The 72089-nt window shown below is 35.0% G+C and overlaps 2 pseudogenes; both read right to left on the reverse strand.

The window, feature by feature from the left end:
- Positions 1–14900: 14900 nt before the first annotated feature.
- On the reverse strand, positions 14901–23826 carry LOC149560372 (putative disease resistance protein RGA3; annotated as a pseudogene).
- Positions 23827–32009: 8183 nt separating this feature from the next.
- LOC149560373 (putative disease resistance protein RGA3) lies at positions 32010–48318 on the reverse strand (annotated as a pseudogene).
- Between the last annotated feature and the right edge of the window lie 23771 nt (positions 48319–72089).

The following is a 72089-nucleotide window of genomic DNA, read 5'->3' on the forward strand; positions in this document are numbered from 1 at the left end:
ACAAATCAACAAATATCCATGGAAAGTAGTAAAACCATGGATCAAGTGAAAAAATTGCTAAAGTTGGAGCACATCCCAAGGAATGTGTCAGTAGTGACTGTAAGCATACTGGGCATGGGTGTGGAACTTTAGAATGGGCACAAAAGCCATGGAGAAGGGCACCAAAAAATAACAGCAATCATGCATGCACCAATTTTGGTGATGAAGAGTGCAAAATACGGCACATGGAGGCACAAAAAGAGACCTACATTTCCTCCCAAAAATGCAGGTTAAACTCACATAGAGATCTAAGGTGTGATTGATGCACTAATCAATCAATTTGAGAAATCTCTCAAATTTGACTGAGATCAAAATGAACAATGTCTCATAATACTTGTTCATTGCTCCCTCCATCAAGCTAACATCCACATGAGATCAAAATCCCAATGAGGTCAACCACACCTACACAAAAAAGTTCATAACATTGATTACTTCCATGCACTTTCCCTTTGTCTTCACCAGAGAATGGTGCCTGTAGACAAAGGATAGGGTAGAAAAAATTAAGAAAATGCACACATGATAGTTTTATCATTGGAAGCAAAGAAAATATAGCACAAATCAGAAGACTAGGCTACATCTAAGATGCCCTCTGTGTAGTCATGGAGAGATTTCACAAATGTGTCTGTTGATGATGACCACAGGTAGATTGTTTTGTCCATAAAAACACTACCTAAAAACTTCCATCTTTCGAAAATTCCTTGTATGAATTGAGCTTCACATTGAATTTTTGTTCTCCAATTCTTTGTTTTATCAGCCTCTTGTATGAGGAACTCAGTTACCATTTGTGGAGGCAAAATTTCCTCAAGTACAAAAACTGACCAAAATGAAGGCTGGCCTCCCAAAAAAAAAAAAGAGCAATAAAGCACAGACTCCAAGAAAGGCACCAAAAATACCATGCAATGCAAGGGTCAAGAACAAATTACCAAAAATAAAGTGCCTCCAAAACAAATTAGACCCAACAAGCTTCCATCTATCTGTGTAGAAACACATGCAATTTTGAGATGGTATCAAAAGTTAATGCCCAAAAATGGTTTTCTTTGATAAATAAAATAAAGAAAAAAATACCTTTCCTTGGTTTGCATGCCAAAGTAGAAATATCTTTGGTACATTTTTTTTTACCTCAAATTTTAACAATGTCCAAACTAGACATATTTTATATGGAAATGGGGCTTTTCGAGTGCTCTAAGCTCAACGATGATGTCCATTTTTGCTCAAAGTACCTTAAAAATAAATGAACCCCCCAAATCCAATAAAAAATTATTGAAAGCTCAAATCTAAAAATCTTGAATACTTACATGTAGAAAACCTGTCACAAAGAAGAAAAAGACAAGAGGAGGCAAGGTTTTGCTCTGAAAACATACAAATTGTGTTCTTAGATAAAGGAAAGATGTAAAATTACAAAGAGATCAATCATTATAAATGAGATCAAAACCTTAAAATTGTCTAACATAGTTTGCATAAAGTAAATTAATTATTAGATGCCTAAAGTTTAGTTTAAGTAGACTATAGTTAATCAGGAAATATCTATTTACTCTAAAAGTTACAACCCTAGACTTGATTGATTCTGTTTATAGTAGTTTAATCATGAGTCAACACATTATAGATTTTCTTGCATGTGGTATACTTTAATAGCTTACCACCATTCCACTTAATCTAATCAGGGTACTATGCAAAGAAAAAACATTATTAGCAAAGAAATTACCAACAGCCTTGCAAATTAAGGTGTAAGTCTTCTTATTAGAATAAGATAGATGGTACTTATTTTTTAGATCTTCCCAAGAACCCAAGTGATTCTCCACCAATATATCTTAAAATAAAGAGACATCTTTGGCCTTCCAAGCCTTAGCCAAAAAATATTAGGTTAAAGCCAAAGGTTTATTATTAAGATTAACCCTCACCATAAGGACCTATCAATCATAGTATACCAAGGGCTTTTTCCAAAAACCTCCCTAGAGTATAATAAGTGTCTGACCTAACTCCAAGCCTTCCATAATGATTCAAAGATAATAGAACCAACTACCTTAAATTCAAATTCACCCAAAATAATATCTATGATAGTGACATTTGACCACTGCTTGTGTTTTTCAATTTTGCCTCTAAAGATATTATTTTTGATCAGCACCTTCTAGGGTTTATTAGCATTCAAATATTTAATGACCCACTTGGAGGCTAGGGTTATTCCTTGAAGCCTGATGTCTTTCACTCCAAGACCTCCCAAGTTTTTGGCAATACAACACCATTCCCATTTAACATAGTGCATTTTTCTATTCCCAACGCCATTAGAGAAAAAGAAATACCTCAGATTTATTTTCAACTTATTATGGTGATAATTAAAAAACAACCAAGAGGAAGTAAAGTACATTTCATGAGACAATAGTGCCTTGTAAAACAATTATTCTCTACCAACAAGAGAAAGAATATGTTTTTTCCACTTACCATTCTTGTTTTCAATCTTACTATACATCTAGTTCCACATATCCTTGAGAGAAGGAGCCACAAAAAAAGGAATGCCAAGGTGTCTCACAATCTTCTAAGGACCTACCCATTGTCAAAAATATTTTATAACCTAATTAGGTGGGTAATCTTCCCATCCAATAATGGATTACTTTATTTGAGAAATCTTAGCCCCAAATGCTTTACAAAATAAAAGTAGTATAGTAAGCATGTTGTCGAAATTATCTTTCTCGAGCATGATAAATAATGTAGTGTCATTAGCAAACTATTCAAGAATCAAATCATCATCATTAGGGAGTTTGATACCTTTAAGAGGAGGACCCAACTCATTATATTTTAGAATATAAAACATACCATCTTCTACCAAGACAAAAAGAGAGGGGGCAATGGGGTAGCCCTGCCTAATGGATCTACCAAGATCAATAATGTTAGAGAATTACCTTTACTTCAATGACTATAAATGTATATTTAAATAAGATGTTCACCCACTTGTAGAAAAAAAGGGGGAAATCCCAAAGCCCAGAGAACACTGCTCACAAACTGCCACTCAATCCTATCATAGGCTTTTTCAAAGACTAGAAGAAGTATGCCCATATTTTGTCCACTATCCTTAGCCCACTTCATAGCCTCCCAACTAGTTATCATGTTTTAAAGAATATATATCCCTTTAATGAAGCTAGTTTGAGAGACTAAAATAATGTCATTGAGAATATTTGCAACCCTTTTAGCAATCAATTTGGCAATGATTTTGTAAGAAAGGCTCAAAAGAGTGACAAGCCTCTAATTTTTTTATTGTCTTTTATCCCCTCCTTTGGGTAAAGTTTTGATCACCCATTTATTAATAATTTCTCTAAGGGAATCAAATCCATAGGCCTAATAATAAAGCTAGATGACTTTAGTACAAATCCACTCTAAATTCTTCTTATAGAACTCAATGGAGATGACATCCAGACCAGGAAACTTCCCTTTAGCTAGGGAGATAATAGTGTCTTCAATCTCTTGAATTTCTATGATCTGACTAAGAATCTTAGCTTTCTTATTAGTGACCTTGGGAAGGTTAAGGGTCAGATAGTTTTGAAGGATTTCCATATTGCTTTGATAAATTTATGAAGTAAATAGGTCTTTGTAATAATTATAAAAAGCCTTTAAAATTTCCTTATTATTAGTGCTTAATTCATTTTCAATTTGAATAGCATATATAGTTTCTTTGGCCTATTTATTTCTAATCAAGCTAACCAAATACTTAGATCGTCTACCACCATCCTTACGCCAATTGGCTTTGGCTCTAAATTTTTGATCTTGGATTTTAAATTTCTAGATCTTTCTCAGTTGAGCTTTAGTGTTAATCAAATAAATTTCAAGACTAACATCATTACCCTTATCTTGGATCTCTATATCAAACTTATTGAGTTATTTCTAAAATAAATTCTATTTCATTCTTTTATATTTAGCTTCATAGTATCCTAGTTCTTCCTAACCGAACATTTTCCATTTCATAATTTGGAGAGGATAAAAGCTTTTCTAATAGCATAGTTGGTATCATCATCAAGTAACAAGGAATTTTTTTAGCTTGAAAGAACATTTCTACTAGATGACTTGTTATCAATGTCTTCACCAAAATGAATATTCATAAAATTAGGGAATGATCAGATAAGCTAGTAGACATTACCTTAATAGGAGAAGATCCTGGTAAGTGATGGCAAGAAAAAATAAAAGGATTCAGAAAAAATTTCACCAATATATAATAAATTATCCTATTACTGACTTGATTATTATACCATCTAAACTAGATGCTATCAAAATCTTGTCTGTTAATTTCAAAGGGCTCTTAATTTTAAATCTTCTTTTAAAATTGGCCCCAAAAATAATCTCATTACCTTTCCAATCATGGATAATCCCACATTTCTTATATTTCTTATCTTCAATCATATTAAAATCACTTGAGAAGATCCAATTACTATTAGGGAGGTTATCTACTAGTCAATCTCACAACCTAGCCCTATCCCTATAATCATTCAAGGCATAAATATGACAAATACTAACAATATTTTTTTGTTCTAAGAAGTAGCCCAAATAGCTCTATGAAAAGGTGAGAAATTGTGAGAGATGAATTTTTCAACAATATGAGGACCAATGACCAAGGTAGCACCCCTTACCTCTTTGACATCCAGAATAAGGACACTTTTCTTTATCCAACAAAAACTTGAGAGTGTTAAAGGAATGATAACTTGAGACCTTAATCTCTTGAAGGCATATTTATTTCTTGAACTTATGCATCTTATTACATTAGCTTCCCACATTATATTTCCTGTCGGGCATTTCAATACCACTGATTTTCCAATTGTGAACATAAAGATTCATGATTAACTATTAGGGGTGTTTTCAGACTTCCAAAGTATACTAAAACAATATGGGATATCATTGTTTTGAAGCTTGTTATTCCTTTCACAATATTTTGCACTATTGGTTCTTTCATAGGTTTTTCTTTTCTTTTTCTTATTGATAACTTCTTTGAAACCTCCATCACCTAGAGTCAGAGTTAATCCATTTCTTGGGGTGGAATCATTTCCATTCATAATATCTAGTTTAGGAATCATGGAGTCAAGGAAAACCTTATTAGGACCTAGGGAGGAGCTATTAGGTTTGAAATCCTTCATGCGGTGTAATTTTTTAATGGATAGCTTTTGGGAATTTAAGATAGGAGCATTATCTTCATTAAGTTTCTCCTCATTAATAGGAATATTTAAGGAAAGGAACCAAATGGGTTTATTGGACCCAAGTCTATATTTTGGGAAGATTAAGCAACAACATAGTCCATCATTTTGATCTTTCTTACCAAACATATTACAAGAATTGAGCTTATCCCCCATATTATTATGGGTAAACTTATTTTGAATATTTTGTAGTAGAGGGTAGTTTCTTCGATTATGACTTGTTATCTTACAATGGAAACAAGCCCCCACAGCCCCTAATTAATTTTTTTCCCAAAAAAAGATTTAATTATCAATTTTTAATGAGATTTCCTTAGGAAACACAATATCAAGATTTATGGATATTAAAGCCCTAGCATTCAGGTGTAGTAATGTAATTTTAGATTCTTCAACCTGAAGGATAGTCCCTAAGGCTTTCAGCATAAGAGAAATAAAAGACCAAAAAATACACTGGACCCCATGAATCTCCGTCAATAATGGAGAAGAGGATTGTTGAATGCATTCAGGATTGATTTTGGGTGCCCAAGGAAATTCCCTAAATAATGCTTTCCTGACATTCCAAAGACCATTCTTCAAGACTTTTTCCTAGAAAACACAACAAACAAATTTTTTTACACCATTCTACTAAAATTAAAAACAATTCCAACCTTTTTACCCCACAATTTTTTTTGGGTGAAATATTATATTTATATTAATAATAACTAGTTCAAAATAGGTCTTAGAGAAAAGAACCAGAAAATAAAATCTTTGGTCATTGCCTAATACAAGAAGGATACAAAAGAAGAGATACTTCATCTTAAGAGTATCTATTAACACTAATGAATTGGGTCCTTGAGAATCCCAAATTGAGAATATTGTGATTACAAGAGCCCAGAACTCATATGAATACAATTCATTGTTTGGTGTCAAAGACAAAACCAAGAGACAAGCCAAAAATTGACATAAAAGTTTCCATCATTGATCTTCAACCAAAACTCCAATTGAGACTGTGATATTAAAAAGAAATCTAATACAAGTGTAATCCAAGACCCTGAATTACATACAATATCTCAAAAGAACAAGTGAGATCCATAAAAGTAAAAACACATGAAATCATAGAGAAGTTGTGATTGACTATCAAATAATATACGAGAAAGACTCAACATTATTCTAAACATATTCCTTCTTCATAATATTAACCAAGTTGGGGAAATCAAGGACGTTAAATGGGGAAAATAAAGACTTAATATAAACCCTTTTAGTACCCAAATTAGTCAAACAATTAGCTAAAAGATTGCCTTCTCTATAAGTATGCATGATGTAACATTCAGAGATTGAATCAATAAGAGACCATACATGATGTAATATATAATATATGGACCAATTATATACATGAAATTTAATACACACATTAATAATAATGGGTGAATCTCCTTCAACATGTAACTTGGATATACATAGTGCTTTTGCATGTTCCAATAAAAAAAGAAAGGCCAAGGCCTAAACTTTTTTATTAGTACATGGAGGGTGAGGAGATGATTTTACTACAATCACATGACCTTTAAAATCTCTAATGAATATGCCATAGCCAAAGTTCCTTGATTTACTCTAGAGGCCCAATCAAAATTGAGTTTGAAATAACACTCACTTGGAGGAATCCACATGGTGTGTGCTTGAATAAGAAGAATCTTAGAAGCACACAATGAAGTAGGAGGATGAAGAAAAAGTAAACCCTTCTACCAATGAATCACATAGCCATCCCAAGGAGAAAAAACATGTTTACCCTTATACTTACTTACTAAAACTTTAACAAAATCAACAATTGATCTCTCTAATCCTTCCAAAATTGAGGTACTGGAGATGATGTTAGTCTAAAAATTCATTTTTTTCTCTCCCACCAAATTTCCCATACTATAGATGTAGGGATGCACTTCCAAACACATGAAAACATTCATTAAGAATATAAAATTGGCCATGCCTAGAATAAATCCCATAGAGAGTTAGGTAATAGCATATGAAAATTAAGCTTATTAAGAACAAAATACCAACAATCTTGGGCAAAAGGGTAGTTCAAGAGGAGGTGATATATTATTTCTATAGCTTGTAGACATTACACATAATTAAAGGGATACAAAATGTTCAATCTATGAAGGTGATCACTTCTTAAAATTTGGTTCTTTAATGCAAGCCATGCAAAGTATCTTGGTTTTTGTAGAACTGAGCTATTGTAGTAGAATTTAAAAGCATGATATGCCATCTAATTAAACTAGTTGTGTTGGAGAGCTAAGTATCCTTGTTTAACAGAGTATTTACCATCTTTAGTTGGAAGCTAGAAGAGGAAATCTCGTTGATTAGACATAAAAATATTCCTTTCTGCTAATACTTGTTTGAAAGACACAACCTATTTGTCGGATATAGGAAGAATTGATGGGTCTTGCTAAATGACTAGCATTGTTAATCTATGTATAGCTAAGACATAATTAGAAAAATATGTCCCCCAAGCTTGAACCACTATCTTTGAGAAATAGTTTAAAGAATCAATAGTGGCAAGGGGGGGGAACCCATTCCACGAATCAAACAAAAAATTGACACTATCCCTGATGTTCATTTTCCATGATATGAATGAAGTAATAACTTCTCGAGAAGCAATCATGAAATTCCAAATGAAAGAGGCCTTTGGTAGGTCTAGTTAAACCAATCATCTAAAAACATTTGAACAAGGAAGAATTTAACATCCATGCACATGAAAAAGGTATCTAGAAATATTTTTGAGTCTATATTGTTTACATTTAATTGCTTTTACAGTGTCATTTCTTAGCTCTAGAGAGAGAATTTCCATAGTAGGTAGTGAGACCTTACTTTCTTCGACATCCATAAGTTCCCCCCTTCCTAAATCCCCTCCTCCTTTGGGACTATCTCCATTAGAACCAATCCTTCTTCCTTTTGGGTCTAGTTCTCTTCTTGTGAGTATTCCATTAAACACAATCAAATTTGATATCAAGGGAAATGAAGACTCTAAAACTACCTCTAGATAAGATAATTTATGGGTTTTAAAACTATTGACATCATCGGATTCATTACTGAAATTCTTCAGCCTCTCTCTACCATCACTTTCCAATGAAGAAGCCATTAATCAATCAAGTCTAGGGGAGATCAAAACCTTGCACTAAATATTGCAAAATTTAAGTTTATCTAGGAACACACTTGCACAACTAGGGATGCACTCAAAACCCTAATCCATAACTATGTATAGAAAAAATAAAAATAAGGAACCATAAATACAAGAACTCTCGACATAGCCACACAAGATAGTACATGCTAGGGGAAAGACACAATAAGCCACCACACAAACAAAAACAAAAAAGAAAGAAGCTTATTTTCTTATAATCTAGTAAATTTGTATCAATTTATATCAAATATAGCTTTTTCAAACATTAAATATACTAATCTTTAAAAAATATGTGATGGAATATTGAGTTGACAAAATATGTTTTATGTTTCTTTCATAACATGCACTCTTTTAATGGTTACTATAATTTATGTAACAACTCTTTCATTTAAAAATATTATATTATTTATCATGTTTCAAAATGATATAAAAGTTTTTGATAATATTCACGCATCTTAATAGAATGTAGAAAAATCATATTTAGAATGGGTTTATATTTGGTTGCAGGACTTCCACCCATATCTTACTTCCACCCATATCTTCCATAGAATGTCACCCTTCCTATAGAGGATTTGAGTATTCAATATTGGATAAGGGATTGAATGGTTAAATGAATTTTTAAAAATGTAGCAAGGTACAATCAAATCAAATTTTTTTTACAATGCTCTATACTTCAACTTATATCATGGAATAATAGTGAAGATGAACTTAGATGTATAATTTCACCACCATCAAATTGAGATTGTAGATTCATGCAGATGGCCAGATGCTTTGTACCATGAGATTCATGATATTTATCTTGTAGGATGCATTTCTAAAATAATCATCAAGCCAAAAATAAATGTCAAGAAGCACACTCTCTTTGATGAGCTTAGTCTAAAGCTTTTCAAATTTCTCAAAGGAAAATCTAAAATTAGCTATCACAAGGGCTCACCCTAGGAATGGTTGCTTGCTACTCTTAAGTTTAAATACACTCTCAGATTCAGAATACACCAAGACATTCCATTTTTAGGTTGTTGCTCGCACATCATGGGATGCAAGGTAATATTTAAGAAACCCCTCTCCAAAAAATGATATAAAATATTGCCAAATCTTTCATTATTTTGAAAAAAAAAATCTATTCACAAATCTTTCAATTTTTTAATTTTAAATACTATTTATGTTGGTAATTATTTTGGAATCATAATTTTTGTATAGAAAATATTGGTGAATCTCAATAATAATAAAAATTTCATTAATCACCATAAAATATTACAAATGAAAATTGAACATGTTTTCTAACTCATGGAATATTATGAGGATTATTATATTATATTTTAAATCAATAGTGAAAACTAAATATTGGTGATATATCTCTAGAGTAACTAATAATAATGATAATTATTGGTGAATTAATTTTAATTTCTCCAATAATGTGTAATATTTAGTTCAATTAAATCTAATTATATATTGAATATTAAGGCGAATCTTTCAATATAATTTTTTTAATAAATGAATTATTGAGCAATTTTAAATATCTTAGAGCTAAAAGTTATTAAATTATGGTGGTTTAGGTTTTGATAAATCTTAAATTATTGGGCAAATTACTAGCCAAAAATTTCTAAGATTAGCCAATTGATGAATATTAGCCACTAAAAAATACCTCGATGAGGTGCCTACATTATTGTATTTGCCATAGGAAATATACTATTATATTCACTCTCTTTGAACTTTAATTAGTTCTTACCTACCATAATAAATTATTTTTAAGTAATCCAAATATTTGTAATTTTTTAAAAAAATTTATCTATAACTTTTATATAGTATAAAAAATATATGATTGGCTAAATCATGTTGGTGTTATAAGAGCCCTTTTTACGAGGCTTCTCCATATTCCAATTTTTTTGGCTAATTTATTGATTATATTTTTTAAATAGTAAACACATTACATCCATTATATGAAAATGGTTGAAAAAATAAATATGAAGTGACAAAAATTTATTTAAAAAAATGCACTTTAGATTTTTCCACTAAGAGACAAGCAATATTTTTTGTTTTTATTTTTTTATTTTTTTTCTAACTACATTTTATCATGTTCAATATATGTATTAAACATTATAATACCATTGCTAGAGTATATTATAATTTAACAATATTTTTAAAAATTTACAAAACATAAAATTCAACCTCTTATATACAAATATATAATCATCAAGTTGAAATTTTTAAACAATTTATTAATTATGAATTATCTTATTTTCTACAATAATTTTGTAACTATAATTCAACTAAATTAATTTATTAAAAATAATAATATAATTCAATAGAGGAATGGAGCAATTCGTTAAGAACTGGACTTTCCCATTCTACCACCTTCGCCTCATAATCCTTTGGATTCTCCTCCCCCCACATGTTTGCTAGGGCATCTGGAAGGAGAGAAACAACCAAGTCTTTCATGAGGAGGAAAGGGGTGAGGAGATCATGGGAAAGCTCATAATTGAGAATGTTATGGCAGCAAAAAGTTAGAGTGCCATAGGAACCCTTGAGTAGGAAGGACGAGGATATTGCTGAGAGATGGAATATTCTCCCGAATTTCCATAATTTTGACAACGTGAAGGTGGCTACTAGAAGAAGTATGTGTTCAATTCCCCCCACTAGCCCCATTTTCAAACTAAATTTTGATGGGGTAGCATGTAAGGGGCTTGTGGTAGTAGGTGGTGTGCTGTAGGACAAAAAAGGCGATGTGTTGGTTGCCCACTTTGGAAATTTGGGCCATGGAATGAGCAATGTGGTGGAAGCCACCTCCTTACTTTGGGGGCTAAATATTGTGGTGGAAATGAAGGTCAAAATACTTATTGTTGAGGGGGACTCTAAACTCATCATAGATTTAGTTCAGGGTTGAGCTCAACCTGGTTGGACACTAAGGCACATCCTGTGGGATATTTGGCATTATCTTACGAAAATGGATCATTATGATATATAGCACACATACAGGGAAGGAAATGTGGTGGAAGTTGCCTTGGCCAAGTGTGGTTTTGATTTTGTGAACATAAAAATTTGGAGGAGTGTAGAAACACTACACAAGAATGTGCATTCCCTCATTTGCAAGGCAAAGATCCCACTAAATTAGGTTAGATGAGCTTTCAACTTTAGAAAATGGACATTTTTGATGGGCTTGCTATTATTTTGATAGCTAAGGTCTCCATAATGTTGACAAAGCATCTCTTAAAGAGGAATTATATTGATTGCATCATGAATATGCACGAAAAGGTCAATTAATAAACAATATTGGCTTTACAATTAATGCCATTATTGTTTGGTGTTATGGCATGATTAAGGGAAAAGTTCACATTAATACTAGGGCTAGATCATTATGGTATAATGTATGGAATCCTCACACTCCCCATAATGATTCCTCAAATTGGCCTACACACTCTATTGACAAGTTCGTGAAGACCAGAAAATGAAAGCTTTTATCCACTAGTTGTTCTATTTTTAAGCCTACCTTGGCAATTTTATGGGTCCAAATGATAATTACTAAGATTGTATAAGAAGATTTGGTTAAGGAGAAAGCTTCCATGGGTAGGGACCTAACTAGATTGGAGCCCACAAAGATAGAGAGCTTCTCCAAAAGGTAGGCCACTTGGATACTGCTAAAGGAAGGAGGGTTTGTCCCCTACATATAGGCCATGGTGGGGTATGATGAAAATTGTTTGAAATAGTTTGTCACTACCTAGAAGGGTAGGCAGGTAACCATAAATGACATTTCTTTTCAGGTGAATTAAGAATCTATTACTATGGTAATGGATTTGGAGATGAAGAGTAGGAAATGACAAAAAATCATCAACGTGGAAGATGAGGTGAGCATGTCCAATTTCTTCAAAGAGAATGAGGCTCCTGACTAGTACCAAGGTGGCTTTAGGAGAGAGAAACTTTTGGAGCCTTGGATGATGTCTTTCTGATGATAATGAAGTATTTGACGATAGAGTGTAGGCATGGTGTGTACTACTTTTATCATTTCCCTTTGCTTAACCATTTTTGCAATATGGAATTTGTTAGTATTCCTTTCTTTCTATTGCATTCCCTTGAGGACATTGTCATTGATGTTAGAGAAAAGAAGAAAAAAGGGGGCAATTTCACCATTCTCCACCAAGGACTCATGTTTCACCTCTTGCAATTTCACCTAGCCCTCTTCCCTCCTTGTGTGATTTCCATTGATAAAATCCTCCACTTTGGGGGCCCCCTTTGCATTTGGAAATTACTAGTGGTAGCCAAGGCCCCACTGCTCAGCCCTATCCTAGCCTAACCCTTGCAAAGGGTAGGTAAAATAGAATTCTGACCCTCCAGCCAAAGCCCAACAAAAGAATTAAAGTGGACAAGAGGATAGAGGTTGAAATTGGTGACTCAGATGAGAAAATTTGTGGGAGTAGAAGAAGGTTGGGAATAATTGCTAAGACATCATGGTCAATAGAAACAAATGGCTAGTTGCTCTCAAGAAGAGCAGTAAGATACCAACTCTGATGAGAGTGGTAAGAATTCAATGGATGGTAGGGATAAGGGAATAAAGATGTGGAAAATGGGATGATACCCTTGATGGTACCTAGGAATTTGAGGCAGACAACACTACTAAGAACTAGTAATAGTAACTTTATATACTAGTAAATAGAAGTAGGAGTACTAGTAACTCTATATACTAGTATATAGTTTATTATGTTTTGATATGAACCGTCAGGGGGACTATTTGGTTGTTTGTTGGTTTTTAGCAGGTTTTTGCTGGTTGTTCCACCACCAATGTAAAGGGCCAGTCCCCTAGTTTTTAGCTTCTTTTTTATCAAAAACAACTTATATTCCATAAAATAATAATAAATACAATTAACTATAGTGGCAAATACCACACCACTATGTGGCACTTGTTTAGTATGAAGTCAACTCTAGCAATTAAAGTCCAAAATGTTTTTCCTCAGAATGTAGAGTTACTACTAGTCCATTCATAGTTGAAAAAATGAAAGTATTTGACATATTATTTGATAATGTATTGCCAAAATTTTGAACAATATAGTATATTTTGTTGTACCCAATTCTCGAATAACCAATAACTATTATGCTATTAACTTTTTTGATGCATTATGTCCAAATTTAGTTGAATAATTATTATGTATGAAATTATTAGATGAAGTTTGCGAATTTCTTTCATTTCAATGTCTATTCACTATTTGACAATAGAATGTATAATTTTTCTTTAAAAAAATTACATGTGAATATTTTGATGATATTAATCATCATGTTTGTAAGTTTAGAACTCTTATATTAGATATCTAGCTTAATTAAAATATATATATTAAAATTTTAGATATGGTAGTATTTAAAACATTATCTTTTATAGTGAGTTTCAAAAGGAGACTAGGTTTTTGGAAGAAAGTTAAGCCCAAAAATATTCAATGTCCATTAAAACGAAGTAGACAACCTATTATTATAAAATATTGATAAAAATATGTCTTTCTAACCAACTATTTAGAATACATGAAATATATTATTTAATTCTTCAAAACTTATAAATCTCCATGCTTGGAAATCTATAATTGGCTGCTATGCTTTTGAAACTGTAAATGAACACACATGATCTAAACTTGTAGTTCAAAGATATCATATTTACATCTCAAACAACTCTAAATGGGAGGTGATTTTACGAGAGCCCTTCGACAATATCCGGTTTGAAGCATAAACAACCACCAATGGGATTTAAGAGTTCATTCTGTTACTTATGCATAGCTAGCAGGCATAAGAAACCGTCAAAAATATTGTGTCATAGTAGCATTTCAGGCATAAAATAATCATAAGAAAATGTTATGGCAGACTTTTAGAGTGCCGTCCTAAGATGCAATCAATTGACACCCACTTCCAAACATGAATGAAGATAGTAATTGGATTATTATATAATATCATGGAAGTAATTGAATTTTAAGTTGGTAACTTAATTTTACTCAACAACAATGGGAGGTCTTCCTTCAAAATATATAAATAAAATTCTTGATTTCTTGATGGTGATGCACAATTAGGGAAAAGTTTGTGTTCAGGTTAATTTTAAGCATTTAGAAATTTTTAATTGGAAGTCTAATTTCAATAATTTTTTGGATGCATTTAGATATGGAAGTAAAAAGCTTAAAGGTAAGACTTCAATTTCTTGATATTCATATCTCTCTCTAATGATTGCTGAACACTAACAAACAAAAAAAAATGACATTGTCAAAGTGTCCTTGGAGATTGCTATGTTTACACTAGTAGTCATTCACTAAAAAATATCTTAACTTACTGTCAAATGTTGTCATAGTTTGTAATAAATGATTCAATAGTAATATACAAATAAAACAATGACAGACCGAAAAAACTAAAATTTGGTAGATTTCCTTTAATATTAAAAATTAGAAGTAAACCTAACCAAAAAAACATCGGTATTATTAGAACCCTAACAATTTTTGGAGAAATTCAACTAGATATTTATATTTAAATAATGGAGAAATTCAACTAGGTATTTATATTTAAACAAACAATAGAGCTCTAATGAAATTTTTTTATATGGACAAATCATATCCTTTGACCACACGCTGATTGTTAGCTTTGATATTTTCCCAGACTTCACCACCCTCAGACAATTTCTCCGTGAACTCACTGGTTCCAGTGCCCGTGTACTCAAACCATTGTAGTCTTTTCAAATGTTCCAATCCACCTGGTACCTGCCTCAAGCTCGGACACTCGCATAAACACATTTTCTCCAAATTCACCATACCTCCCTCCTCCAAATCGGGAAATTCCTCTAAAACTGGGAAGTAATCAACATGCAAATACCGCAGCTTGGGAAACATGGACGCCTTTCCAAAAGTCTTTGCTATTTCTCTGCAGCTCTCATTACCCATTAATCTTAACACTACCAAGTTAGGCATTGATTCTAAATCTGGATAATTCCCACAACTACAACTCAATAACGTCAGATGCTTCAGATCTGATAGTGCACAAACCCAATTCGGCACCGCAAAATTGGCCAGTTCAAGTCTTTGGAGTTCCATCAGAGCAATGAAGTTCTGTGGTAAATTCCATTCTGTTGAAGAGGAGCTTGATATAGACAAATGAAGCATATTGAGTAAGTGAGCAAGGGTTCCTTCTTCGATACACTTCCAACTCCTGTTCATGCTGAACACGCAAGCTTAGTTCTTGGAGGCGGTTTAGTTTGGCCACATCCTCCAACTTTAGCAACCCATCTGCTTCAGCAGAAATTGTTAAAATATCTGATCTGAGTACCCTCAAACACACCAGCTCTGATATTCCTTTGGGTATTTTATTCCTCAGTTGATTATAGCAATCTTTTATGTTTAGATACTCGAGAGATTTCATTTCATATAACCAGACTGGCAGCCTTTCTAGCTGTCGGCACCATGATAGATCAAGCACGATAAAACTCGAAAGTTTTCTCACAGAGATTGGTACCTCCTTAATACTTGTCCCTGATAAGTTTAAAAGTTTGAGAAGCTTCTGGTTACCAACACATGGGGGCAAGGTGGAGATCTGAGTACGGCTCAAATCAAGAACTGTGAGCAATCTCATAGGGCTGAAGAAGTTTGCCTCAAAATTTTCAATAGGATTATTGTATAGTGATAGAGTGCGAAGAGTTTTTGGACAACAAACCATGCCTTTTACAATGGCATTATCATTTATCTCCTTTTTTGCCAGTAGAACTCTATGCCAAAAAACACTTTTTGTTCCAGATGTCAAGACATCATTCACAGAAAATGTACATCTGTTTGATTTAGATATATCGATTGCGAGATCAAGCAGCAAGTCATGAATCTTGCAATATTTGATTAGATTCCATTTCTCCCATACTTCAAGCAAGCACAGATTGGCTAACTTGTATAAATACTTCCAACCCAAATCCCACTTATCTCCTTCTTGGGGAATGAGTCCTTCCGCTATCCACAAATTTATGAGATCCTCACAATGTATTTTCTCATCCTCGGGAAAGAAGGACAAATAAGAAAAACAAGGCTTTAGAGTTGCGGGCAGGGAGTTATAACTCAATCTCAGAATCTCTATGATGTGGTAATCAGGATTACTGACCTCTTGATGTTGATGCAACTCAGACTCTCTGAGTTGATGCAATTTAGCCATCCACTTTTTAATATCGGTGCACTCTGAGAGAGAAGCCCCCAATGTCTTCAGAGCCAAAGGTAGTCTTCCGCATACCTTTTCAACTTGCTGAGCTGCTTCTTCAAGGTAATCTGGTGGGAGATTTTGGGCATAGTTTGAAAAGGCATAAGCACAAAACAACTGCCAACTCTCTTGCTCTGATAAAAGCCCTGTGTGGTAAGGTAAAGCACCGAGCTTCTCACAAACCTCCATGCTTCTAGTTGCAACCAAGATTTTAGATTGGGTATTGCTGCCAATTGGAAGACCGAGGCTTGTAATTATGTTCTCTTCTCTGGTTGCCCTCCACACATCGTCCAGAAATATGAGATACTCTTTTCCTTGTAGACCGGCATGAATCAGCCCTGCCGCTTGCTCCTCTCTTACATCCTTCACTCTACCCTATAAATTGTGAGAAATAGAAAACTCAATTTAACACTTGCAATCCTAAACCTAAAAAAAAAATTTGCTCAGCACTTAAAAACTGATAGGCACATGAAGGTGCTGAGTGCCAGTTTTGCTCGGCACTTGCTCGACACTTGAAGGTGCCGAGTGAGCTCGACACACAAAGAAAATGCAGTAGGTGTCGAGTTAGCTTGGCACAAGAAGAGCTCAGCACCAACATATGCCGAGTGACAGGTAGCAGGTGTCGAGTGAGCTCGGCACACAAAAAATGCAGTAGGTGCCGAGTGTTCTATTTCAACTGAAATATTATAACTTAGAAAAAATCCAATGTGAATGCTTTTACCATTAAAACAAGAGACCCGAAACGTTAAGCTTAAAAAAAAATTGTCAAATGCAACATTCAAGGAAAGAGTAATAGATTCAAGTATGCCTGTTTGCTTTACTATTCAACTTGATTAAACCATTACAAAATCTGGGAGTATTCGGCTTCAACCAAAAAACTCTAAAATAACCCTAAATTGATAATACTTCAAACTTCAATAAACTTTTAAACTTGCAGCTCTAATGGTTGCATACAATGGTGCCTGGAGCAATCATTGCTTCAACAAGACAAAACAAAACAACAACTAATTCACAGAATGAACAGAGGTGTCACATGCAACTGGAGACACTGAACATACTTCCTTCTGTCTCTGTAACAAATGGATCTGCTGACCACTTTCTTCTTCTTCCTTTGCTCTACTCTGCAACTTCTGAGCTCTTCCTCTAACTTCTCTATCTATCTGGTCAAATGGATCTAATCATTTCTTTTTGTCTTCTGATCTAAAAACATTTTTCTCTCTCATTTCCATTTTTGAAAATCTCACCTTCCCGTATTAATTTTTCTAGCTGTTCTACTAGTCGTCAGGTGGTAGGTGGGCATTTGACTCTAGGGGCAAGACAACCACCGCATTAAATATTCCAACACTCTCCCTTTGTCCGAAGCCAAACAAGTAAGGTTCATTAATGATCCACATCAACTACACCAAGACACTCTCTTAGGTGTACAAAAGTTCCTATGCCTAATGGCTTTGTGAAAATGTCTACTAGCTGCTACTCAAACTTACAAAAATTCATTTTGATATCCCCATTCTCCACCAACTCTCTGATGAAGTGATATCTGATTTCTATGTGTTTGCTTCTACCATGGAAGACTGGATTATTGGACAATGCAATTGATGAGATGTTGTCACAATAAATTGTGGTTCCATCCTCTTGCCTTTCATTCAAATCTGTCAAGATCCTCCTTAGCCAAATTGCTTGACATGCTGCTGCATTTGCTCCTATGTATTCAACCTCTACTATAGATTGAGCAACAATAGGTTGCTTCTTGGATGCCCATGAAATTGCACTCAATCCCATGTGAAACATGTATTCGGAAGTGCTCTTCTTATCATCTAAACTTCAAGCCCAATCACTATTAGTATAACCTACCAACTTGAATTCATTTGATACAGTATACAAAATTCCAAATCCCTTGGAACCTTTCACATACCTTAGGATCCTCTTTCCTACTTGCCAATGGGAATCCTTTAGTGTTTCCATAAATCTGAAAATCAGACTTACTGCATGCATTAGGTCTAGCCAAGTTGCAATTAAGTACATTAAACTTCCAACCATACTCTTGTATAGTGTTGGATCCAGTCTTTTGTTATTGTCTTCTTTGCTCAACTTTAGACCTACTGCAGTTGGTGTGGGGGCTGCCTTACTATTTTGCATTTTGAATCTCTCCAAGATTTGCCCTGCATACTTTTCTTGAAAGATGAAGATTCCATCATGCATTTGTTTTACTTCTATGCCTAGAAAGTACTTCAAGAGACCTAGGTCTATCATCTCAAATTCATTTTTCATGGCCTCGTTGAACTCACCAGTTAGAGCCTTGTCATTACTAGTAAAAATTAAATCATCTACATATAAGACAACAATCAACACATTTCCATTTGCTGCCTTGATGTAGAGAGTAGGCTCACCATTGCTTTTGCTAAAGCCATTGCTCATCAAATATGAGTCAATCTTGTTGTACCATGCCCTTGGAGCTTGCTCGAGCCCATAAATAGCTCTCTTCAATCTATATACTTTATTCTCTTCACCTGCAACTTCATAACCCAGAGGCTGCTCCACATATACTTCTTCTTTCAATACACCATTTAGGAAGGCGAACTTCACATCCATTTGGAATACCATCCACTTGTGCTGAGTTGCAATTGCTATGATAGCACACAAGGTTTCTATTCTTGCAACAGGGGCATATGTCTCATCATAGTCTCTTCCATACTGATATTTGTAGCCCTTGACTACCAGCCTTGCCTTATGCCTATCAATCTTGCCTTCGGCATTGTATTTGGTCTTATAGAACCATTTCACTCCAATCACTTGCTTCTTGGGAGGCAATTTAGTTAGCTCCCATGTCTCATTTCTTTCTATAGCATCTATTTCCTCATTCATGGCCTTACACCATTTCTTCTCCTTAATAGCTTCTTCAAAATATATTGGATCACTATGAGAAAATAATGCAAAATTAACACTCTCATCATATGCTTCATACCTTTCATCTTGGTATATCTCCCTAAGACTCTTGGTCTTTCTTGGTAATAGGGAGGAGAGTGTGGGATCAGAATCTTCACTATTACTTGGCACTGACACTCGGTCATGCCTAGAGGAGCTCGATAATGACTGAGGCTACTTTCCTTTTCTTCTATCTGCTTCTTCTTCTTGCTATTCATTAGCATCCTCTTCATTCATAATTGGCACTTTACTTGAATGCTCGGTGACTCATAAGTTTGACCATACCAAGACTGATTTTCAAGATATTCCACATCTCTTGAAAGAGTCATCTTGTTGTTCAATGGGTCATACAATCTATATGCCTTTGATTCTGAGCTGTACCCTGTAAAGATGCACTTCACACCTTTGTCATCTATTTTTTTCCTTTACTCTTTAGGCACATGTGCATATGCAACACATCCAAACACCCTTAGGTGTTCAACTATCCATCTTCCTTGTAACCATGCTTCCATTGGAATTTTATCACGGACTGCCTTTGTAGGACACCTATTAATTAGGTAAACTACTATTGCCATAGCCTCTCCCCAAAATTCAGTTGGGAGGCCTTTCTCTTTCATCATGCTTTTTGCCATTTCAACAATAGTTCTGTTCTTTCTTTCAGCCACTCCATTCTGCTGTGGTGTATAGCTGGCTGTGAGCTCTTTTTTTATGCCATGTTTACTACAAAAATTTACAAAAGAATTGGAGGTATACTCCCCTCCTCTATCTGATCTAATGACCTTGATAAAGTCTCCACATTCTTTTTCAGCCTGGGCTTTAAATTCTACAAATTTATCAAATTCTTCAGATTTATTCTTTAATAAATACACCCATGTCTTGCGATTGAAATTATCAATAAATGTCATGAAATAAGTAGTCCTCCCAATGGAAGTAACTTGCATAGGACCGACTAGGTCAGTATGCACTAACTCTAATGGATATCTAGCCCTCCTAGAATTTCCAGAATTAAAGGGAAGCCTATGTTGCTTACCCAAAATACAAGCCTCACACTTGTCATATGAATTTCTTATACGTGGCAAACCTTCTACCATTCTTTTATTTGACAACAAATTTAAACTAGCATAGCCTAGATGACCATACTTGAGGTTCCATAGCCATGAGGGGTCTTAAATCACACTCCTTAGAGCTAATTGTGGGAGGTGCAGCACCAACTTGAGATGAGAAACATGTCTCTATCCTCAAGGGACACATTATGTTCTTTGTCATTTGAACTACTGCAAGTAAGTTCTTGCTCCCATCCTTTTCATGAATGACACACGTGTCATTCTCCATCAGCTCTTTGTATCCATTTTGAATGAGTTGACCAATGCTCATCAAATTGTGCTTCATACCAAGGGCGAAATACACATTTTGTATTTCCTTCTTCTCACCTTTCTTGGTGCAGACCATAATAGATCCTTTGCCCATTACTGGTAGGGTTCCATTGTTACTCATTTTAATCTCAGATTTGAAACTCTTGTCAATGAATGAAAACAAGGTTTCATTACTACTCATGTGGTTGCTACATCCACTGTTGAGGTACCAAACCTCAGTGCTTCCTTCTTCACCAACATTATACACGATGAAGGCAGTGGCATTGTTTCCACTTCCCATGTTCACATCAGCCACATTTTCTTGTCCTAACTGATCATTTTGCTTGTTCCAGCATTCATTTGCATAATACCCATATTTATGATAGTAGTAGCATTTTACATTACTCTTATTTGAGTTGTAATTTTTCTTACCTCCTCTTGAAGTATTTTGTGAGCTACTTGCTCCATTTGCTCTTCCTGAGCTTTCTGCTATAGCATTTTTTTGTCCTCCATTACCTCGGCCTCTACCTCTAGAGTTTCTTCTTGAGCCATTTCTTCCTCTCCCCCTTCCTCTTGTATTTGACTGAGCCTTGAATGCTTTCTCTTGGGAAGAAGAAGAAGTAGATCTATTGATCCTATGCTCATGGGTTTGAAGAGTACCCATCAACTCATCCATTGTCAAAACAGTGAGGTCTTTTGCCTCTTCTATGATCATGACTAAATTATCATATTTATGAGGTAAATTCCTCAATATATTTTCCACTATCCTTTGCTCTTGATAGTCTTCTCCATTTGATTTCAGTTGATTAATCACATTGGAGGTCCTTGAACTGAAATCTACAACTGATTCATTTTCTTTCATCTGAAGGTTCTCAAACTCCCTCCTTATATTCTGTAACTTTACTGTATGGACTTTATCAGTCCCCTTGAAGTTCATCTCAAGGATATCCCATGCTTCCTTTGCATAATTTGCTACTGCAATCTTAGAGAATATAGTCTTTGTCATTGCTGCTTCAATCAAACTTAATGCCTTTACATCTTTCCTCCTTGACTCTTTCAAATGTGTCTTCTGTGCATTTGTGAGAGTAGCATACTAAGTTGGGTCTGTCACATCATTGAACCCATTAACTAAAAACTTCCACAAATTATTTGCAACCATTATGATTTTCATCTTCTTTTCCCATTTATCATAATTTTACCCATTAAAAGATGGTGGCTGCTGCCATATCCTTCCTACATCTCCTGCCATGTCAAATATTCCAACAAAAAAAAAAGCCCTAACTCACTGTGGATGTGGGGCCTCAAAGCTCTGATACCATGTGAGAAATAGAAAACTCAATTTAACACTCGCAACCCTAGACCTTAAAAAAAAATTTGCTCCGTACTTAAAAATTGCTCGACACATGAAGGTGTCGAGTGCCAATTTTGCTTGGCACTTGCTCGGCACTTGAATGTGCCGAGTGAAAGGTAACAAGTTTTGAGTGAGCTCAGCACACAAAGAAAATGCAGTAGGTGCCAAGTTAGCTTGGCACAAGAAGAGCTCGGCACCAACAGATGCCGAGTGATAAGTAGTAGGTATCGAGTGAGCTTAGCACAAGAAGAGCTCAACACACAAAAAATGCAGCAAGTGCCGAGTGTTTTGTTTCAACTAAAATATTATAACTTAGAAAAAATCCAATGTGAATGCTTTCACCATTAAAATGAGAGACCCAAAACATTAAGCTTCAAAAACAAACTTGTCAAATGCAACATTTAAGGGAAGAGTAATGGATTCAAGTATGCCTGCTTGCTTTACTATTCAAATTGATTAAACCATTACAAAATCTGGGAGCATTTGGCTTCAACCAGAAAACCCTAAAATAACCCTAAATTGATAATACTTCAAACTTCAATAAACTTTTAAACTTGCAGCTCTAATGGCTGCATACAATGGTGCCTGGAGCAATCACTGTTTCAACAAGACAAAACAAAACAACAACTAACTCACAGAATGAATAGAGGTGTCACATGCAATTGGAGACACTAAACATATTTCCTTCTATCTCTGCAACAAGTGGATCTGCTGACCACTTTCTTCTTCTTCCTTTGCTCTGCTCAGCAACTTCTGAGCTCTTCCTCTAACTTCTCTCTTTGTCTGGTTGAATGGATCTAATCATTGCTTTTTGTCTTCTGACCTAAAAATATTTTCCCCTCTCATTTCCATATTTGAAAATCTCACCTACTCGTATTAATTTTTTTGGCTATTCTGTTGGTCGTCAAGTGGTAGGTGGGCATTTGGCTCTAGGGGCAAGACAACCACCACATTAAATATTCCAACATAAATCTCCCACATAGGATGATGAATCACACTGTAATTTATGAAATGAATATGAATGTGAAATGGGGAGCCAGATTGAAAGTTTATACCTTTCTTTGGTTGTCTCAAAAATGTTTTGGAGGAGAAATGTCTTTCCTGCACCACCCATGCCCACCACGACAATGAATGGAATAGTGGATTCATCAATCAAGGAGATGAGGTGTTGAAGCTTTAGCTCAATTGCCACGGGGTGCAAATCACCCGGCAGGAGACTATTTCCCTTCCATGTGGCACTACTTGATGGTTGTTCAGAGTTAGGAGGGACCAAGTCACAGAAAAGCTTCAAGTGCTTTCCATCTTTCATTAATGATCTGATTCACTTTCTCATTTGTTCAATTCTTTTTCCCATTCTATAACAGAAAATAATTTCATCTAAATTGCACAAACAATAGCGAGTTACACATCCACTAGGGCGAGTGACACACTCTTCCACAATGTCTTCTGCATCCCACGCAACATCTCTAATGTTGTGTAGCCACTCTTTCATGTACTCATCTTCCGTAGCAACTGAATCCACATATCTCAGACTACTGCTTATTGTTCTAAGCTTTTTTCTCAACTAATCAAAGTCTCAGGTGAAGTTGCAGACCACCGCCACCTCTTTAGTGGCTTATTGAATTGCCACCTCTTCCCAATAATACCTTCTGCAATTGCACTCACCATCCTTATTTTGTTATTATGAATGCAAAATTTGAAAGTAAAGGATATCTTGAATTCGTACACACACCAAATGTGTTGAACATACTGGTGCTATAGACAATAATGAAAATGCAAGGGATAATGAAATCAAAGACAATGAATATTTTCAATGAAATACAACAAAATGCCAATGGGAGATTATATCTAGGTTGCATAATGGAAAAAATATAGAGTGCTTAGAAATAGACATGTTGGGGAGAAGAGACAATGGAAAACATAGAAATTGGTGTACTGATTTTAAGGGAGAAGAGCACACTACTATAAAAATTAATTTTATAAATAATATGGAGAAGCATGGTTGTTTGATATATATAAGTAATATGGAGAAGCATGGTTGTCTGATATATAATGACATTCCCAAATGCATCAACTACATGATCCTCAGTGATAGATTAAAAAAGGCAATTGACATAATCATGATATACTATCACATAAATAAAAAATAGAGCAACTCCTCATGACAATTTAAAGAATGATAGTAACTAGAAAGTCATATCTAATTGGTTCCATTAGTTAATCTCTTGAAAATTTAGCAATACACCTTCTCAATCTCATGTTCTATTACTTGGACTAGTAGGAGTCTCAACCTTCAATATAGGAGCTTTTATGGTTCATTCAAAATTGAAAATACCAATACAAGATTTTAGTCAAGTGGAAGGAACAAGAATCACTAGTTTCAAGAAGATATGACATATATCATGTATATTTTGATTAATGAAATGAACTTAATTGGTCATAACATATTGGAAAACATAGATTCTCAACCATGACAAGCATTCCCCCAAAACTACAAATATAAGCTTTAGAGGTAAAAAACAAAATCATGTATAAAATATAGAATAATAATATACTAAAATACTAATAAAAATAATTTCTTATAAAATTATTATTTTCATTCTTATATTTGAGTCATATATATTGTTTTGGTAGGAGATTGTGGTCAACTTCCTCCAGTTAATAAAAGGCCAACATAATAGAAGGAAAAAATTTTCATGGAAGGAATTCAAGATTTTTGTTACTTTGGATAAAATATTCAGACAAGATGGATAAAATGATGATCAAAAAATTTTTGTCAACTTTTGATTAATGTAAGATATGCAAACTAACATATTGATGATTAGAGGTTTCTAATGATGAGAACCCTTATCAACATAGATGTTTCTTCAAATTTAGAGTTTAAAAAGGATGTTCATTTGTTCTCAACAATTGAAAATGTGCATAGTCATAATACAAAAAGTCTACTTTCATTAAAGTATCTTATTGCACATAGTTTGCAACAAAAATATTAAATTATAGTGCATTAGAAGATTATTCAAATGATGTGCTTGATCTTGAGTTGGTAATCTATAAGGATTCAAGGGTCATGAAAAATTTAAATCTATTGGTACAAGTAGGTCTTGTAAATGGATCTCTAGCATAAATTCAAAAGATAGCCTACAAATAAGGCAATAATTTTCTTGAACCTCTAACATATCTGGTGGTTGAGTTCAATAATTATTTTGGACTACCATTTCAAGATCATCATCTCAAAATAAATCTAATTTAACACCAATATAGAAGGGTAGGACACTTCATTTCCTTTTAGAGTGGCATGGGCATTGAGTATACATAAATCTTAGGGTTTGACTCTTCCAAAAGTAAAAATTCATATGGGGCCAAGAGAAAGAGTGGGATTGACATTTGTGGTAATTTCTCATGTAAAATCTTTACATTTCCTAATAATAATGCCTCCATTCAACAATGAGAAAAATAAAAAAATTGGTAGACAAGTTGCCAAGTGCAAGAATGAAGTAAATAGACTTTAGTGCTTGGAAGATAATTGATGTAATATGCTGTGTTTAAATTTTTTTTCCAATGCAAGATCAAGTTCTTTTAGCCATTTCAATAATTTGTAATATTTACTTGAGTATTCTGTACTTTGACAATGTCTACATCGAACAAACATAAATGATAAAGATATGCAATTATTTAAGTGGACCAATCTTATTCATTTACATGTATACTACCATAATATATAAATAGACATTTAATATAGCCTTGTAAATTATTTTTGGTATTCATACATTAAACTAATGGTCACTTATTTTCTTATAATCTTGTAAATTTGTATCACTTCATTTCAAATAATTTTTTTTCAAAGATTAAATATACTAACCTTTAAAAAATGTCATGAAATGTCAAGTTCATAAAATATATTTTATGTTTCATTCATAGCATGCATTGTTTTAATGCTTACTATCCTCTATGCAACAATTCTCTCATTTTCAAAAGTTATATTCTTAATCATGTTTCATAAAGATATAATTTTTTTAAATAATCTTCATGCAACTTAATAGGATGTAGAAAAATTACATTTAGAATGGGTCTACATTTGGTTGCAAGACTTCCACCCCTATCTTCTATAAAATGTCACCCTTCCTATAGAGGAGTTGAGTGTTCAATATTGGATAAGGAATAGAATGGTCAGACAAATTAAAACAATGGACCAAGGAACATTCAAATAAAATTTTCTAACCATGTTGTGCACTTCAACTTCTATCACAAAAAAAGTGAAGATGAGATTCATGATCATTATCTTGTAGGATACATATTAAAAATAATTCCATGGGGTGCCTAAATTATTTGGTGTGAAGTAAACTCTCTCAATTAAAGTTCAAAAAATTCTTCTTGGAAATGTACGCTTATTACCAACCTATACATGGTTAAAATAATGGAAGTATTCTACATATTATTTGATAATGTATTGCCTAAATTTTAAACAATAGTAATTTTTTATTATACCCAATTTTGAGTTAACTAATAATTATTACACTACTAATTTTTGTGATGCATTATGTTCAATTTTTTTTTTTTTGGTGAACAGTCCTATTCAATTAATAAAATTTACTAAGATTACAATTCACAAAAAAGGGGCCGGGGGATATAGGATCACCCCGTGAATGAGTTCAAATGGCCGAAGTTGGAATAAACAACATGGCCTCAGCCAGAAACTATAAACTATTCATAAAAAAAAAAAACACTTTTAACAACCTCAGGTTGCCAAGGCAGTACCAGCAAAGGGAGGAGGATCATCTTTATCAGAAAATCCCCACACATTAGTGGGATTATGAGGCGGACTGGGAACATGCTAGCTGTCAGTAGCATCAGCAGGATCTGGGGTATTCGCAATCTCCGCATCCTTCTTGTTTGGCCGTGGAGGGGAAATTTCCAAAGCTAGTCGAGGAAACTTGCCAAAGTGTGCCCATCCAGGGGGAGGAGCCGGAGACCTGCCAGAAGCCCGCCCAGGGGGGGAGCTGGGGACCAGCTAGAACCACCATGCGGTGGGGAAGCGGAGCGGCGCCTCCAACTGCCATGACCACTGCTGGGAGAGCAGTGGCGGGGACCCTAGGAGCAAAGCATGTGTGAATGGCGAATAGAGGACTAGCGTTGAGAACGACAACCGCGACATGAGGAGGCATTGGCCAAGGCATCCAGAGGTGCTCTAGCAATGGTGCAAGGAGCATTGCCCCAATGATTTAACAATTCCTGTAAGTGTGCAACATCTAGGGCAACTAACTTAGCTTGCACCTATATCTGCATAATGACATTGTTACAAATGCATGCCTTAGTGTACATTGCAATGTTAACATCCAAAAAATAGTGAGTGAATAAAATTGCATTTCTATCTTTCCATAGAGAAAACAAAATTTCCATCCTGAAAGTATGCCAAATCAGGGAGAACTTTCGAGGAAATCTAGGGGAATCACCCAGCAGGATCATGTGCCATGAAAAAGGTTCGGACCTGAAAGGCTTGAAAAAATCATGAATCTAGTGCCAATAATTCTGAGCATGCTTGCAAAACCAAAAAATATGCAAAAAGGACTCAGGTTGGCCACAGAGGGGGCATCTGGGATCAGGAACCCCAATGTGCTTGAGCCGAGGCCCCACGGGAAGACCTTGGAAGGCAAGGCACCCAGAAAAGTGTGCAATCTTAGGTTCTGTAATGGCACTCCAAATGGTGTCGAACTATTTTCTCCATTGAGAAAGCGAAGAATGCAAATGCCACCGTTGATTAAGCGTGTCCACCATCGGAAGGTGGGGCGAAAGCCATCTGTATCCCATATTGGGCTTATAATTGGTAAATGGAGTGGCAAGAAACCACTTCATATCATACCACCAAGGACGAATAGACTGAATCCCCACTTTATGAAGTAAGTGCACAGGGATGGAAGACAACAGAAGGTCATAAGTTTGGCGATTGGCACGAACAAGGCGGTATTGAACTTGCATATCCTCCTATGACCTGAAATTCATGGTGACTCTTGAAAAAATGTCCTTGGTAGTGCGGATGCCATGTTTAAAGAAATGCAGAGCACTGGCACCTTGAGACTTGGCAAGAGGAGTACCCTGGAAGGCAAACAGGGGAGACCACCAAATGTTCTGTTGATTTAAGGACAACCCATTGCGAAACTCATCACCAGCCCAACGAAGCCAAGGTTTAATAGCTTCCCAGGCTTTCTAGATGCTCTTTATAACAAAAGAGCCTTGTATGACCACTAGTTCACGCATAGTGAGAAGGGTCTGAAAACCAATCCCCTTCCACGCCAGTCTGTTAGCAAGGAAGCCTGAAGAAATGCAATGCCTAACAGGAATTTTCAAGGCTTCATCTCCAAAAATAGCTCTGATAATCCATTTAGCACAGAGTGCAAGGCCCAGCTTTCGAGTGGAAAGCAGGCCGAGACCCATAGATTCCCTTGGGAGACAACATAAATTCCAAGCAACTCTGTGAAAAATATGATGGTCAGAACCAGAGGCCCAAAGAAAATCTCTGATTTCAGATTGGAGGGAGCCCAACAAGAAGAAGAATACACATGGGTGGCAACCAAAATCTTAGAACAAATCTGGAATTTACCAGCAAGAGAAAGCGGCTTAGTGATGCAATAATCAAGCTTTTTGCTAATCTTTGTAAGCATAGCATTCCAAAGTTCCATAGGGGAAGCCTGGAAAGCAAAGGGAATGCCAAGAAAGAAAAATATTTCTCCATGAGTAACCCATTTCCATTGGAATTGGCTGAGCCAAGGTGGAGATGGAAAAAAAGACTGTCAATAGGAGAGCATTTTATGCCATTGAATGGCAGAGCCAGAGGCTTGACAAAAAGTGTCCAGACAATTTAAAGTATTTTTGATGTTTTCTTCATCTTCAAGAAGAGTAAGAAAAGAATCATTAGTAAAATGACCATTGACTAACTGGGAGGAAGAATCAGGAAAGGAAATGCCACAGACTAGTCCTGAAGACACAGAGTGAGCAAGTAAATAACCAAAACCTTCAGTAGCAAGGACATAAAGCGCTCAAGCTAGCGAAAAACCTTGTCTGATGGAACGAAAAGGTCCAAAAGCTTCATATCGTGAATTATTGATGGTGATGCAAGCATTAGCATCACCAAAGAGCATCTCCACAGACTGAAGAAAATTGGGACCAAAACCTAGAGCCTAAAGCATAGCCAAAATGAAAGCCCATTCAATGCAATCATAGGCTTTAGCAAAATCTATCTTTAAAAAGATAGCCTACTGGTTGGACTTACGGGCCCATTCCATACCTTGCCAGACAACAATGATGTTGTCAAGAATATACCTGGCTTTGATGAAGCTAGTTTGTTCAGGCCGCACAATTAGAGGACGCATATGGAAGATTTTGAGAGAGAGTGCCTTAGCAATGATCTTATCAGACACATTCAGGAGGGTGATGGGTCTCCAATTGTAGATGTCCTCAAGATCACCAGCTTTAGGTATGAATTTAATATTTCCTTTATTTATGATCGCTCCTAAGCTTTTAGAATCGTATGCTTCAAGATAGACTTTGTGCAGATTAGGACCAATTTGCTCCCAAAGATGTTTGTAAAATTCATAGGGAAATCCATCACACCCAGGGGATTTTTCATCTGCCATGGAGTAAACTGCCTCTTTAAGGTCTCGGAGGGAAAGAAGTTGCTCACAGAAAGCACGTTGCTCAACCGTGAGGCGGTTTGGAGTAACAGTAATACACTTTCTGAGAGCCTCCTCCTGAGCAACCGAATGGCCCTGCAAGGCAAAGATGTTCTCATAGTGAAGAACAAAAGCTTGCAGGATGTCAAGCAGACTGGAAAGAACATTAGTTCCCTATTTTATCTTTTTAATTCCAACATTGGTATGACGGGCTCAGAGAGCCTGGAAGAACTCCTTCGAGGCTTTGTTGCCAACCTCCAACCAGTGGAGATGGGCTTTGATTTGAGCTCCTCGGGTAGCATAGTTATCAGTAATTTTCTTTTCATGGCAAAGCTTGGCAAGCTCAATTTGTAGATCCACATCAAAGGGTTGAAGGTGAGTGCTTCAGAGGCTTTTTTGAGGGCAAGGGTGTTGGCTTCATAAGACCATTTTCTGAAAATTGCCAGCTGATGCCCATAGATGTGAAAAAATTAAGCTATTCTGGTAATGGCATCATTCCACCATTGAACCTAACCTTGATGGGAATGTGGATGTGGTTCCAAATTCTAGACACGTTGTATGTGGGAGATGGTGGAAGCATGCAACAACACAGACGTGTTGAGGAAGAATTGAGACTTGGCCACTTTGGGGATAGCTGTTTGCCAAAAAATGCCAAAATAAATGGGATAGTAGTCTAACAATGTCACATCTATCAGGGGAATGACAGGTAGATCACGATCTTCTGAAAAGGAAAAAAAAAAAGATTGCGCCGAGATCATAGCACGGTCAAGAAAATTCAATATGTGGTCAGGACTAGCTCAAAAATTGGACCAAGTGTGCCAGGCCCCACTATTATGATGGCGGCTAGTATTGGGATAAAAAGGGCCCAATCTATGATGCATGTAAAACCAGGCTTCTCTTTCCCCAGCTGTCCAACGGAAAGGCAGAATGCCATCTTTGTCAGAGGCCACTTCAACCATATTGAAGTCCCCACACAGGACCCAAGTAGTTGGCGGCAAGTTGTCAGCAAGCCAAACCCACATTTGTGCCCTTTTCACATCATCATTGGAGGCATAAACATTAATGACTCCAAAAGAATGATTGTTAATGGAAAGCAAAAGCCAAATAATACAGTGTGTGGGGTCAAAACTTTGTGAGATAATAGCAGAATGAAGGCGAGGTGACAGGAGAGTAACTACACCACCTCGGCCAGCTTCATGCTAAGAAGAAAACATGACGCTATCCTGCCAAATGACGCGGAATGCAGCACAAAGCATGAAACCAAAAATCTTAACTTCTTGCAAGCAAAGAAAATCTAAATTCCCAAGTCTATGACGGGTATCCCAGACATAGAAATTTCTATGGAGGTCTGTAAGACCTCAAACATTCCAAGAGAGGAAGTTCATGAGAACTCTTCCATATCATCCTCATCCTCCAGAGAGGAGTAACTATTCTGCAAAAAGGTAGAAACCGGGTGGAGGTCAGAAGGGAAATCCTCTGAACTTGCAACTTGCCATTTTACCCCTGATATCTTCGCACGTCTAGGAGGACTACGAGAACACCTTGTTGCTGGTGGTACTACGAAAGAGACTACAAGAGGAGAACGAGGCCCTAGCGGCCGCCTTAATCCCCTGCGAACCAACAGGGTTTGAAACCTGCAAAATTGAAACAAGTGCAATGGAAGCCGCTAGCGTCTCCACGCTAGCAGGCACTGACACTTTAGTAGAAGCAGGAGGAATCATGGTAACTACCGCATAGGATGGCTTGGGGGCCAAAGGATTCAAGTTTAGGCTTGCCCTTGTGCCCAACAATAACCAATTCTTCTTTTTTTCCTTTGAACTGTTTGACAGGCGTTGCTTTAGGTTGAGGTTTGACCCTAGGTGTAGCCAAAGGGCAATCCCTGATCTTGTGTTCTGCAGACTGGCACCTATAATAGGTGTTAGGTAGGTTCAAGTAAAGCACCTTCTGTGAGAAGGTTTGAGCGCCAATATGGATTTCTACAGAATCCTTGAGATCTTTAGAAAGATCAACTTCAATGCAAACACGCCGCTGAGGGAAAGCATTAAAAAATTTCTCTAGCTCCTTGGTAACAACTTTGCCAAGGGCTTGGGCAATAGACTCAATAAAAGGCCAGCAGGGCAAGGGTAGACCTGGGAATTCGACCCAAACAGGAACCCTAAGCTTTTTATCATCCTAAATGGAGAAGTCTCAGGACCATTTCTGAAAAACAAGCAGAGAGGAACACATAGACCAAGGGCCATTGGTAAAAACTACATCTACTTGCGACGGGTTAGCAAAGCGAAAAAAAAAAAACCTTTGCTAAGGTTTTGCATAGCGTCAAGGCGGACTCCATGAAGAGTCCAGCTTTTGTTAACCCATTCTCTGAGCATAGCTTCAGGGGGAGTCCTACCAACAAAATACCCTATCAAGGTATGTTGTTCTAACCAGTCACATGCAACATCAAATTCTTGCAAAGCAAGGACAATATCAAGATTACCTTGTGGAAAACCTTTGGGACAAACTTGCACGGGCGTTTGTTCGGTGGCGGCGCCATGGCAGTCTGAAGCAGCAGCGTGAACACCAGAAACAACTGGTTCACCGCTGGCCGAAGCCATTATATCCTAACCTAAAGCTCCCGCACTAAATGCGGTGTGACAAGTGCTGACAGACGGGGAGTGCAGGCGAAGGGCCATATGCAAAAAAAATTGAAAGTTCGCATGAAGCAAGAAAACCCTAGTAGAGCAAAAAAAGTCACTCTCAAATTTATTTTAATAAATATTATGTCTAAAATTATTAGATGATGTTTACAAGTTTCCTTAACTATTGCTTCAATGTGTATTAATTGTTTGACAGTAGAATGCATTGTATTTTTAAAATTACTATAACATTAAATATTTGTTTATATAATTAAAAAATTTCCTTTGAAAATGACACCTTATTTCTTTCATGCATAGTTTTAGTTACTTAATGTAATATTTATCCAAATTAGTTAGATTTACTTTGATTGTTTCTTTCTCAACAATTTTTTTATATATATATGAATATTTTGATGATATTAATTATCATATTTATAAATTTAGATATACTAGTATTTAGGGAGTTTTCCAAACAAACTAATGTAAAAGGCCAAAAAAAAGTATTCAATGTCCATTAAAAAGAAGTAAATAACAAATAACTATAAAATATTAATAAAAATATATTTTGCTAACCAACTATTGAGAACACATAAAATAGCTCGTTTAATTCTTCAAAAATTATAAATCTTTGTGCCTCACTATGGAAATCTATAATTGGTTGCTATGCTTCCAAAACTACAAATGAGCGCACATTATTATGCCAAGAGGCATATATAATGGGAGCAACAATTCATAGCACAAGAATATTTGAAGGAATAATCTGTGTAAGGAAAAAAGATTTGGTGGGAGTTACAAATGGAATTCACTTTTAAAAATAAATTTAAATAAAAAATGTCATTTGACATTCACAAAAAGGAAACCAAATTAAAATATGGAATGCCATTTGGAAATCATGATTATTAACAAATAGAAATCGAAAATAAATTTTATGGGAATTACAAATGAAATTTAGTTTTAAAAATCAATTTAAAATAGAAAATGTCATTTGGCATTCACAAAAATGTTAAAAACCAAATTAAAATGTGTAATGCCATTTGGAAATCATAATTATTAACAAATAGAAATAAAAAACAAATTTGATGGGAGTTACAAACAAAATTTATATTTAGAAATCAATTTAAGAAAGAAAATGGACCGGTTACAAAGCATTCCCAAAATAATAGCTGGCCAAAATAATAGGAAGCCAAATGGAGGCTAAAGTATTAGGCCCTAAAAATATGAACTGAAAAAATAGGGCTTAAATAATTTTATTTAAAATTTAAATATTAAATATTTTTTGTAAATTATTTTTTGCATGCACATTCATGCTTTTTTTGGGAGAGCGGTGAAATTTTAAACAAATTCGTGGAATGTGAAGAGACATCCATTGGGGGATATGGGGAGCCTTTCACAAGTTATAAAAAAGGCTCATCACTTCACTTTCATTTTGTGTTTGGAGGGAGGAAAAGGTGGAGATTATTGGAGGATTAGATTGAAGATTTTGATGAGGAGTTGATTGAGGTTTTGGAAGAACTTTTTTTGTAGGTGTGATTTCTACTTTTATTTTTCAATTTTTCAATTTAGTTTTGCATTTAGTTTTAGATTTAGTTATGTATTTAGATTTAGATGTAGGTTTATTTTTAAAATTAGTTGTAGTATTCTACTTTGATTTAGATTTCAATTTCAATTAGTTTCATTTAGATTTAGAATTGCATTCAATATTGTTTAGATTTGCATATAATAGTTTAGCCTTGCATGTTTGATTTAGATTTAGAATTGCATTCAAAATCTCTTTGAGTTATATATTTTATAATACTTTTCATTTTTTTTATATTTTTAATGTACATTTTTCAAATTAGTTTTAGATTTTCACGTTTGATATTAGTTTTAGATTTACATATTCTGAAATGGTTTTGGTTCGCATGTTTTTGTTTTGTATCTTTCATAGTAGTTTTACATTTTCATGTTTGGAAAATTTATATTTTCATATTTCATAATTAAATGATATCATTAATGTTGATGGCAATGTCGCCATATCATTGAAATTTATATTTTATTAAAGTTAATAATTTATTTTTAAAATAAATAAATCATATATTTAGTTTTTATTTTGTCATTATTAAATTGGATTATATGTGTATTTTATTTAAGTATTTTTTGCTAAAAAATATGTATATAATGTTTATTTTTGTAATGTTTAAAAATTAGAAGGCAATGCCACCATATTTCAAAAATTACAATCTAAATGTTTCATTCAAAATAGTTTTGAGTTTTATTTATCTTGTTTTTAACATTATTCATTTGAAAGAATTTATGTTAATTTCCAATACTTTTTTATTCTAATTATTTCTATATGTTGATGTTTATTTACAAATTTGTAGGTTAATATTTGAGTTATGGATTCCTTGAATGGAGAATTAAACATTATTGATACTAGCCTAACTACTTTAGTGGCATCAAATAATTTCTTGGATACAAAGTTTGATAAATGTTGACAAATAATTAAAGAGACACAAAAATATAATTGAAGTTGTGGAGAATGCAATATTGTCAATTGACTATGTTGAGGAAATGGAAGTAATGTAGATGAAAGATGCAAAAAAATTCATGTGTGACACATATGAAAAAGTGAATGACAAAAGAAGTCTTTCACAATCATTGTTCAAATAAAGGCTGTAATAAAATCCTAATCATTGAATAATGTAGCGTATAATTACACCGTTATAGATAAATGTTATGTATATTGTTCATTCTTGTCTCTGATTTTAGGCTTTTACTTCTTTTAATTACTTGTATTAGGAGTTGTGTTTTGCAGTTGTTCTATGGAACTTTCATCAAGAAGAGAACAAGAATTTTTTTTAAAATTTACAAAATATATCTTCAATGGATGTGGCTACTAAATATGTTAATTAATAAATAAAATAATAAGTCTACATAGATGTCCTTCATGATAGGCATGCTTATTGATTATAATTCTTAATCATTGAAATTAAAGTTGTATTAGCATTATTAAAAATTCAACAATATATAATGTTCCTACATCATCATGGAGAAATATTTTTTGTAAAATTGGTTCTTATCTATTTTTCACACTTTTTACATCATCTAAATAGTTGTGTTGGGACTTCTAATTATGCTTTCATGAACAAGATATAATTAAAAATATTCCACTATTAGTATTATTTTTAAAACCTATATCCAAAATTTGACCATAGTTTTACACGTAATACTTCAACACTACACCTTCTCTCCTACTTCCCATTTCCCTTGTTTTAGTGTAACATTTAACCACTTATCAACCCGAACCATAACATTAAGTGTCATATTAATGAAATTATAAACCTTGAATCCTAACTTTATATGTGATTGTACTAAGCATTTAGTGAATTATATACCTAACCTCACACTTGAACTATGATCTTGCTATTCAAACCCCGCTTGCGCACGCATGAGATTTAAGCCTATATCTACTATTAAATAGAAATAATATTAAATTTTTAATAGGGGGAATACACACACACACACACACACACACACACACACACACACACACACACACACACACACACACACACAGAGAGAGAGAGAGAGAGAGAGAGAGAGAGAGAGAGAGAGAGAGAGAGCGAGAGAGAGTATTAGGAGGGGGAGAGAGATTATGGGGTGTATCTAAAGAGTAGGGAGAGAGAGATAATGGCATGTCTTTAGATATTGGAGAGATAGAGAGATTAGGGGACATATCTAGAGACAAGAGGGGGCTAATATTATGTTTTTTTTATAGAGAGATGTTTCCAGTAGAGAGAGATTAGAAATAAGGGTAGGCATAGACATATGATGGTGTATCTAGAGAGAGAGGGAGAGAGAAATTAGTTTGCATACCTAGAGAGAGAGAGAGAGAGAGAGAGAGAGAGAGAGAGAGAGAGAGAGAGAGAGAGAGAGAGAGAGTATCTAAAGAGTAGGGAGATAGAGATAATTGGGTGTATATAGATATTAGAGAGAGAGAGAGAGAGAGAGAGAGAGAGAGAGAGAGAGAGAGAGAGAGAGAGATTATGGGTGTATCTAAAGAGTAGGGAGAGAGAGATAATTGGGTGTATCTAGATATTAGAGAGGAGGAGGCAAGGAGATGTATCTAGATGTGTGTGTGTGTGTGTGTGTGTGAGAGAGAGAGAGAGAGAGAGAGAGAGAGAGAGAGAGAGAGAGAGTATTGGAAGGAAGGGAGAGAGAGAGAGCAGTAATTAAAGGAAATCTCTATAGAGAGTAGGAAGGGATGGGAGTAGTGAGTACATTATAAAAATATATAATAATACATGTCACAATAGCAATAATAACTATTATTTTAGTAGGACTAACTCACATAAATTATTAACCTAATAGTTACCATAATACTAAATTAAATTATAATAATAGCACTAATGTCAATTGTGATATGAATAGTAAATCCAAAAAATAAGCTTAACCACAATAATAATACAAACCCTAACTCTACTCTAATTGTAACCCTAACTCTAGCTCTAATTATAACCCTAATGCTAAGCACAATCCTAACCCTAACCCTAACTCTAATTATAACCCTAACCCTAACTCTAATTATAACCTTAACTCTAACTCTACTCCTAACTCTAACTCTAATTCCACCCCTAATCCTAACCCTAATACTATATATAACCCTAACACTAATCCTAATTCTAACCCTAATCATAATTCTAAGATTAACCCTAACTCTAACTCTAACTCTAAATCTAATGCTCATTGTAACCCTAACCCTAACCCTAACCCTAACCTTAATTCTAACTTGAACTTGAACCATAACTCTAACTCTAACTCAAATTATAATCCTAATCCTAACACTAATTCTAATCTTAATTCCAAATATAATCTTAAATTTAATCCTAACCATAATTCTCATCCTAGAACTCCATATCCATCTCTTTCTCTAACTCTAACTCTAACTCTAACTCTAATTCAAACCCTAATCCTAACTCTAACTCTAACTCTAACTCTAACTCTAACTCTAACTCTAACTCTAATTGTAACCCTAATCCTAACCCTAACCCTAACCCTAACCCTAACTCTTACTCTAATTTTATACATAATTCAACCCTATATATAACCCTAACTCTAATACTAATTCTAATCTTAACTCTAACCATAACTCTAACTCTAACCTAACTCTAACTCTAACTTGAACCCTTACTCTAACTCAAATTATAACTCTAATCCTAACCCTAACTCTAACTCCAACTCTAACTATAACTCTAAATCTAACTCTAACTTGAACTCTAATTTCAACTTAAGTCTAACTCTAACTTTGACTCTAACTCTAACTCTAATTATAACCCTAACCCTAATGCTAACCCAAAACTTAACTATAGCCCTAATGCTAACCCAAAATCTAAACCTAACCTTGATTCTAACCCTAACTCTAATTCTAACTCTATCCCTAACTCTAATTCTATCCCTAACTCTAGCTCAAACTCAAACTCAAACTCAAACTCAAACTCAAACTCAAACTCAAACCCTAACTCTAACCCTAATTTGAACCATAACTCTAACTCCAATCCTTACCTTACCCTTAATCCTAACTCTATATCTACTTCTTAACCTAACCCTAACCCTAACCCTAACCCCAACCCTGACTCTAACTCTAACCATAATCCCAACCCTAACCCTAACTCTAACTTTAACTCTAAATCTAATCCTAATCCTAAATCTAAGCCTAACACTAATTTTGAACTTAACTCTCACCCTAACTCTAACTCTAACCCTAATTATAATCCTAAACTTAACTCTAACTCTAACTGTAACCCTAACCCTAACTGAACTCTAACTCTATCTCCAATTCTAGCCCTAAACCTAACCCTAACCCTAACCCTAATTCTAATCTTGACTCTACCTCTAACCCTAACTCTAATTCTAACTCTAACTCTAATTGTAAACATAACTTTACTCCTAACTATATTCCTAACTCTATATGTAATCCTAATTTTAATCATAACACTAACCCTAACTCTAGCCCTAACCCTAACCATAATTCTACTCCTAACTATAACATTTTATGTACCAAAATCCTTAAAATATAAACAAATCAAAGTTATGCAAATAAAACACCGTATATAGAATTAAAATATAAAATGTTGAAGAATAATTTTATAATAACTTTATACAACTATATTTAATAATAATAAAATAACTTGCTCCTTACTATAACCATCCAGATTTCTTAAAAAATGTTTTCCATAGTGCACGGCGTCTACTACTAACTTATATATATATATATGTATATGTATATGTATATGTATATGTATATGTACATGTATGTATGTATGTATAATATGCCGAGAGTCATCCTTCTTGAGGCACCTATTTTATTTAATTCTTAATTTAAAAAACCTATGATTTGAATTAAAATAGGTACCTCGAGAAGGATGACTCTCGACATATTATATAAATATAACTATATATAAGCTAGTTGTAGTATAAAACTATCATATTTAAACATCTCATGCAACTCTGAAAGGGAGGCAATTTTCCTAGAGCCCTTTGGCAATATCTGATTTCAAGTGCAAACAACCACTAGCACAATTTAAAAGTTTATTCTACAACTCAAGCATAGCTAGTAGGCACATAAAACCGTCAACAACCATTGTGACACATATAGTGTCATTTCGAGCATAAAATAATCATAAGAAAACATTTGTGTCAGATTTTTTAAGTGATATCCTAACTTGCAATCAATTGACATCCACTCCCATACATGAATGAAGACAGTAATTGTATTATTATAGAATATGATAGATTGTGGAAACATTTTACAAGAAATTGGATTTTCAAGAGGTGGTAAACCTATTACAAAGAAATTGGATTGTCAAAATAAATATATAAAATTCTTGATGGTTGTGCACAATTAGGGAAATGTTTCTACTAGTTGTTCAGGTTAATTTTAAGGATATGAATTTTTAAATTGAAAGTCTAATTTCAACAGTTTTTTTTGCTGTATTTCTGTATGTGAGTTAAAAGTTTAAAAGGTAAAAGATTTCAATTTCTGCATATTCATATATCTCTTTCTATTTATTGCTGAACACTAACTAGTCAAAAAATGACATTTTCAAAGTGTTCATTGATACTGTTATATTTTAAACCAATAGTCATTCACTATTAATTGTCTAAATTTATTGTCAAATGTGATATCAAATGTCTCAATAATAGTATACAAATAGACCAATGACCAACCAAAAAAACTATAATAGCCTGAACTATTAATAACATGTATTGAGACTTCCTTCATTATTAATAATTGGAACCAAACCTAACAAAAGCATCTATTATTAGAACCCCTAACAATTATTAGAGAAATTCTAACTAACTATTTTTATTTAATCTGTAGAGCCCTAAAGACAAATTATTAAATGGAAAAACCATACCCTTTTATTACCAAATGCTGATTGTTACCTTTGATATTTTCCTGGACATCACCGCCCTCAGACAATTTCTCCGTGAACTCATTGGTTCCAGTGCCTGTGTACTCAAACCATTGCAGTCTTTTCAAATGTTCCAATCCACCTGGAACCTTCCTCACGCTCGAACACTCGCATAAACACAATTTCTCCAAATTCGCCATACCTCCCTCCTCCAAATCCGGAAATTCCTCTAAAACGGGGAAGTAATCAACATGCAAATACCGCAGCTTGGGAAACATGTACGCCTTTTCAAAAGCCTTTGGTATTTCTCTACAGCTCTCATTACCCATTAATCTCAACACTACCAAGTTAGGCATTGATTCTAAGTCTGGATAATTCCTACAACTACAATTCAATAACATGAGATGTTTCAGATCTGTTAGCGCACAAACCCAATTTGGCACCACAAAATTTGCCAATTCAAGTCTTTGGAGTTCTATAAGAGAAATGAAGTTCTGTAGTAAATTCCATTATATTGAAGAGGAGCTTGATATAGACAAATGACACATATTGAGTAACTGAGCAAGGGTTCCTTCTTCAATACATTTCAATTCCTATTCATGCTGAACACATAAGCTTAGTTCTTGGAGGCGGTTTAGTGTGGCCCCATCCTCCAACTTTAGTAACCCATCTTCTTCAATAGAAAACCTTAAAAGATATGATCTGACTACCCTCAAAGACACCAGCTCTAATATTCCTTTGGGTATTTGATTCCCCAGTTGATTATAACAATCTTTTATATTGAGATACTCGAGAGATTTCATTTCATTTATCCAGTCTGGAAGCCTTTGTAGCTTGTCGGCACCATGATAGATTGAGCATGACAAGACTTGAAAGTCTTCTCAGACAGACTGGTACCTCCTTTATACTTGTCCATGATAAGTTTAAAAGTTTGAGAAGCTTTTGGTTACCGACACATTGAGGGAAGGTGGAGATCTGATTACGGCTCACATCAAGAACCCTGAGCAATCTCATAGGGCTAAACAAGTTTGCCTCAAATTTTACAATACGATTATTTTATAGTGATAGAGTGCGAAGAGTCTTCGGACAACAAACCATGCGTTTTGCAATGGATTTATCATCTATCTCCTTTGTGGCCAGTAGAACTCTATGACAAATATAACTTTTTGTTCCAGATGTCAAGACATCATTCACAGAAACTGTACATCTCTTTGATTTATATATATCGATTGCGAGATCAAGCAGCAAGTCATGAATCTTGCAATACTAGATTAAATTGCAGTCCTCCCGCACTTCTAGCAAGCACAGATTGGCTAACTTGTATAAATATTTCCAACCCAAATCCCACTTATCTCCTTCTTGGGGAATGAGTCCTTCCGCCATCCTCGAATTTATGAGATACTCACAATGTATTTTCTCATCCTCAGGAAAGAAGGAAAAATAAGAAAATCAAGGCTTTAGAGTTGCAGGAAGCGAGTCATAACTCAATCTCAGAATATCTATGATGTGGTAATCAGGATTACTGACCTCTTGATGTTGATGCAACTCAGACTCTCTGAGTTGATGCAATTTAGTCATCCACTTTTTAATATCGGTGCAGTCTAAGAGAGAAGCTCCCAATGTCTTCAGAACCAATGGTAATCTTCCACATTCCTTTTCAACTTGCTGAGCCACTTCTTCAAGGTAATCTGGTGGGAGATTTTGGGCATAGTTTGAAAAGGCATAAGCACAAAACAACTTCCAACTCTCTTCCTCTGATAAAAGCTCTATGTGATAAGGTAAAGCACCGAGCTTCTCACTAACTTCCATGCTTCTCCTTGTAACCAAGATTTTACATTGGGTATTACTGCCAATTGGAAGACCAAGTCTCGTAATGATATTTTCTTCTCCGGTTGCCCTCCACACATCATCGAGAATGATGAGAGACTCTTTTCCTTGTAGACCGGCATGAGGCAGCTCTACCGCTCGCTCCTCACTTACATCCTTCAATCTACCCTCTAAATCTCCCACATGGGACGCTAAATCACACTGTAATTCATGAAGAGAATACGACTGTGAAATGGGGAGCTAGATTGAAAGTTCGTACCTTTCTTTGATCCTCTCAAAAAGGTTTTGCAGGGGAAATGTCATTCCTAGACTGCTCTTACCAGCCACAACAATTGTAAGGAAGGAAAGGTGCGCGAAATTGCTTCCTACGCTAATCTTTGAGAGGACGATTATGCAAATTCAACTAACTATTGCAGAGATCTCAAGAAATGCATAATCACATAATCAAAATAACAAAGAACACATAACACAATGATTATCGTGGGGAAAGCCTTCCGGGAGAAAAGCCCCACCCTCCAAAACCCGCACAATGTATTATCAAACCAAGATGATTACAATACACTTGCAATCTAGGTTCTTACAGGAGCGCATCATCACAACTCGAACTTGAAGAGACTCCTCCTAGCACCAGTCTTGCAAACTGAACTCAATTACACAAACACCTCCCCAAGCCCTCCTTTTATAGTGATTTTACAACCTAGAAACCACTTGTGGTTTTAGAAAACGATTAGCAAAACTATCATGACACATGTTACCCATTCTTGACATTTACATTTCCAATATGGAAAAACAACTAGGTTAAAATAGTAATCCCGTCCACAATTTTGTCTCTTAGTTTAGACCCCCATAAAAGTCACAAAATGAGTCATCAAGGCTCTAAAAATGACCCACCTATATTCTACTATGGACAAGACTCATTTTTGACAACTCATTAACCAATTTCTAATGTATAAACAAGTGGAAAACTTCCACAAACAAATTTTGAAATTTTCCAAAAGAATATTGAAAGGTTGAGACACATGTTCTCAACATTCTCCCACTTGTCAAACACCTTGCAAGAGTCAGGGGATCCTAAATATCATGGACTTAATTGCTAGGGGCCAACAGGCCCATAGACTCTAAACACCATCTGAATTTCTCTATGCTCATGGGCTTAGTTAATGCATCAACAACATTCACTAAAGTCTCTACCTTTCCTAGCTTCACCTTGTCATCCTCGATCATATCTCTCACAAAATGATATTGTACATCAATGTGCTTGGTCCTTGCATGAAAAGTTAAGAAATTCGGGTTCTTCTCTAGGTAGATTGCACTTCGACTGTCATTATAAATTGTCACTGCACCCTATTTGAACTCTATATCTAAACACAATCTCTTTAGCCAGATGGCTTCTTTGTAGGCATGAGTAGCTACCATATACTCAGCCTCAGTAGTGGACAAAACAACCACATCTTATCACTTACTCATCCAACTGATTGCACCACCAAATAATGTAAACACATATGCACTGGTGGATCTTCTTCTACCAACATCACTAGCCTAGTCTGAATCCACATAGCCTCGAATATCCAAGGAATGCTCATTTCTTGTTCCATGAAAACATATTGAGTACTCTGAGGTACCTCAAAAGTATCTAAAAACTCTTTTTACTACATCCCAATGTGCTCTTCCTGGATTGGACATATAACGGGAAAGTACTCCCACTGCTTGGGCAATGTCTAGTCTTGTACAGACCATAGCATACATCAAACTTCCAACAACACTCTGATATGGTACTTGACTCATTTCTTCCATCTCCAATGGGGATATAGGACACTATGAGCTAGAAAGCTTTTTTCCCATAGTAACAGGAACACTCAATGGTCTTGAATCCTGCATATTAAACCTTTTCAAAATAGTACCAACATACTTACTTTGGCCTAGCCAAAGCTTTCTGTTCTATCTATCTCTTATAATCTCCATTTCTAGAATGTGCCTAACTACACCAAGATCTTTCATTTCAAACTTTATCAAGGGTTGAGATTTTAACTCTATAATCAAACCTTTTCCTTTGCCAATAAACATGTCATCGACATACAAGGCAATAACTAGGAAAGCATCACCATCATATTTGAAATATATATAGTGATCAGATTTAGATCGCACAAATCCCAAACTCAACACATATGTATTAAACTTCTGGTACCACATCTTAGGACTCTGTTTTAAACCATACAAGGATTTCTTCAATTTACACACCAAATGACTTTTACCTTTCCCCACATAGTGCTCTGGCTATGACATGTAAATTTCTTCCTCCAAATATCCATGAAGGAAAGCAATTTTCACATCCATTTGCTCGATCTCTAGATCATAAACTATTGCAATAGAAAGTAAAAATCTAATGGATGTCATTTTGGCTACTGCAGAAAAAATCTCACCATAATCTACTCCCTCAACTTGAGAGTAACCTTTTCCAACCAAACATGCTTTGTACTTCTTAATGCTTCCATCTGAACCCATCTTCCTTTTAAACACCTATTTACAACCAACAGGCTTCCATCCTTCAGGCAATGGTACAAGGTCCCATGTTTGATTCCTCTTAAGAGATGACATTTCTTCATCCATGGCTATTTTTCAGGACTCTGAATCATTCATACCAAGAGCCTCTTGTACAGATCTTGGTTCATCAATGTTAGCATTCAATGCAAATATGCACCTCAAATCATCAAGAGAATACCCATACCTTTTAGGTGGTTTCCTTTGTCTAGTAGATCTTCAAACAAGATCTGGTTTAGGTTCAGGAAATTCAGGTTCATGATTAGGTTCTCCCTCTTCCTTTGATGATTTAGAACTCATAGAGCTCTCTTCAACATCTCATCTTTCTAAGGGCCTTGATTCAACTTTCTCAGGAATAACAGGAGGCTAAATCACATCTTTCTTTTCTTCAATCTATTCCGGCTACACTGTAATAGAAGAAGGCTTAGTTTATCTAAAAGTAACACTTCTGGAATGAAATAGCTTTTGTGCAATAGGATCCCAAAGCTCGTGTCCTTTCACATCATAACTATATCCGATGAAGATACATTTGACAACTTTTTTGTCCAATTTTGTTCGCCTCTCATTTGGCACATGAGCATATGCCTCACAACCAAATACTCTCAAATGTCTAAGTGAAGGCTTGTGGCCCGACCATGCTTCCATTGACATCTTATCAAAAAGAGCTGATGTAGGAGACCTATTTATCAGGTAGCAAGAAATGGCTATAGCTTCAACATAGAACTTTTATTCTACTCCAACACCACTTAGCATACTCCTAGCCTTCTCCATCAAGGTCCTGTTCATTCTTTCTACAACTCCATTCTGCTGTGGAGAATACAAAGTTGTCTTCTCTCATTTAATACCACAATCTTTACAAAATGTTTCAAAATCATTGGAGCAAAATTCACCACCATTATCAGTTCTCAAACATTTTATTTTCTGTCCAGTCGACAATTCAACCATTGCTTTAAATTCTTTGAAATGACTGAAAACTTCAGCTTTACTCCTAAGGAAATAAACCCATGTTCTTCTATTTAAATCATCAATGAAAGAAACATAATAAACTGATCTACCAATAGAAAGAACATCAACTGGACCAAATACATCCGAATGGATTAGATCCAAAATACATGAAGAATTATGAGCATTTGAGTAAAACTAAGTGAGGTTTTGTTTACCATAGATACAATACTCACAAAAATCAAATTCAAGATTGCAGTCATTTAACCCATCAAGAAGGTTCTTATTTTTCAAGGTCCATAGGCGCTTCTCACCTATGTGGCTGAGTCTCTGGTGCCATGACATGGTCTTCTCTATAGGCAACTTTGATTTGGTAGACAGAGCACCCTTCGGTACCCAAAAGCCATGACCATCTATTGAAAGAGAAATCTTCTCCTTCTCCAACTGAGTAGTCCTTTTTACAATCTTATTAGAAGTACTATTGTACTCAACTGTACATGCATTAAGCTGGTACAATGTACCCAATCTACTTCCTCTTGCTATTACCATAGCACCTCTCACCATTTTTACACCTACTTCAGAAAACTATACATGCACACCTACATCTATTAGCTTACTAACAAATAACAAATTCCTTGCTAGTCCAGGGATATGCAAGACACCATCAAATCTTCTAATTCTACCATTAGAAAATTTCACACAAATACTTCCATGACCAACAATATCAAGTACTCAATTATCACCCAAATACACCTTACCACCATCAAAATTTCATACTTACTAAACTAGATTCTATTAAGAATCATGTGGAAAGATGCACTTGAATCTATTAACCATACATTTTCACCTACATGAGTGGCCAAGGCTACGATGAAAGCATCTCCATCTTCCTTCTCGAACTCAGAATTAGAATCTTGCTTCTTCTTCTTCTTCTCCTCCTCTTTGCAGTCCTTTCGAAAGTGTCCAGGTTTGCCACAATTCTAGCAGATTGCCTTGGATTTACTAGGAGATTTCGATCTCCCTTTATTTTTGGACTTAGAATGGCCATGTTGCTTTTCATTGTTGCCTCTTTCTTTTGGTCTTCCTCAAACACTCAAAGCCTCTTTGGCATTCAGAGAGACCTTCCTTCTCATCTCCTTAGAAAGTAGAGAACCAAAAACATCCTCCATCTTTAAGACAACTGAAGTGCTCCCTATAGCCATCACAAAACTATCCCATGAGTCTGACAACAAACATAGGAAGATTTGACACCTTTCTTCTTCATCCATTGGCACCCCTACTGAGGTCAACTGAGTCACCAACATATTAAACCTTTCCAAATGCTCAAAAATTTGTCCACCTTCTTCCATTCTCAAGGAATACAACTTCTTCCTAAAGAAAATTTTATTCACAAGTGATTTCACTTGATAGATCTCACTTAGCTTTTTCCAAAGCTTCTTCACGGTAGGTTCTTCATGGACATTAATTAGAATTGAATTTGCAAGACACAATTTGATGAGACCTTTAGCTTTTATGTTGGCCACATCATATTGTGTGACTAATGTCAGAACTATGGGCCTCAACTTGTTCTCATCAATCACATCCCATAGATCTTGATCAATTAATAGATCTTCCATCTTCAGCTTCCACATCTCAAAGTTTGTGCCAGAAAACTTTTCAACATTAATTCTCCCCGACATGCTTGCCATCTTTTCAATCCTACAACATAGAAATGAAATACTCTGCACAAGCTCCCACTCAAACCTTGATTAGCTCAGAAAACCCTGTACCCAACAAATAGAACCAAAACTAGCTAGGCTCTGATACCACCTATAGGGAAGCAAAGGTGCACGGAATCGCTTCCTATGCTAATCTTTGAGAGGACGATTATGCAAATTCAACTAACTATTGCAGAGATCTCAAGAAATGCATAGTAACATAGTCAAAATAACAAAGAACACATAAGATAGTGATTACAATGGGGAAACCCTTTCGGGAGAAAAACCCCACCCTCCAAAACCCGCACAATGTATTAACAAACCAAGATGATTACAATACACTTGCAATGCAAGTTTTTACAGGATCACATCTTCACAACTCGAACTTGAAGAGACTCCTCCTAGCACCAGTCTTGCAAACTGAACTCAATTACACAAACACCTCCCCAAGCCCTCCTTTTATAGTGAGTTTACAACCTAAAAACCACTTGTGGTTTTACAAAACCATGGGCAAAACTATCATGACACATGTTACCCATTTTTGACATTTACATTTCCAATATGAAAAAACAACGAGGTTAAAATAGTAATCCCATCCACAATTTTGTCTCTTAGTCTAGACCCCCATAAAAGTCACAAAATGAGTCTACAATTGGTTAATGAGTTGTCAAAAATGAGTCTTGTCCCCATGAATGTCGCTTAGTCTTGTCCATACTATAAAACACTATTTTGAAATTTGACATATTCAAATAATATACTCAAATGATTGGTTTAAATGTTTTGATTTCAAATATGAGTCTACAATTGGACAAGACTCATTTTTGACAACTCATTAACCAATTTCCAATGTATAAACAAGTGGAAAACTTCAACAAACAAATTTTAAAATTTTCCAAAAGAAAATTGCAAGATTGAGACACATGTTCTCAACAGCAATGATTGGAACGGTGGATTCATCGATTAAGGAGATGAGGTGTTGAAACTTCGGCTCAATCGCCACTGGGTGCGAATCACCCGGCTGGAGACTATTTCCCTTCCACGCGGCACTGCTTGATGGCTGTTCAGAGTTAGGCGGGAGTAAGTCACGGAAAAGCTTCAGCTGCTCTCCATCTTTCATTAAGGATCTGATTCGCTTTCTCACTTGTTCAATTCTTTTTCCCATTCTATAACGGAAGATAATTTCATCCAGATTGCACAAACAAGAGTGATTTATACATCCATTAGGGCGAGCGACACACTCTTCCACAATGTCTTCTGCATCTCACGCAATGTCTCTAACGTTGTGCAGCCATTCTTTCACGTCCTCATCTTGTGTAGCAACTGAATCCGCATATGTCAGACCGCTGCTTATTGTTCTGAGCTTTTTTCTCAACCAATCAAAGTCTCGGGTGAAGTTGCAGACCAGCGCCGTCTCTTCAGCGGCTTGTTGGATTATCATCTCAGTAATCTTGGTAATAACACCTTCTGCAATTGCACCCGCCATCCTTCTTCTGTTATTACGAATACAAAATTTGGAGGTAAAGGATCTCTTGAATTCGTATACACGCCAAATTGAAGTTGCTCAACAATACGGCAAAGCAACTTCAAGTTTAGATCAAAAAGTCTATGGGAAAATAACCCTGAAACATTCAAGAGAAAAAAGTTTAGTTTTCGCGTGGAACGCGTTGAACAGTATGTAGTGACGAAATATTACAACGTATTACATTTTTACATTTGTTTTAAATTTCCTATTTATATCTAGAACACTGTCTTCGTAAGCGGCTTTTTAAGTTGCCCTCATTTCCTTAATACGGCTAATTCAAAGAAAGAGGCGGCCATACTGGTTGCTCTGGAACAACAAAAAGGGATGTTGTGTATGATAATTATCAAATAGACCAAAATGCGGACACACAGGCCACACGTATCCCTTGCATGAAGGGAAATAAGCTTTAATTGCCAGCTGCTGCTCTTCGAGGCCCAAGACTTTGGAATGGCAACAGTCTGCAATAACGATGACTTCAAAACTTTTACCTTGATTTTTGCGTCTTCTCTTGCATTGAAATACGTGAAAAGTATTGATTTGCATGATGTCAGGGTTAATATCGACCGTCTTGCTCAATTATAAAAGAAGAAATATTGAAATTCAACATTAGTAGAGGGTAATGGAGTATTTGAATTGGTTGTGGACGAGAATATTAATCACTATTTAACTGGAAGCCTTGGAATTTAAGATTGTTCGATTGCAGTAAAGCTTCGGATTTGCATTTTGAACCTCTACAAGGAGATTTCGCAGAATTGGGGAGTAGGAGCTTAAATCATGTTCTTCATTTCTTAAGATTTATATGAATAGTTTTCCTAACTCGTTAGTATAACGACGGTGATGGAGATACTGATATTTTTCCATGTCAACTATTAATTCACTCCAATTTTAACGCCTTGAAGTTTCAGCAAATTAAAACTTCGTACAGAGACCGTTCGCTTGAGTTTTATGTAAAAAAAACCAATTCCACGCGGTATCCAAAAAAAAAAAAAACCTCAACCGTAAATACCCAAGGATAGTAATTTGCACCAAAAGCACCGCCTTCTGATTTCCTCATAGGACTTTGAAAGAAAAAAAACATGTGCCGTCTTCTTTCAAATTATTGCTCTGTTTTGCATAGTTGATATTTTCTAGCTTATTAGTTGTTTGAATTTTCGCCATTGGCAGACATGAATATCATATGTTCCAGATATTGTTGTTTTTCTTTCCGTCTATTCTCTCCGCTACAGTCTTTTTCTGAGATGCATGTTAAGTTTAAATGTCACTGTTTCTCGTTTCGCAGAGAGAAAGTCAAGGATAAGTTTACGTTCAATTACGCGAAGCGTTTCCTATATGAAATGTATAACCGGCCTTGTGAAATGAGCGGCGATTATTAAGGAGGAGTACTATAAAAAGATTGAAAATATTTTGCTAATTCATTGCTTCTTGTTTCTTACTATATGTTATTTTGTATCTGTCATTTTATATTTTATTCTATCCTACATTGCAAATGAATTCAATGGATCTAAACCCTACTTTAATTTTGGCAATAGTTGCAAACATTACTCCCTTTTAAGTTTGACAGAAAATACGTTAATAAAAATTGAATGTTACAAATTAATATTTATGTTAATAGATTACTCTTAATGTCTAATGAAATTTTAAGGACATAAAGTCCTTTTATTTTTCTAAACTATTCACTTTGTAATTATCATTACAATTTCATTATACACTTTCTTCTTTCTCATAATAGACAACTCAGAATAATTTGACATATCATCCCACATAATAATTATAAATAATACATGCCAAAAGTTTTTATACCTTCACAGAATTATAAATATACATAATTAATAATAATAATATACACTAATATTTATATGTTATATATTTATAATAAAACAAATAATTATAAATATTATAAACTTTTTTATAATTATATATTTTGAATATTATCATTATATATTAAAATTAATATAGATAATAATTAAAGTTATTTTTCTATACAATAATTATCTATACTTATACTATAGTAACAATGTTATAATTATAATATATTAATCAACAAAAAAATTAATATATTTTTTAATGACATTTGTATAGTAAAAATTAGGTCCACTAATCTTCCATCACCTCACCTCTCCATACAACTCTCTCTCGACTACTACCCCTTCTATAGAACAAAAAGTTCATGTGAAACAAAAGCCCGGTTTTATATGGAATGCCTTGAAGGGCTGCCCAAGACGTCCTATTTGTTCTCTAATAATAAAATATTAAACATACAAAATGTAAGAAATAAAAGTTCAATGTAAGAAAGACCAATTTCGTGCAACCCATCAAGTCAGCTGCAGATGAATATATGAGATAGACAGATAATTGAACATTCTTTTTAAGGAAATATAATAAAACATATCTCCAGCATGTGATACTAGTATAAACAATTCGCCAAATAAATTATTGAAAAGAAAAATCTCAACTATGCAAAAACCAATTGTAATAATTGCACCAAGTGCGCTGCTTTTCTTATTTCCATATAAAGCTTAAATGTGAACATGTATCTCTTGCATTTAAATTCCTACTGGGCATTGAATGTTGACTATTTTGGTTAATTACTTGTTCAATTCTTTGCAGTTTGTGTATATGGCTATTTTTCTTTCCCTCTATTCACTCTATTGCGTTGGTAAATGTCACTGTTACTTTTAGTTAGGTATAGTTGTTATATCAATTCAAATATTTTCATTCACTCTTTCCATAACATGAAATGGGAACTTTTGTGTAAGAAGAGATAGTTTGATGAAAAATAATAATAAAATATTATTATTGTTTAAATTGGGAACATGTAGAATGGATATACTAATAAGAATGAAAAATAGGATACCAATAAATTTTTATTAGCAATTACATCTTATTTTACAAGGGGAAAACATGTGGAACATTGCATAAAATGTGAAGTATTGATTTTTTTTTTCATATATGAAGTAGTAATTATAAACAATCATTAATGATATTATTGTGTAGCATTGATAGCACATTAATCAACAATGTTAATGATTGCCACTAATCAACAATGTTAAGAATTTTTAGAAGTGATAATTAAAACAACTTTAAAAATGAACTTATAATAGGTGTTTAAACCGATTGACATATATGCAAAATGGAGAGAGGAATAAGAATAGAGATAGAAAGTAATACACACACATACATACATACACATTCTCCATTGTCCAATCAATATATTGAATTAAAAAATAAAATTATATATTGTAATAATAAAATATTTAGAGAGCAACTTGTCTAAATTAAAAGCAATTCTAATAATTTTTTGTTATTCTTTGTAAATGATACAGATATAAAAATAATTGAAATTTAGTTTCAAACTTTCCAAATTGATCATAGAAAAAATCTTGATGAAATTTTAATTGTTAAGATGAAGTAATATTTTCATTCAAATATGCCTATATGAAAAAAATATGCTCACAATTCTATATTTCTAACATTTTAACCTTCTTTAAAAATCCATGTCTTTATTTTTCCTTCTATTTTTCAATTGCTTTATTATTTATAATATTTTATAAATTTTCCTTGACCATTTGTTGCTAAGAATTTCAATCCAATCAATTTATGACTAAATTTTTTTAAAGTCATAATTTTTTTATATAATGCATATATCTTATATTTTTGACGATCTTCTTGGCAAACACGACACATCAAGTATAGTAAAGTGGGGGACAAAATTGCTTGTAGGTATTTTAGGCCAATGGCAAGGAATTTTCATATGTGGGCTGTTATTGATTAGATGTTGGATGGGGTATGGAAAAATTGAGATAAAATAACTCTTCATTATTACATTTATTTTTTTTTCTTATTACTGACAAATCTATAGGCAATGTGTACTGCAACACTTTAGAAGCATTGATAATGTATATACAAAATATTCTCAAAAAAAAATTGAAATAATCAATGAAAAAATATAAAAAACACATACACTATAAATTATTCAAAAAATTAATCAAAAAATTAGTGTTGATATCCCAAACTTAGGCATTCTATTTATAATGGAGATTTTAATAAATGTATAGAACCTGGAGTTCAAATAGTAGATACACATTTAATGAATATGGTTGGCAGAAGGTGGTTGGGTGGTAAGGAAAGAAAATGCACATATATTTCATGAGCTTCTAGATATTTCTTCCAACCATGGTAGTTGACAATAATTTATTTACTTCAGCATCCCCCCTAAACTAATTATAATCACTATGCTAAATATCTATACTATCTAAATACCCCCCCATAATCTAGATATAATGGGTCCCGACCTAAAGCCTTGTTAGGTACCCATTTAGAATCATTTATATCCTAAATACAACAGTTGGAATTCACTAATATCCCCCCTAAATGATATCCATGGGATAGTCAAGTGACTTCTCCTAAGCCTAAAAGATGGTTTAGATGTAGAAACTTAGTTTCACACAATGCTTTCATAAAGAGATCAGTAATCTAGTCCTCTATTTTGCAATAATGTAGATTAATCTACTAATGTTGGATCATATACCATATATAATGATAATAAGCCTTGATATATTTGGTGTGAGTATAGAACATTTGATTGTTAGAAAATGAGATTGCACTTGGATTGTCACAATGAAGTAACACATAACCTATGTGATGTTGCTGATGACTGATAAAATAGCCTATAGCGAAGTGATTTATTTTGCTGCTTCATTTTCCACAATATATTTATCTTCTATAGTTGATAGAGAAAGGGTAGATTGCTTTTGAATATGCCAAGAAATAGGACTTGCACCAAGATAGCTTGTAGTGGACTTATAATCATCTAAACATCCTCCCTAATCAGAATCTAAACAACCAATGAGGGAAAGATATCCATGAGATGACTAATAGATAAATATTTTTAAAGTTCATTTCACATATCTATTATTCTTTTGGCTACTATTCAATGTGGGACCTTAAGGGAACTTAAAAATATGTAAACCACTCTAACTGCAAAAGAAATATCTAGTTGAGTATGGGTTAAATACACAAGACTACCAACCAATTTCCTATATAAGGTAGGATGAACATCTTCACATTCCATGTCCTTGCTTAATTTTAATCATGTATTAGCTAGAGTAGACACATTCTTACAATCTTCCTTTCTAAACTTTGTCAACAAGTCCACAACATACTTTGTTTGAGAAAGGAAAATAGGTCATCATCCCTTTTCTATACTTGTATGCCAGGAAAATAGTGTAGAAAACAAAAATTTTCCATATCAAATGTATCTTGCAAGTTCAACTTTATGTTACTAATTAGATCCATGCTATGTCTTGTAATAATAAGATCATCAACATAAAGAGCAATAACAATGATACCACCACCATCAAACTCCTTCACATACAAATATGGATCATGGGGACTATTATGGAAGCCTTGAGTTTAGAGATATTCATCAATTTTAGCATACCAAGGGCCCTTGGAGTTTGTTTTAAACCATGTAAAACCTCTTTAATATGCAAACCAATTTTATGTGTCTTTGAGTTTTAAATCATCCTAGCTAAGTCATATAAATCTCTTCATCAACATCACCATCCAAAAATTCATTCTTAACATCCATTTGGTGAATAGGCTAGTTGAAATAGGTTTCAAATTCTATAATAGTCCTGATAGTAATAATTTTTTCTACTAGGCAAAAAGTTTCTTCATAGTGAATTCCCTCTTTTTGTAAGTACCCTTTGGCAACTAGTCTTGTCTTATGCTTTTCAATACCTCCATCCAACTTGAACTTAGTTTTATAAACCCACTTGTTAACCACATTCTTACCCTTTGGAAACTCTACCAATTCCCAAAGTTTAATTCTTTATCAAGGAATCATACTCTTTTTTCATAACATGTTCTCATTCATGTTTTACTCTAGCCTCTTTATATATTTGAGGATCATTGGTATTCATCATGGTGGTCATTAAAAGATAGTTAATTTGATGAGTCATTTGATAATTTTCTTGAATATGTAATGTCCCCATTTTAGCAGTTGACCAAGTGTGTGTGCGTTAGCCTTGTTCTACATGGTCCCGAGGGCTAAAAAAGGGTTTAATGGGATCTTGGAGTGTTTTGGCCTAGTCATTTCCAATTTGGGCCAAAACGAAGTTGATTTACTCAGTTTCAGGCATACTTACTATTTTTAGTAAGTCGACAAGACATAGTGCAGGTCAATTTTGGTGATTGGATTCGATACTCCTCGGTGAGAGCTTTCTGATGAGCTATCACTTGCATTATTCAGAGTCCGATTGCTAATACATTTTAATGCCTGAAGTTTTATTAAAGTAACGTCTAATTTAATTGTAAAATATTAAAGTGTTACTTTAATATTTATTTTATGGTGATGTGTACCCAAGGGAGACATAAGGGGTATTTTAATATATGTTTTATATTACACATCTTTTATCCCACATTGCCCATATGAGTTGAGCGGACCCGTGGGAATAGAATAAGAGGAAGCATTTGTGGCTTCATTAGACAGGTTGAATATGAGAAGAAATTGGTGTGTGAGTTGCAGCTTTGTTCTTGGCATTTGAGGACGTCTATCCTCTCTTGTAACGTTCTAGACATCATTCCCTTGGGGTTTGGCCTTTGGAATTCTTTCTTATTGGCTTCATTATCAGGCAGTTTAGTTGCATTTCCGGCTACAGGCAGATTTGATATTTTGCTCATATCTTCTTCACTACTTGTCCGACGCTTATGCCGCTTGGAGGGAATGGTATTATGAAGGTAGTGGACTGATTGGAGGACAAAGTATTGTAGTAGCAAGTTCGTAAGCATGGGCTGGAGTATTATGACAATATTGCTGAAGTAATTAGTGAGTTGATAAATCTGCCATGTATTTGGTTTTATGAATTCTGAAAATAACATTTTATTAGCAGCCGTTCATTTCCACTTTGCATATTATTGTAGTTTCTTTCTTGTTTATGTTTTATGATACCAATTCCATGCACGAAACACAACAAACAAATAAACGTTTGATTTTCGGAGTTATAAGGGGTTTTAAGAAGTTGAATGCAAACTGTTTGACATAATTCCTTTCAGTAATTTGGTTTAGTTTTTTTTGGGACATCCAAGGGTGTCCATTAAAGTGGTATCAGAGCTATATGTCCTGCCATCCTGTGGAGGTCTTATAGGGAATTTGGAACAGTCGGATAGAGGGAAAAGGTATTTGACGAAATGTCAAAACGCTAAAATCAAAAATAAATATAAAACACAGGCTAAGAATTTATGTTTGAGCATGCGACAGGGGTCTTATAATTTCCGCGATACCAGAGCAAGACAAAATAGGATTTCAGACTTGCAAAGCAAATAGTCTAGTACATCCGTACAAGGGGACATTGAATCCAACCATACAGACACAAAGGAGATATTTTGTGATTAGGACAATAATATGGGTGATCGAGATGATAGGAATACAGGATTAGGCGGAGGCAAAAATGCTGGTCCAGATCAGGGGGAGGTACTGTTCTGACAGTTACTGGATACATTAGAGCAGGGGCAGCATATGTAGCAGGAGCAGAATAGGCGAATGGACATGATGTTGCAGCTCATGGCTAGATAGATGGGTGTCAATATTAATCCAGGTGATGCCAACAGCAGGAACAATAACAATGAGGGAAACAATAACAATGGGAGAAACAATAACCATGAAGGCCAAGGAAACAACAATGGTTCTGAGAATAACATTAATGGTAATAATGGACACGGCAACAATGGGAATGAGGCTAATAACTTTAGACACGTTGCACACCCAGCATGGACTGCGAGCTTGAGACCTCTTCTACCCACTTTCCCACCCAGAGATCTGGTTCAACCAGTAAACGAATCGCAGATTATCGAATTACAGGATCAGTTCAGGAGGGACTGGGAGGCTAGTGGACCAGAGTTTCAGGCGGATATTTCTCTTAGAGATTATATGGACTTGAGGATGAGACACATGCCTAAAGCAGGAGGGAGGAATCAAAACTTTGAGCTGAGGAAGAAAGTTGGAAAACTTTCTTTACCTTATTATGATGCTTCAGGGAAGATGACTGCACGAGCTTGGGTGCAGAAGGTAGATACATACATGCAGCTAAATCCTATGCCTGAGGAGGAGGCTATCAAGTATGTGGCTATGCACTTGGATGGCGTTGCACATGAATGGTGGCATCATGGCATGGTGACTTTGGGGCATAATTAGATTACATCCTATGAGGAATTCACCGAAACATTGATTGGGAGATTTGACACTAAGGATCCCGAGTTACATTTCAAGGAGCTAGCACAATTAAAACAGTTAGGTTCTGTGGATGCTTACATTGTCAAGTTTCAGCGCTTGTCTATACTTCTTACTGATATCTCTCCTAGGAGATTGGTGGTGTTATTTTGTGATGATCTTGCTGATCCATTACGAGGTTGGGTGAAGGGACATGATCCACTCACGTTAGCTAAAGCAACTAAAAAGGCACAAAATTTAGCCCCTTTGGTATACAAAGGAAAAAACCATTCAACAGATTCTTCCTACCGCAAGGACAAAGACAAAAAATCATTTCAGAAAGAGTATAGCAAACCCAAAGAAGGACAAAAGGACTAGACAATGAAACCTTGAATGAACTTCGAAAGAAGAAGCAATGCTTCCATTGTAGAGAGCCTTGGGACTTATCTCATAAATGTTCTCTCAAGGCTAAGGCAAATCAAATGGAGTATTTTTCAGCAGAAGAGTCAGAGTCAGAAGGGGAGGATCAACACTCCGATTTAGATGAGGGTAACACTATAGAGGAGAGCAACATTCCTAAGGATGATAGATCGTTGGCACGCTTGACAGGGGCCCAAAAGGAAATCACATTTAAGGTCAGGGGTACTATCCAGGGGCAGAAAGTGATATCTCTTATTGACACTGGGGCTACACATAACTTCATAGATGCATAGTTGGTAGCCAAGAGAGGGTTACAGACAGAGGAGCATGATGGGTTTAGAGTCATGGTGGCTAATGGTGATAAGTTATTATGCACTCGGAAGATATCTAATCTTCGCATCAGGTTTGGAGATGGCTACGAGTTGGAGGATGAGTTCTATGTTGTGGACATGGGAGATTATGATGTCATCCTCGGCATGACATGGATGGCTTCACTAGTTGAGTTCACACTCAATCTAGCAAAATTGGAGATGAGATTCCAGCATGAGGGCAGAACTATGGTACTTAGAGGGCTTTCAGATGGAGGTTGCAGAGTAGTGTCCTTGAGGAGAATGCAGAGACTTTTTCGTCATGATGACATAGAGTGGGCGACAGAGTGCCACATTATGCCAACTTCACCAGAGCCACAAGAAAAGAGTCATCCACTAGATGTCCAGAAGGTACTTGATAGACACGCTAAAGTATTTAGCGATATTCCTCATGGGGTTCCTCCTGACAGAGGGATGGAACATGTTATTGAGCTCGAGGAGGGAGCCAAACCAGTTATGATTACTCCTTATCGTCACCCTAAGAAACACAAGGATGAGATAGAGAAGGCGATTAAGGATTTGTTGGAGATGGGGCATATCAGGCCCTGTAAGAGCCCCTTTGCTTCAGTAGTAGTATTGGTAAAGAAGAAGGATGGGACGATGCGCATGTGCATCGATTACAGGGCACTGAATAAGAAAACAATTAAAAATAGGTATTCCATTCCTAGGATTGATGAGCTGATTGATGAGTTGCATGGGGCATGCTTCTTCACCAAAATTGATTTACGATCTGGATACCATCAGATCAGGATGAGAGCAAAGGACATTGAGAAAATAGCCTTCTGATGTCACTATGGCCACTTTGAGTTCATGGTTATGCCATTTGGTCTAACCAATGCACCTGCTACATTTCAAAGTTGTATGAACCAGGTATTCAGGAAGCAACTGAGGAGATTTGTCTTGATCTTCTTTGATGACATCTTGGTCTTCAGTAAGACTTGGGAGGAGCACTTACATCATCTGGAGGAGGGTATGTGCAGGATCATGGTGTGCCAAAAAGTGGCGATCTGAAAAATATGTAGTTCTGAAATGCCTCAAAGAATTTCAAAACCTATTCCAACTTTTTTCCCACCCATCCTGATACTAAATGAAAACAATTAATACCTTTATAATTCCTACTATATCTTTCGATACCAACCTTATATGGTCATCTTTAAAACATCCCAAAAATGTGTTTTTGGCATGTTCTTATGTGTTTTTTACTTCAAGCATGTAGCTGACGACTTTTTTTTAACCAAAATTTGATGTAATGAAAAGGGTTTCTTAAGAATGTTCTTAGCTTTTCATAAATGTAAGGCTTGTGAAATTACAAGTTCAATAAGTAATTATTACTTATTTTCTAATGGAGTTAGCTACAAAGTGCTGATTGGCATACTGGTTGAAAAATAGCTATAACTTTCAAACCGTATAAGATTTATGAAATCCAAAAGATGTGTCACATTCTATGCTTCAAATAGTATAAGAAAAAAATAAGAAAAACTTAATTTTGATTTTTTTTGAACTAGTTAAGGTGGTCAGACATGAGAGTTTTTAAATTCTGAAAATAGTATAGTAGAAAATTCATAATTAATTATTTATTTGCAATAAAATTTCCCAAAAATATGTGTCACATCCAAGAATGAGTCTAATTTTTATATCTAAAATTATATTTAAAAATATTATCATTTGATTATGATTAAGGTGGTCAGACATGCACCTACTTTTTATTTTTGCCCTAAAAATTTTGCAGTACTGCATTAAAATCCAAACTTTTGACCAATCAAATAATTTTTTCTCCAGATAAGGCATTGTTGTTTAGAAACTACATTCAATTTCCTACAGATTATTTTCTTACAAATTTTTGATATAAAGTCTAGAACCACTTTAAAATTATGTGTCAAGTTGACATAACCCTGATTTGCTGGTTTTTCACTGCCACTTAAGGCCATAGTTTGGTACACCATGATCTTGCACATACCCAGGAGGTGTTATCTATTCTGGAGAGAGAGTCATTTTATGCCAAGGAATCTAAATGTGAGTTTGGCATGACTGAGCTCCTTTACCTGGGGCATATCATTAGTGCAGATGGCGTTCAGGTTGATCTCGAAAAGATTAGAGCTATTGTAGAGTGGCCTACTCCCACAAACCTTACACAGCTTAAGGGATTCTTTGGTTTATGTGGTTTTTATAGGAGGTTTGTTAAGGGATTCTCACAGATTTCTACACCCTTGACAGATCTTACCAGGAAAGGAGCCTTCGTGTGGACAGAGGCAACACAGAGGTGTTTTGAGCATTTCAAGTAGGTAATGTCTTCATGTCCAGTTCTAGCTCTACCGGATTTCATGAAGCCTTTTGAGCTTCATTGTGATGCATCAGGTGATGGGATTGGAGCAGTATTGATGCAAGAGAAGCATCCCATTGCATTTGAGAGTAGGAAGCTCCGAGGAGTTAAGAAAAGTTATTCTGTCTATGACCGGGAGATGTTGGCCATAATGCATGCATTGGCCAAATTTCGATCATATTTGGTAGGTGGACATTTTGTGATCAAGACTGATCACAACAGTATTAAATACTTCATGAGCCAGCGTGATCTTAATGACCGGCAACAAAAATGGGTGACTAAATTGCAGGCTTATGACTTTGACATACAGTTTGTCAAAGGTAAGAAAAATGTGGTGGCTGATGCCTTATCTCGGAGACCTCACTTATGTGCTCTGGCAGAGATTTCAAGAGATTGGAGAGATCAGATTATAGCAGAGTATGTCGAAGATGCTTGGGCTTCTAGATTGATTTCAGGTACCATACAGGATGATCGCTATGAGGTGATAGATGGATTGATCAGAGTTCAGGACAGGGTTTATTTGATTCCGTCATCACATTTGAGAGAGGCGATACTGAAGGCATTTCATGATGCACCCACAGCTGGACATCCGAGGGTCTTCAAGACCTATAGGCAGATCCGAGAGCGGTTTTCATGGAAAGGGCTCAAGGATGATGTTCAGAGGTATGTCAGGGAGTGTGTGGTTTGTCAACAGAATAAGGGAGAGCACACATTTTCTGTAGGTTTATTATAGCCCTTGCCCATTCCTGATAGGAAATGGGAAAGTATTTTGATGGACTTCATCACTGGTTTACCACGAGTGCAGGGAAGGGATTGCATCTATGTGGTGGTGGACCGCTTGACGAAGTTTTCTCACTTCTTTGCTATTCCGTCCACTTACACAGCAGCACAGGTGGCAGATCTTTTCTTTAAAGAGATATTCAGGTTACATGGGCTGCCTAGATTCATTGTTAGCGACCGGGATGGTAAGTTTATGACTATTTTTTGGCAAGAGTTGTTTAGGTTGTGTGGTACAGATCTTACACCTAGCACTAGTTATCATTCGCAAACAGATGGGCAAACAGAGATTGTGAATAAATGGGCCAAAGGATATTTAAGGAACTATGTAACTACACAACAAAAGGCTTGGATCAGATGGTTACATATGGGAGAGTATTGTTATAACACCAGTTATCATATGTCCATAAAGATGACTCCTTTCATGGCACTCTATGGTTATGAAGCACCTAGCTTCATGGATTTAGTTTTGGGGGACAGTAGAGTGCCCAAAGCCAAAAACTTATTGCAGGATAGTCAGGACATCCTGAAAGTGCTCAAAGAGAATATACAACAGGCCCAGAATCAACAAAAATTGTATGCTGATCAACACTGAATAGAGCGTTGCTTCGAGGTAGGGGATATGGTTTACTTGAGGCTACAACCATATAGAAAGTCATCGCTCAAGAAGAGCGGAGCTGAAAAGTTGAAACCTAGATTTTATGGTCCCTACAGGGTGATTCGCAAAGTGGGCAAAGTCGCCTATGAGCTTGAGCTTCCAAAGGGCAATTGAGTGCACAATGTGTTTCATGTGTCTAGGCTTAAGAAAGCCATTGGTCAGAGTGTAGTGCCTTCTGCAGATTTACCCCCTTTGGATGAGGAGGGGAAGCTTGTGTTAGTACCTGAGGCTATTCTGGATACCAGAGAGAGGAAGCTTAGAAACAGGATAGTGAAGGAGTATTTGGTCAGATGGAAAGACCTGCCGGAGGAAGATTCTACATGGGAGAGTGAGCAGGTTATTCAGCAGGCTGGACTGAGATTTCTTGAGGACAAGCAATTTCAAGGGGGGTGGACTGTAATGTCCCCATTTTAGTAGTTGACCAAGTGTGTGTGCGTTAGCCTTGTTTTACATGGTCCCGAGGGCTAATGAAGGGTTTAATGGGATCTTGGAGTGTTTTGGCCTAGTCATTTCCAGTTTGGGCCAAAACGAAGTTGATTTACTCAGTTTTAGGCATACTTACTATTTTTAGTAAGTCGGCAGGACACAATGCAGGTCAATTTTGGTGATTGGATTCGATACTCCTCGGTGAGAGCTTTTCGATGAGCTATCACTCACATTATTCGGAGTCCGATTGCTAATACATTTTAATGCCTGAAGTTTTATTAAAGTAATGTCTAATTTAATTGTAAAATATTAAAGTGTTACTTTAATATTTATTTTATGGTGATGTGTACCCAAGGGAGACATAAGGGGTATTTTAATATATGTTTTATATTACACATCTTTTATCCCACATTTCCCATATGAGTTGAGCGGACCCGTGGGAATAGAATAAAAGGAAGCATTTGTGGCTTCATTAGATAGGTTGAATATGAGAAGAAATTGGTGTGTGAGTTGCAGCTTTTTTCTTGGCATTTGAGGATGTCTATCCTCTCTTGTAACGTTCTAGACATCATTCCCTTGGGGTTTGGCCTTTGGAATTCTTTCTTATTGGCTTCATTATCAGGCAGTTTAGTTGCATTTCCAGCTACAGGCAGATTTGATATTTTGCTCATATCTTCTTCACTACTTGTCTGACGCTTATGCCGCTTGGAGGGAATGGTATTATGAAGGTAGTGGACTGATTGGAAGACAAAGTATTGTAGTAGCAAGTTCGTAAGCATGGGCTGGAGTATTATGACAATATTGCTGAAGTAATTAGTGAGTTGATAAATCTGCCATGTATTTGGTTTTATGAATTCTGAAAATAACATTTTATTAGCAGCCGTTCATTTCCACTTTGCATATTATTGTAGTTTCTTTCTTGTTTATGTTGTATGATACCAATTCCATGCACAAAACACAACAAAGAAATAAACGTTTGATTTTCGGAGTTATAAGGGGTTTTAAGAAGTTGAATGCAAACTGTTTGACATAATTCCTTTCAGCAATTTGGTTTAGTTTTTTTTGGGACATCCAAGGGTGTCCATTACAGAATACTATTTTTCTTTGGAGGAGGACTAGATTTTTCAATTATATGAATGGCTTCCTTAGAACTTTCACCAATTTCAAAATGATTAAGAGACTCATGGTTCTCCATGGGAACTTGTGGAATAGGAGAGAATTTTGGCACATCATCAAACCCCACATTATAACATAACATCCCTACCTATAAACAAATGTTCCACACTATGATCATACAACCTATATCCTTCCCTTTAGTCATCATACCCCACAAAGATGCACTTGATAATTTTCTTATTAAACTTCTTTTATATTATCTCATTTGGTAAGTGAGCATATGATCCACATATAAACCCTCTAAAATACTTAACTTTTGGATTTCTCCCACTCCAATCTTCTTCAAGTGTAATTTTATGCAAAATAATTGTGGGGTATCTATTCAAAACATTATATGTGGTATTATTTGCTTCATCCCATAGAAACAAAGGAAGATTCATAGAATGCATCATACAATGTGTTATTTTTACTAAAGTCCTATTCTCTTATTTAGAAATACCATTTTGTTGAGGAGTATATCTAATTATTATTTCTCTCTTGATCGCATGTTACACACAAAATTATTTGAACTTATTTTTTACATATTATCCACCATTTTTAGTTCTTACTCGCTTGATCTTATTCCCACTTTCATTTTCTAAAAGAGCTTTAAATATTTCAAAGTTTTTAAACACTCCATCCTTTTATTTCAAGAAATAAGCCCAAAATTCCCTTGAAAAATCATCAATAAATGTTAAGATATACCTAACTCCTCCTTTTGATGTTGGATTCATAGGATCACATAAAACACTATGGAAAAGTTATATATTTTTCTTCACTCTCCATGTAGACCTCTCAAGATGAAAGAAGAGAGCGAATGAGATATGAAAATAAGAGAATAAAGAAGATAATCTATGCATCTTTCCAGTGAGATTGAAAAAGGCTATTGAGGTTGATAAGAAAATTTGAGTAGAAGGCTTAAGCTTTTTGTGAAGAGAAGGATGATTGCATGAAGGGTTGCCAAGCGAATCAAGGATAAAGAAGACAAGGAAGGTTTATACATGAATCAACATATGAACTGAATAGAGATCTAAAACTCCAAAGTGAGTGGTAATCATACAAATCAAACCCTACTATTTTATTTCTAATCATTGTAAAGAGTTTGTATTGAAATCCTTTTAATCAAAGATTGACATAACAATCATTCAAGGACTTGACAGTCTTTGTAAATACATTAGAAATGTGAGATTCTAATGGAATGTTCTAAAGTCCTCTAAAAAGGCCACTCCTAACAACATGTTTTAATCCTCAAACTAGCTCACATATAATAGTGTGTATTGTAACCTTTATTAGGGTTGACTCCTAACAAGAATCACTTTAGAAGAGTGAAAAAGTGGTGACATGTTGTTGGTGATTTTTCTCAAATTGGGTTTCCATGTTAAATCCTAGTGTCAAATTTGTGTTGAATTTTTTTATGGTGTTTTATATTTTAAATGTTTACATTCAACAACTCTGTTATATTGGGAAAGTGAACTAATAGTAGTTTTGTTTATTAGTATTTATTAGAGATCAACCTATAACAAGTTAAGTAGAATAGTTAATGTTTATTGTTTGATTGTTCAAATGTTACTTATGGACCTTGAGTAACTAAGTCACATCCCCCTCTCAATAATTCTAAACATTCTAACAATTGATATCTGAGCACTAGTTCTTAGAAAGATAAGTTTGAAGGGACTCAAAGCTAAAGATCATGACTCACAAAAGGGAGGTACCAAAGCTGAACAAGGATAACTTTCTTGCATGAAAAAAATTGATGATGTTGCATATATCTAGTATTAGTGATGCTGTAGTATACTTTGCAAAAATGAATATGTGAAGATAACCAATGTTATTCTAACTATCCAACAACTAAAGGAAAAGCAAGAAGAAAATCAGACAATGTTGGGGATTGCTTCAACCCTAAGCTATGCCAATTTTGATGATATAAAAGAATGCGACAGTTGAAAAAATATGATGGACAAGTTGAAGACCATATATGAAGGAGATGACAATGTCCTAAGAGCCAAATCAAAGAGCCTAAGGGGTAAATTTGATGAAATTAGAATAATGGAAGGTGAGGACATCATACAATACTGTACAAGAATCAAGGAAGTTGTCAATGCTATTCGAGGTTCAAATTGAGAAATCAAAGATGAAATAGTAATAATTAAGGTATTGAGAACACTACTCCCTATATATGTCATTAGAGTTTCTACAATACAAGAGCTGAAATGCACTCCAGATAAAAATTTTACTTTAGAAGGTGTAATTGGTAGACTTCATACTTTTGAGATGTCAAAATTTGATAACTAAATAGTTGCTACTATTTAATATTCTTTTAAGTCACAACAGGTTCTTAGCAAAAAAAAAGGTAAACATGTGATGATTAATAGTGACCCTTCTGATGATGAGCTTGATGAACTTGAAGCACTTATTATAAAAATATTTGGAAGAGGTAGAGGTAAATACAATAGTAAATTATCTATTATTTGTTTTCCATGCAACAAGGTTGGCCATATTGCTGTAAGATGTCTTATTAGGGAAGACAAGGATGAAAGAAAGTAAAGAAAGTACAAAGGAAGGAGAGATAACCAAGACTACAAGAAGAAAAAGGATGAAAAAGGCAACAAGTCTTGTTATATTTCTGAAGAAGAAAATGACACATAATTTGAAAGGAATGATGATGAAGTTTTCTATGTTGCTATGAAAATGGATTTTGATGAAGATGAGAAAACTGCTCTAATTTCTTATGTGAACAAAAGTGATTGATGGATAATTGATAGCAGTTGCTCTAATCATATGATTGGTGATAAATATTTTTTGAAGACATTGGACCATACAAGGGTGGCTATGGTAAATTTGGTAATGATATTCCATGTATTGTGAAAGGTAAAGGAACTATTCAATTGATCAACAAAATCAAGTTTGACAAAGTTTACTGGTTTGAAGGACTTAACTATAATATGTTAAATGTTTTACAACTAAACAAATTAGGTTACATAATTGAAACCCATCATAAAAAGGCCAAGATATACAATGTTGATGGTAAGTTGATTGCAAGTGGTAATCAGCCAAGAGGTAACAATTGGTGAAGGTTTTGCAAATGGGGTTACAAACCTTGGGTTTAACCATGGAGGAAACTCCATAATTAAGCACGCTCATGCTGGAGTAGTACTGGAATGGGTGACCTCCCAAGAAATCCCAGTGGTTCACCCCTGTCTGCATCACCTAGATCCAATGAGTGCTAAGTGTTCCATTTATTCTCATGAGAGATGGATTCATGTTGAATCACTACCCATGAAACATGGGTTAATGAGTTTTTCACTACCACTTGTAATACCCAAAATTGGCACATTGCCATATTAACCAACTTTGGTTTATTCAATTATTCCTAAGTCCTATTTTACTAGGCAATTCTAAGACTAATAATCACTACTTGACCTAGGCTTCAAATGAAGTAAATCCCAATCTGCATTAATCATATTATTTATTTAATTCCTAAATATCGACTCAAATTAGCTATATAAACCTATTGATTTAATTTAATTTAATTATAAGTGTTCTACTTTAATTAAATTAAAATTACCTCTTTAGCTAATATATAAAGGAATTAAATACATTTAATTTAATAAGATATTTCCTCTTTCTAATTATTGAATTTAATTATTCAATTTGTCAAAGTTACCCATTTATGAGGTCATATGCTATTTTATTAAATTAAATATTCTCAACAAGGTGATCGATTAACTCCTTTTATCACTCGAAAAGGAATCAATTAGCTCCTTTTATCACTCAAAAAGGAATCAGTTAGCTCATTTTATCACTCAAAAGGGAATTAATTAACTCCTTTTATCACTCAAAGGCAACCAGTTAACTCCATGTTCATGAGGAAGTTTCCTTTATGACTGGCCCTCCTCTTCAATCTTGACTATCCATTCTAATTATTCTTGACTGTTGATCACTTCTTGGATTCTATAAAAGAAGCTCTCCATTCCTCACTATAGTGAATTTTTGGAATTTACGTTAAAATTAAGCTTAAATTCTTACTCACTTTGCTCACATTTGCATAGCTTTATTTATTTCATTGTAATATCATTTACATTTAAAATATGCATCCATTTAGCATACTATGCTTCTTCATTTATTAGATTAACAATTGCATCTCTCATTTAGATTAATTATACTATCATTTAGCTACATAAATCCTTCATTCTAGAGGTCTGGTTGCTATTAAAAATGCTTTAGAATAACTGAGAGATAGGGTGAATTAGTTATTCAAGGTCCAAATGTCCAATTCAAACTTTTTCACTAAGTGTAGCAAGCCCATTCAACTAATCATTCATCTAAGCTTTAAACTTTCCTACTTAGCAAGTTACTGTAAATCAACATGCAAGCATACCACATGAAAAATCAACACATAACAGAGTGATTTACATGGAAACCCAATTTGGGAAAAACCACCAGTAACATGCTACTTAATTCTCACTCTTCTGAAGTGATGCCTTGTGAAAGGCCTGCCTTGTTAAAGGCTACAACACACTATTAAATGTGACCTAGTTAAAGGATTTATCCACCTTGTTAGAAGTGGCCCTAGTTAGAGGACTTTAGAACATTCACTTGGAATGCCACCCTATTAAAGGATTTACAAATGGTTTTTAAACCAACCTAAGTCCATAGGATGTAACCCTAATTGATACAATTGCTAGAGAGTAACAATAAGGAGTTTTGACCTAATTACAATTTACAACCTATCTTGCAGATTTTAAATCACTCTTGTTGGAAATCTGATTGAAAAGCTCATTGTTGTTGAAAATCAAAGAGAGAGATTGATGTAAAACATTGTTTTCAATCATTTTTTTTCCATTGATGCCAAACCTGCTATATGTAGGGATGATATTCACTTAAAAGATTCATGCACTATCACTTAGTTGATTGATGAAGAGGATTTGATCAACAAGATGTGACAAGAGCACCTGAGGGAAAGGTTGAGTTATGATATTGTAATAAAGTGCAAAAATAAGTTAAGACAATGGTCAAGTAATGCATTGATGAAAAATTCAAAGATATAAAGGTTGGTCATACTTAGATAAATTGGAGGAAGAAGTTGTATCAAGGTTGACTGCAAAGCTTTAACTTTGATCATTAGAAGGTGCTGAGAAAGTTAGTTGAAGTCGAGTAACAAAATTCTTAGTTGATGCTAAGTGATCTTCAAGTGTTGAGTAAAAGATCATGTGTTGAGTAATCTTTAGGTGCCAAGCATTAGGAAAAATATAGTTAATGCTGAGTAACATAGTATGTGTCGAGCACCAATATTTCAATAGCGCAGAGCTGCTGCATTATTTCAAATGATAAAGATTCGCCAAATTTGAGCTGACATAATGGTTACATTGAATTTTGTGAACAAGTTGGAAGATAAGGATGATGAGTTGTTGGCACAAAATCTTATGTGAACCATTTTTGGGCAAATTCTAAAGGATTATTCAAGAAGTTTCTAGAGGAAACAGAATATGGAATAGGTACAATGTATCCTACCAAATCCATGCGAATTGAAATTAAAATTGGAAGAATCAAGTGGGAAAAGGAACTCTAAGACTTCTATTTATGAAGTCATAGACCTAGGAGCAAAGAGCTACTGATTCTGTTGCTACAGAAGTGCCAAAAATATGTGAAGTGATTAAAAAGGTGTCAAGAAGGAGACATCTAGGAGAAGGAAGAGCACAGAGGCTCTGCTTATAAGAGTGGCCATGAAGAGATGACTACACTGGTACATTGAGTATGGAGACTCAAAAGACAAAGCTTGAAAGAAAAGGAAAGCAATTAAGAGTTACAAAGATAGAAGGCCAGGCAAGGATATGAGCTGAGAAGTGATTTGAAATCTACAAGATAAGTTGTATGTTGTAGTTAGGTCAAGATTTTCTAATACTCTATAGAAATTTTATTAGATTTGAAAATCCTATGGACTTAGGTTGGCCTAACAACCATTTGTAAATCCTTTAATAAGGTGACATTCGAAGTGAATGTTCTAAAGTTCTTTTACCAGGATCACTTCTAATCGGGTGGTTAAATCCTCTAACGAGGTCACATTTAACAGTGTGTGTTGTAAGCCTTTAATAGGGCAAGCCTTTCATAGTGCATCACTTGAAAAAGGTGAGAATTGAGTAGCATGTTATTGGAGGTTTTTCTCAAATTGGGTTTCCACGTAGATCACTGTGTTATGTGTTGATTTCTTATGTGTCATTCTTGCATGTTAATTTAAATTTAACTTGCTAATTAGACAAGTTAAAGTTTAGAAGAGTGAATGCTTGGATTAGTTCACTATATCAATAGAAAAGTTTGAATAGGACATCTGGACCTTGAATAAATAATTCACCCCCCGCCCCCCCCCCTTTTCAATTATTCTAAAGCGATTCTAAGAATTGGTATCAGAGTGGTCTGCTGATTTAGTTTTGAGGTACTAGAAGGCAGAAGATCAAGATGTCTAAGAGAGAAGTTCCCAAGCTTAACAAAGACAACTTTGTTGCATGGTAGAGTTTAATGAAATTGCACATTGGATCAATAGGTGACTATGCACAAACTTCCATTGGAACAGGGCATGTAACTCTAGCAGGACCCCTTACTATAGACGACTTAAACAAAAAGAAGGAATATAATCAAGCAATGTTGGAGATTGCCTCTACACTTAGATATGCTGAATATGATGATTTCAAAGACTGTGACACTACATTCAAGATGTGGAAAACCCTATCAGAAATCTATGGAGGAGTACAAAATGTCTAGAGAGAAAAAAGAGAAAGTCTAAGAGGAAAGTTTGATGACATGAAGATGGAGGAAGGTGAGAATGCTACCTAGTATGCTACAAGAATAAAAGAAGTGGTGAGTGCAATAAAAAGTCTAGGTGGTCAATTTGAAGAAGAAACATCCATTAGCAAATACTTGAGAACTTTGCTTCCAATCTATGCTATAAGAGTTTCAGCCATTCAAGAGTTGAGGTGTGTACAAGGAAACACACTAACTTTTGAAAGAATAGTTGGAAGACTGACTACATTTGAGCTATCCAATTTTGACAGCTACAGACTTGAGAACCTTGAATCCACATTCAAGGGCAAAATGATAATAAAAGATACTGAGGAGGACACATCAAGAAAAAGAAGAAGAAAAGGAAAATATGCATCTAGTGATAGCAGCACAAATGAGGAAGATGTGGAATAGTTAGAAGCACTACTGGCCAAGAGATTTCATAGAGGTAAAGGTAAATTCAAAGGTAAGCTTCCTATTATATGTTTCAATTGCAATGAAGTAGGTCATATAGTTGCAAGATGCCCTCAAAAGAGAAACTTCAAAGAACGAAGCAAGTTTAGGAACAAAATAGAAGATGATAGCAAAGATTATAAGGAGAAAGGTAAGAGATGCTATATTGTTGAAGAAGACTTTTATCAAAATGATGATAAAGTAGTCTATGTAGCCATGAAGGATGAATCAAACAAAGATGAAGATGAAGCAACAAAATTGGTTACTTGTGTAAACAAGAATGACAAGTGGATCATAGACAGTGGATGCTCACATCACATGATAGGAGATAAAAGTAAGTTCATTACCATCACTCAATATGATGGAAATAGTGTTAGATTTGGTAATGATGCCTCATGTCAAATCAAAGAAAAAGGCTCTATCAAACTTACAGAGAAAATTTCATGTGATAATGCATACTATGTTGAAGGATTGAACTACAACTTGTTGAGTGTATCTCAGTTAGGCAATGTAGGTTGCAAAGTGGAATTTGGAAACAAAACAACTGAGATCTATGATATTGATGGAAATCTAATAGGAAAAGGTGAACAAACTAGGAGTAATCTATTTTACCTAGACATGGAAGAAGCAACACGTCTTGTTGTTAGACTTGATGATGTGTGGTTGTGGCATAAAAGGTTGTGTCATGTTAATTTTGATAATCTAATCAGCATTAGCAGAAAGAACAAAGTCAGAGGATTGTCCAAGTTAAAGAAACCTGAAAACACAATGTGTGAACAATGTCAACTAGGGAAGATGACTAAATCTATTTTAAAAGAAAAGCATACACCTCAGATGAAGTTCTAGAGTTAGTTCATACAGATTTTTGTGGTCGAATAGAAGTACAAAGCTACCTAGGAGACATATACATAATGCTATTTGTAGATGATTATTCTAAAATGATGATTGCTATGTTCTTAAAACAAAAATCTGATGCATTTCAAATGTTCAAGTGGTATTTGGCTAGACTTGAGAAGGAAATAGAAAAGAACCTAAAATGCCTAACGTCAGATAGAGGAGGTGAGTTCACATCAAGGAAATTTGAAATATTTTGTGATGATAGAGGTATCAAAAGGCAAATGTCAGCACCAAGAACTCCACCATAGAATGCTATTGCTGAAAGGAGAAAGAGGTTAGTGATTGACTGTGCCAGAACCTTGATGATGGAGAAAAATATTGCACTTAAGTACTGAAGGGAAGCTGTAAGTACTATAGTCTACACACTAAATAGAGTTCAAGTCAAGAAAGGTACAAATGCAACACCTTTTGAATTGTGGTATGGTCATTCACCTAATGTTAAACATTTTAAAGTGTTTGGTTGTAAATGCTATATTCTAAAAGACACTAGAAATGGAAAGTTTGATGCAAAAAGTAATGAAGGTATATTTCTTGGATACTCCACTAGAAGTAAAGCATATAAGTTTTTGAATACTAACACTAACAAAGTTGTGGAGGGTGCAAATGTAAATTTTAATGAGCATGCAAAAGTTTAGACTAATGAGTCAAAGCAAATACAAGATTATAGATCCTTTTTATAATCCTATGAAGGAATGACATTTGAAGACAATACTACAAACCAAGTTGGGAATCAAAAACAAACTTTAGTATCTATCGAGTCTCAACTAGTGAATGTCAAGTTGCATTTAGAAGTTGAGCTATAGAATATGAAACATGCATAGTCTGATTCTGAAAATAGTATACATGAAAGGAATGATGAATTACCTAATGAAGAAGAATGAAATGACTCTAAAGTTGAAGGATCAAATGTAGAAAGAAGGACGAACCCAAATTAGCTAAGTATGTAAGAAGACATCACCCTACATATCAAATCATTGGTGATAAGGATGCTAGACCAATGGCAAGGAGTAGAATAAAAAATGAATCATGTTTGCTAAGTAAGGTTGAACCCAAAACAATCAAAGATGCACTACAAGATGATGACTTGTATAAGGCCATGAAAGAAGAGATAGATCAGATTGAGAAGAAAAAAACTCCATCTCTAGTCCCTAGACCAATTGATAAGAATGTAATTGGTACCAAGTGGGTGTTCAAAAACAAACTTGATGAGAATGGTGAAATAACAAGAAATAAAGCTAGATTAGTTTGCAACGGCTATGCACAAGAAGAAGGATT

Source organism: Cupressus sempervirens, chromosome 4 (assembly GCF_028749045.1).
Source record: "Cupressus sempervirens isolate cs-2001-9-10 chromosome 4, ASM2874904v1, whole genome shotgun sequence".
Taxonomy (NCBI): domain Eukaryota; kingdom Viridiplantae; phylum Streptophyta; class Pinopsida; order Cupressales; family Cupressaceae; genus Cupressus; species Cupressus sempervirens.